The sequence below is a fragment of the Arachis hypogaea genome, chromosome 5 (assembly GCF_003086295.3).
Source record: "Arachis hypogaea cultivar Tifrunner chromosome 5, arahy.Tifrunner.gnm2.J5K5, whole genome shotgun sequence".
Taxonomy (NCBI): Eukaryota; Viridiplantae; Streptophyta; class Magnoliopsida; order Fabales; family Fabaceae; genus Arachis; species Arachis hypogaea.
In genome coordinates this window covers 25128776-25200864 of record NC_092040.1, presented here as the reverse complement: position 1 = coordinate 25200864, position 72089 = coordinate 25128776, and the positions used below count along the sequence as shown (strand labels likewise).

General features: G+C 34.9%; 2 protein-coding genes across 4 annotated transcripts; one reads left to right on the top strand and one right to left on the bottom strand.

The window, feature by feature from the left end:
* Nucleotides 1–28872: 28872 nt before the first annotated feature.
* Nucleotides 28873–31436, top strand: LOC112800987 (uncharacterized). Of its 2 annotated transcripts, XM_025843459.2 has the most exons (5): nucleotides 28875–29248; nucleotides 29350–29559; nucleotides 29952–29991; nucleotides 30195–30260; nucleotides 31094–31436. In XM_025843459.2, exons 1-4 carry the CDS (start codon nucleotides 29072–29074, stop codon nucleotides 30257–30259), a joined length of 492 nt encoding a protein of 163 aa, XP_025699244.1. In that variant the 5' UTR covers nucleotides 28875–29071; the 3' UTR covers nucleotide 30260; nucleotides 31094–31436. The 2 variants fall into 2 exon arrangements, with proteins under 2 accessions (XP_025699243.1, XP_025699244.1); XM_025843458.3 differs by lacking the exon at nucleotides 29952–29991 and having other exon boundaries at nucleotides 28873–29248.
* Nucleotides 31437–43801: 12365 nt separating this feature from the next.
* Nucleotides 43802–47356, bottom strand: LOC112800986 (uncharacterized). 2 transcript variants are annotated; one of them, XM_025843456.3, is made up of 2 exons: nucleotides 46899–47356; nucleotides 43802–45320 (listed from the first exon to the last, which is right to left on the bottom strand). In XM_025843456.3, the coding sequence occupies exon 2, from the start codon at nucleotides 45166–45168 to the stop codon at nucleotides 43969–43971; it is 1200 nt and encodes a 399-aa protein (XP_025699241.1). In that variant the 5' UTR covers nucleotides 45169–45320; nucleotides 46899–47356; the 3' UTR covers nucleotides 43802–43968. The 2 variants fall into 2 exon arrangements, with proteins under 2 accessions (XP_025699241.1, XP_072093005.1); XM_072236904.1 differs by having other exon boundaries at nucleotides 43802–46745; nucleotides 46899–47266.
* Nucleotides 47357–72089: the final 24733 nt, after the last annotated feature.

Here is a 72089-nt window from a genome sequence, read left to right as displayed (position 1 = left end):
AGTGGCTACCTCCCATCCTCTCAGTGGAAATGTTCAACGCACCCTGTCACGGCACGGCTATCCATCTGTCGGTTCTCGATCAGGCCGGAATAGAATCCAGTGATTCTTTTGCGTCTGTCACTAACGCCTCGCCTTCAGGAGTTTGAAGCACGTCACAGTCATTCAATCATTGAATCCTACTCAGAATACCACAGACAAGGTTAGACCTTCCGGATTCTCTTGAATGCCGCCATCAGTTCTAGCCTATACCACGAAGACTCTGATCTCACGGAATGGCTGGCTTGGTTGTCAGGCGAGCACTCGGTTGTCAGGCGATCAACCATGCATCGTGTATCAGGAATCCAAGAGATATTCACCCAATCGAAGGTAGAACGGAGGTGGTTGTCAGTCACACGTTCATAGGTGAGAATGATGATGAGTGTCACGGATCATCACATTCATCAAGTTGAAGAACAAGTGATATCTTAGAACAAGAACAAGCGGAATTGAATAGAAGAACAATAGTAATTGCATTAATACTCGAGGTACAGCAGAGCTCCACACCTTAATCTATGGTGTGTAGAAACTCCACCATTGAAAATACATAAGAACAAGGTCTAGGCATGGCCGAATGGCCAGCCTCCCAATGATCTAAGAACTAGATGTCCAAAGATGATCAAAGGATCTAAAATAATCCAAAGATGAAGATACAATAGTAAAAGGTCCTACTTATAGAGAACTAGTAGCCTAGGGTGTACAGAGATGAGTAAATGACATAAAAATCCACTTCCGGGCCCACTTGGTGTGTGCTTGGGCTGAGCATTGAAGTATTTTCGTGTAGAGACTCCTCTTGGAGTTAAACGCTAGCTTTGGTGCCAGTTCCGGCGTTTAACGCTGGAATTCCTAAGGGTGACTTTGAACGCCGGTTTGGGCCATCAAATCTCGGGCAAAGTATGGACTATTATACATTGCTGGAAAGCACAGGATGTCTACTTTCCAATGCCGTTGAGAGCGCGCCAATTGGGTATCTGTAGCTCCAGAAAATCCACTTCGAGTGTAGGGAGGTCAGAATCCAACAGCATCTGCAGTCCTTTTCAGTCTCTGAATCAGATTTTTGCTCAGGACCTCAATTTCAGCCAGAAAATACCTGAAATCACAGAAAAACACACAAACTCATAGTAAAGTCCAGAAAAGTGAATTTTAACTAAAAACTAATAAAAATATACTAAAAACTAACTAGATCATACTAAAAACATACTAAAAACAATGCCAAAAAGTGTATAAATTATCCGCTCATCAGTGATGCGTGAGCATCTTGTTTATCTTTTCCTAGTGGCTAAAAAACTTGGTGTGGTATTTTACAACCACACTACTAATCGGCAAGTGCATAACGCCTTTTAGCAAGTTGAAGCAAGTGACAAAGCTCCAAGAGTGTTGATTGTGGGAATGAATTCCAGGGTCCCAAATCTTGCTTTTACACCCGTCTTCTTGTGTATCACCATTGTTCTCACCGAGTATCAAGCGACCTGAATTCTCACAGAGGCATCCAAACAACCTTCTAGATCCATTCAATTGAGCTCTACACCAATCCTTGCACTTCAATTTGGAGCATGCAACCATATTGAACCTTGCTTAACAACTATTGCCACTAACCATCTTCCAGTTACTCTTAATGCCACAAAGAGCTCTAAGTTGACCATCCGTCTCCAGTAGCCCGTATTCAAGTGGGAAAGTAAAGGTTAAGGATAGGAATTTTACCCCACTTAAATGTTGTATTGGATGGTGATGGCTTTGGAAGAGGTCTTGCAAGCTCCACTCCCTTGTGCTCTCTTTTGAATTCTTCTATCTTTTTGCAAGCTTCCTCAATTTCCATCTCTTTCTCTTGGTAGCTTTCTTTTTCAACTAACTCTTCATTGACCTTAGTCTCTGAGCCAACTACTTTACCACCGCTCAACTGAATAACCGTGCAGTCTTCTCTTGGGTTCACCACTATATCACTTGAAAATGTACTTGCAGACCTCTCAAGTAATTGCTTGCTCATTTGGCCCATTTGCATTTCCAAGTTTCTAATGGAGGCTCTGGTTTCCTGCATAAAACTCATCATCATCTCCCAATTAGGATCTTCTTGGGATTTAGAGTTTGCCTGCTGAGTTGATTGAAACTGGTGGTTATTAAAATTATTCTGTTGAAAATCACCCTGAGCACTCCCCATGTAATTGACCTCTTGAAGAAAATTTTGGGTGTTGATAGCTAGGACTTGCATGCCACCCATCTGTTGAGTAAGTAGATTTAATTGCTGAGACATAAGCTTGTTCTGAGCAAGAATAGCATTAAGAGTTTCTACTTCTATAGCACTCTTCTTCTGAGAAGCCTCAATATCTGATGGTGGCTCTTGACATGGGTAGAAAGATGATGGTTCTTGGTAGTTGGAACATGGAGCATTGAAGTTTCTTTGGTTTTGACTTTGCCAACCAAAATTTGGATAGTTCCTCCATCCACCATAGTATGAATCACTACTTGGGTGTAAGTAGTAACCCACGTGATCTTTCTCCATTATTTTTCCTTAGCACAAAATACCAAATAGGATTAAACGCACCATGTGGTTGACAAGCAAGCAAAGAAGAAAGAACATAAAGGAGATTTAAACTAAAAAAAAATAAAACAACTAAGAGGACACCAAACTTAATTTCAGAAATTAAGAAAAATATTAGTGCTATTTATTTATTTAATAAAAAATATTTTTTAAAACAAAATAAAAAAAAGAAACGATAAAGAAGGAACAGGGGAGGGGGGAAGTAAACGAAAGAAAGTGTAACAAAAGAAAAAAAAGATGTAAAGTTTTTTTTTAAAGAAAGGAAAAAATTAAAAAGAAGTAAAATAATAAAAAAAGAAAACAGGGAAACGAAGGCGGAAAAAAACGGAAGAAAGGAAAAAAATAAATAAATAGTGAAATAAGGAAAATTAAAATTAAAAATTTTATTTTTATTTTTTTTCAAAAATATTTAAAGCAAATTTTAAATAAAATTAAAAATAAAACACCTAATCTAAGCAATCAAACAACTAATAGTTGTCAATCACAGTCAATCTCCGGCAACGGCGCCAAAAACTCGGTGTGGTATTTTACAACCACACTACTAACCGGCAAGTACACCGGGTCGTACCAAGTAATACCTTACGTGAGTAAGGATCGATCCCACGAGGATTGATGGATTAAGCAACAATAGTATTTGATAGCCTTAGTTAGGCAAGCAGAAAAGGGTTTTGAGATCTTCAAAAGGTTTAAATTCGAACTCAAAATATAAAAAAGATAGACAAATAAATGAGTTGGGAATAAAATATGGAGAAAACTGTTAAGGCCTTAGAGTTATCTATTTTTCCGGATTAACTTTTCTTACTAACTATTTTAATTATGTAGGATTTAATTTATGGCAAACTATATGTGACTAGACCCTAATTCCTTAGACCTTTCTAGTCTCCTCTAAAATTTATTAACTGCCAATTTCTTGGTCAATTAATTCCAATTAGAAGCTACATGATCAAATTCCAGTTTATATGCCACAAAAACTCTAATTATCCAAAAATAAAAGAATTATATGTCACGTATCCGTTAAATCCAGATAATTAAAATTTAGGAGAAATTGTTTTCAAGATGTTGTTCAAGTAAAGAGCTTTTCCAAGTTTTACAAGAACTCAAATAGAAAGAGGGTCATACTTCCGTTCCACCCAAATTCATAAATTAAAGAGCGAAAACAATTCTTAAATTATAAATCCATACATAAATTAAAATAGAAAAAGTAATAAAATCAATCCATACAAATAGACAGAGCTCCTAACCTTAACAATGGAGGATTAGTTGCTCATGGTTCAGAGTAGAAAACTAGAATTTAGGTCAACTATTTCTGATCTGAATATCCCTCTATAGAAGAGAAGTCTCCCCTTTTTATAACTAATCCTAATTAATTTAAAATCTAATATCTAAAACTAAAAATAATATCTTTTCCTAAAAGATAAGATTTGAATTTAAATTTGAATTAATTAACAGATCTTCAGTTGATGGGTGGGGACCACTTGATTTGTTCATTCTGCAGCTTTTAATCTGTGTTTTCTGGGCTGAAAACTGGGTTAAAACAGCCCAGAATTCACCTCCAGCGTCATTTGTATTTTTGCAGATCGCGCATGTGACGCGTCTGCGTCGTCCATGCATTCGCATCATTTGTGCATATTCCAGTCCACGCGTTCGCATCATGCACGCGATCGCGTCATTGCGATTTCTCCATTCCACGCGGTCGCGTGAGCTACGCGTCCGCGTCGGTCTTCACTGGTTATCTCTTCGGTTTCTTCTTCTTCTCTGCAAAAACTTCATCAAATCCATCCGAATGCTACCTAAAATGAATAAAATTGCACAAAACTCAAAATAGCATCCATAGTGGCTAAAATATAATTAATTCTAAATTAAACTCAACAATTTAGATGCAAATTTACTAGGAAAAGATAGACAAGATGCTCACGCATCAGTAAGCCACGATTTTGGTTCAGTTTCTCATCCCCTAAATTTGAATTTCATGGTGAAAAATGTTTAGATTTTGGGCTCTTTGATGTTATAGGACCCAACTCTCTTGAAGAAGAAGATTAATCTTGTCTCCTTGAACCTTGGGTGTGCTAAGATTCTTAACCCTAGTGTAATTTGTTGTTCTATGATGTTTGGGTATTGAGATGTTGTATTTGGGTATGATGATTGCGGCTTAGGTAGTGTGTATGTGAATATTGGAGCTTGATTGAGATTTTGAAAAGTTTGGAAAAGGGCTTTAGTGTGCAAAAATCTGTTCTTGGAGGTGATGAGACCTTGAGAGCTTGTGGATAAGTGGTTTGGAAGTGCTCCGATTGAGCTTGGGAAATCGGCTAAGGTATGGTCTCGATTTCCTGTATCTAAAATGTAATGTAGTGTGAAAACTTAGGCTAGAGGCCCTAAGATAGGCATTAAATTGTTAATGTTGTTGAATGGTTGAGATATATGATGTGGTCATATATGTGGTTATGAATATTGATGCCTTGATGGTGTGATTAATGAGAAAAATGCATGTTGTGATATATGCTTGATGAATGATTGAGGTTGATTTGTGGGTGAAACCATGTTGAGGGTGAGTATGATATTGATTATGTATAATGATGGTTGATTGGAAATGGTATTGTTGGAAACTGGGATGAGGAAGGACGTATGACATATTAATGTGTTTGTAAATTAGCCATTTGATTGAGATGGGTAAAATGATAGGATGGCGGTTTTGTGAATTGTGGTAAAGTATTATTGTGTGAGTTGAGGAGGCTTGATGTTGATTTTTGGTATATTTTGATTGATTTCAAAAAGGGTTGAAATTGGTATGTTTTGGTTGATTTTGAAAAGCGATAAAATTGGTTTGTTTTGAAAATGGCACTTTGTGATTTTGTACGAAAATATGGTTTTTGGGCATACTTTGACGGAGCAAAACTTGGACTCCGGATCCCTGTTTTGTGCCAAACTTATTTAGAAATGAAATTGGATCTGGGATGTTCATGCCGTTTGAAGAATGAGCGAAAAAGGATTTAAAACGAAGAAGTTATGTCCGTCGAAAGATTGGGGGTTGAATCTATGAATTCTGCAGCTTTTAACTTTGAAAAATTTTTAGCAGAATGCATCCTCACGCGTAGGCGTGACTGACGCACATGCGTCGTTTTTCGAAAATGCACCATCCACGCGTGCGCGTGGCCCACGCGTGCATGTCGATGCACTGCACCAAATGCCCAACCAATTTCCCGAGAGTTGTGCGAGAATTGTGCCAGTTTTGTGCATGGGTCACAAAAGCACCCACGCGTATGCATGACTGATGCGTAGGCGTCACTTGGATGTTTTTCCACCCACGTGTGCGCGTGGGCGACGCATACGCGTTGATGGACTTTTGGGCGATCAACGCGTGCGCATGGGCGACGCGCACGCGTGACCCTGTTTTCATCCGAAAGTTGATTTTTGAGATTTAAAAACCAAATTTCATACTTCTAAGCCTCCGATCTCACCCCTTATGTCTTAAATCATTATGATATGCCTAGCAATAAGAAAGGAGCTAGGGGATGTGGTAACTTGTGAATGAAGAAAGGGGAATATTTATGATCAATGATGATCAAAGATGATTATATGAGATACGGAGGATGGCGGTGGAAGTGCTTTATGTGCCATGAGCCGAAGGGCTGTATTTGTTGATGAATTGGCTGGTTCTAGATTAAACTATGAGTTGGATAGCTGAGTTTATTGCCGAGTTACGGTGGAGCCATTATTGATGATGGCTAAGTATAATTGCATATATGCTTATTGAATGAAATGTGAATGTTGCACTTCCACTATCTGAGATATGAGTTTTCCTGGGTGAAAGCAGTGGCTAGCCAACACGTGCTCCAGGTGGAGACTCGATACTCTGCTGACCCTATGTCGTAAGTGTGACCGGACGATGTGAAAGTTCCAGATGAGCTCACCCTCGTGAATATACACCAGTGAGGGTGTTGGATATGGATTATGATTATAATAATGATTATATTGAGTATAACTCGAGTTGGGGATGCACGACAGAGGGACAGTCCAATGGTTAGCTACCTGGACTTGTCGGGTTGGCTATATAACCGACAGATGATATCATCATCTATAGGGATAGGCATTTATCATATGCATACTATGTGAATTGTTTGGAATTGCCTAATTGACTGCATATTACTTGCTAATTGTCTAAATGACATATTTGTTTCCTATTTGTATATCTCTTGTTTGTTATAACTGTGTTTGCCATATTATACTCTTGCTGGTGGTTGGGAGGTCTAAAGGATTTGGAAAGGGAAGTATTAGTTAGACTGAAGATCTTTAGTCAGTTGCCATTTATAGTTTAGCCTGTTTATAAGCTTTGAATTATCTGTTAGAAGTTCTAGGATTGCCTTTGGCTTTCTTAGGACATTACATGTTAGATATATGGGCACTATTACCATACTGAGAACCATGCGGATTTTGTGGTTTTCAGATGCGGGACGTGAGGCTTCTCGCTGAAGCATGCTGGAGACTTCTGGATTAGCAAAGATCCTTGGTTCTCGGGACTCTATTTTTGGTTTATATGTTTTACTTAGATACTTTATCTCCACTAAATAATACAAACTGTGATGACTCCTCTTAGAGGAGATTTTGGAGAATAGGTATTCTGTATTTCTGTCCCTTTGGGTTTGCCTTGGGGTTTCTTATTTTATTTACATGTATATATATTTCTATGCTCGAACCGGTTATCTTTGAAACCGGATTATGAGTTTTGATATTCCTATTTTTGACACTCCTTTGTATATATAATCTCGCTTTAGCTTTTTTTTATTCGTTGCGTTATTGATCGGAGTGTTGCGCTTTCGAGTTATGATTTTGTTTTACCCCTTTTTCTTCAAAGGCTCCTAGTTATAATCATTATTCACACTACTATATGTACTAAATTTTAATTTTTAGAGGTTGTAATACCTTGCCATCTCTGAATTATGACTTAAGCATAAAACTTTGTATGGTAGGGTGTTATAATTTGCACTCAGCTGGATCAACACAAAACATATATCCCAATTTCCATGATTCTTGAATTCGAAAATCCTTTGTAATAGAGCCTTCTCTTCATGCCCCTTAAGGAAGTACTAGTGATTTACAAGAAGAAAAGCGTTCGTTGGGTCCACCTCACAGATCTGGTTGGCTCTCATCTCCAGAGCTATCAACAACTCCTACCAAATTGTCCAAATCTCTATACAAAGCACATTTACCCCAGGCACCTTATTATACCTACTATGGACCCAATTGTCATCTTCACTGCGGAGAACACAACCAAATTTAGCCAACTCTTTTTCCTTGAATACGCTTCTGCCGCAATTCGATTTCAAAAAATCTAGATTCCAGATAATACCAGAAACAGGAAGGCAGCTGGATCAGTTTATATAAGTGTCAAAAATCTCCATTGCTCTGAATATTTCTGTCATGGCACATGCATTGAGTCTCACTAAAGAAGTAGAGCAACCCTTGTTGGCAATGAAGTCCTCATTTTGGTCAACTCATATGCACCACAGTCCCATTGCAAATTTGTATAGGTTTTCACTATCAAACCCTTGAAGCATCTAAGCTTTAAGGTCTTGAACATTGAAAAAATGAGGATTGGTGAAATCCAAAAGAGTCTAGATATCGTTTGCCTTAGAGCAGTCTCTTAAGTAATGAAGGACAGTCTTAGAATGAGCTCGACATCTAAAACAGATAGCAGACTCAACCAATTTGCAATGGTACCAGAGTGCAGTGGTAGGAAACATGTTGTGGAGCCCCAACTAAAGAATAAGTCTAAGTTTCTCTAGAATGTGCAGCTTTCATAGCCACCTCTAGTCCTCTTGAGGCAATCAACAGATTGATTGAACTGCCAAAGATATCCATTTTTCACAGAATATACCCCTTTGCTCATCTCTAATCTGGCTTACATTCGGCATTCAAAGACAACTGATGACTCAGAATCACATTTTTTAGCTCCTCTGGCATATGAGAGTATATACGATTCAGCTGCCAAAAGTTATCCACAAAGGCATCAATTATCTTATATTCATTTTCTCTTATCTCAATAACCTCCATCTTGCCTCCAACTGTACTAGATATCATCTAAGGGAAAAACCAAAAGGAATTATTCAAAGACCTAATAGACTAAAAAAATCCATCCTTTAGTGTAGCTGCAACTTTGATAATAACTTTGCATATTAGGAATGAGTGGTTCCCAACTTGAACACCAAAAATATTTTTGTTTAAGAGATACTCCCTTCTTAAAATTTGGACCCAAATAGTTATATACGCTATCTTTTTATATATCAAATATGTTTGGGTATAGCAATTTAAAAATATTTTTTATTTATTTATAAAAAAATATATTTTTTAACAACTTAATGACACTCAAACCCAGTAACACATTCTTTTTGGGCTAGCACACCATTAGTATTGTTTTTGTTAATACAATACTCTCTTATGGTACTTGTCAATATAACTATTTTGAAAAAATAATTATTTCTACGTTAGAAAGTTCAAAATGGTGACAAAATTATTTATAAAAAAGTGAAATCAACTTTGTACCCATAAATGATGGGTTTTCTTTGACAAAAATGCCCAAACACTAAATTTTGGTTGACTGAGTTAAAAAATAATTCAAAATTTCCAAACTACAACCCTCATCATCTCCCCTACCATCACATCACACACTCTACTCTCACCTTTGTATCCCAAAAGTACTATTGTATACTCATACCCATATGGCTACAATTCTCACTTGTTACTCTTACCCTAAACCACTACCACTACAGAAAAAAAAAAAGAAGAAAAGAATAATGGAAAACATGATTCCAGCTATGTCGTCAAATCTTGAGCTTCACAAATTTGAGAAAAAAATAAATATAAAAATAAAACTAAAAAGAAATGGAGAAAGTATGATGCATTATCGTGATTCATCAAATAAAATTAATTCAAGAGTGTAAGAGAGAAAGGACGGAAAAATTAGCATTTTCAATTTTCTTTTGTAGTTGAGAGGAAGGAGGGAGGGGGAGAGGAGCGTAAAAGAAAAAATAGAAAGAGGTAAAATAAAAATGGGTAAGGATTTTAGCGATGAGTAGGTAGCTTCAATGAAGGAAGTTTTCACTTTATTCAATATAAACGATAGTGGGTAGAAGAGAACTCACCAAGCCTATGACGCTTTTTATTTTTAATATGAACATTAGATACATGTAATATGGAGAAATGAGAATTTGAGTGCGTTATGCACAGATATGAGACAAATAACGATTTCATGGAGGAAAGAGAATGTGGAAGAGGAGCAAGAAATCATCAAATTAGTTATTAAAGGCTGATAAGGGAATTGTTGTGATGGTCTAGAATTTCACACAAATTAATTCTCGTTGCAAGTATAGTTCCACACCAACAAACAATACTCCCAATAAAAAATTTGGTTATCACATGTAACAAACCCCAAATAAGAATTAACCGAAGTATTTGAACTCTGGGTCGTTTTACAAGGAATTACAATGAAGTGCTCAATTATTTGCTATGAAGAACAAGGGGTTTGATTTTATATTTTGGCAAAAAAATAAATGGCAAGGAAAGTAAATGAACAATTAATTAATAAGAGAAAGGGAAAGTACTCTTGGCTAGACATAGGTAATTGAGATCACCATCCTTGTCTACAAACCATATATTGATAATTATGAGAGGCCAACCTATTAAGTCTACTTCCAAAAGCCTTAAGTACGTAATATCTACTCCCAGGCTTGAAGTACGTCAAATAGACTTGATCAAATCAACCCATAAGTCCCAACCTATATACTAATTAGATTAGTAGTGGATTGGTGTCAATGAGTATCAAATTGATCACCAAGAGTTCTCAAATTACCAATTCATTGAGACCCAATGACTCAAGGTCACTCAATTCCCTTAGCCTAGGCCAAGAGTAAAGAAAACTACTCAAAAACTAGAGAAAACATTTCATCAAACACTTAGAGTGCAAGAAAAGTAAACATCACCAAACGCAAGAATTAACAAGACCCATAACCATCATGAGCAAGAAATCAACAATAACAATGAATATAAACATCAAAGAGAGCATGGAAACATAAAATTGCATTAAAAGAAAAGTAAATCCAACAAGAGTTCATGAACATAAAAGAGAGTAAAATAACGAAATTAATAAGAGAAACTAAGAAGACTGAGACAATAGAACAATAAAATGTAAAGAGAATTGAACTAAAAACAATAATTGAAAGATGAATTTGAGAAAGATTAACCTAACTTTATCCTAATTTCTATCCTAAATCTAGAGAGGAGAGAGAGCTTCTCTCTCTAGAATTCTACCCTAAAACATGATGAAAACTAAACTATGACTACTTGGTTCATCCTCACCTCAATCTTTGGGTTCAATAGCATCAGAAATAAGTTAGATTGGGCCTAAAATACTTCAGAAATTGCTGGCCACGAGTTGCTAAATGGACCCACGCTGATCCTGCAATGTGTGCGCGTCAAGGACGCATACGCATTTTTAAATGCAGGCAACTATGGTCAATTTTATATCATTTTGAAGTCGTGGATGTTAGCTTTCCATCGCAACTGAAACTGCCTCATTTGGATCTCTGTAGCTCAAGTTATGATCGGTTGAGTATGAAGAGGTCAGGATTGACAACTTTGCGGGTCCTTCATTTCTTCATGAGTTCTCCCACTTTGCATGCTTTTCCTTTATTCCTTCAATCCAATCTTTACCTTCCAAACCTGAAATCACTTAACAACCATATCAAGGTATCGAATGGGGTTAAAGTGAATTAAATTTAGCTATTTTAAGGCCTAAAAAGCATGTTTTCACACTTAAGCACAAATTTAGGGAGAATTACAAAACCATGCTATTTTATTGAATAAATGTGAGAAAAGTTGATAAAATCTTCCAAAATTAAGCACAAGATAAACCACAAAATTGGGGTTTATCAAACCTCCCCACACTTAAACCAAGCATGTCCCCATGCTAAGAATAAAGAAGGACAAGAAAAGGGGTATGAACATTTATTCAATGCAAATAAACTATATGCACCTATCTATATGAATGCAACTAAATGCAAAATGATTCTATCTACTTGGTTAAAAGTAAATCAATCCCCAAGAACAAATATGCACATGTAGAGCTAAGTAATATGATGATTCATAAATCTTACCAATTTGAATATCAAAATAAAGTACAAATAGACTTGCAAGAAGAAAAGCTCATGAAAGCCGGGAATAAGGAATTGAGCATCGAACCCTCACCGAAAGTGTTTGCACTCTAGTCACTCGAGTGTATAGGGTCGATTCTCTCAATTCTCTTCTACTCATGCTTTCTAAGATTTGTCTTTCATCTAACAATCAACACTTATTCAATGCATGCATACATTCATCATGAAGACTTATTCATAGGTTGTAATGGGGCTAGGGTAAAGGTAGGGATGCATATGGTCAAGTGAGCTTGAAATTTGGATCTTTGATCAACTTAAACTTCCCACTTAACTTATGACCACCTATACAATTTGAGTACTAACCTAACTACTCATTCTTCACTTTTTCACATACTCATGCATTCCCTTTAATTCACATTCCATATGCATTGATTTTTATTGTACTTTATTTTGGAGCATTTTGTCTCCTTTTTATTTCTTTTTCTCTTTTTCTCTTTTTTTTTCATATATATTTTTTTCTTTTTCTTTATCATCATTTTTTCTAAGGTATATACAAACGTATCAATGCATATGGTTTTACATATTCAATACATGAGTATGTACCCAATTCCCAAAATTATGACGAAAATATAAAAACACCCTTTTATCCCAACCCAATGTTCCCAACTCTCCCAAACTTGAATGGTAAGCACTCTCACTAGCCTAAGCTAATCAAAGATCCAAACAAGGGACATTTATTATTTTTCACTTAAGGCTTGTAATGTGCTAAAATTAAGAACAAATGGGTTAAGCATAGGCTCAAAGTTGGCTAACAATGGGAGAAAAAAAGGTAAGGCTATTTGGGTAAGTGAGCTATTTGAAATGATGGCCTCAATCATATAAATGCATGTATACATGGAATAATGGACATATAGACTCAAACAAATCAAAGATTACAATCATAGAAAGAGAACAATGCACACAAGAATGGAAAATAAGTGGTTATAAGATGTAACCACACAATTGGGCTCAAAACTCACATACTTGTGTTCTTAGCTCAAAAATCATGTTCCAAAATACATTCTTCAAGCAAGTTTAACACAACTTTTTTTTTCAAATTGGTAGAGTGCCCTAAAAACAATTTTTCTTGGAAAAGAAATTATTACCCTAACCAAGTGGTCCTAACATAAAAAGAAGTGGTAATATATGTACAAATTCTAACTAACATGCAACCTATCATGCAATGCAACAATTAACTAACAAAGAAATTTAAAAAAAAAATTGGTGTTGAGAAAGGAAATTGTTACCCATGGAGATCGGTCGAATGACCTCCCCACACTTAAAAATTTGCACCGTCCTCAGTGCATGCAAAGAAGAGCAAGGTGGACGGGTTGCTACAACTTGTTGAGCTTCTTCAATAGGTTGTGCGGATGACTTGTTTGTTGCCCCCATTTAGAAGCTTTTCCTTTCCCTCTGAGTGGCCATCCTAAAAGGAAAGAAAAAGAAAGAAAAATAAGCCTACAACAAAGATATCAAAGCAATAGAACATAGGCGGGGGCTAATGCCAAATAAGAGTAAGGTTCTCACTACATGTTAGCTACGCATGTGAGTGAGAAAGCAATGTGAGCAAAGGCATATTAACTAATACTTGATGCAAGAACAAATTTGAAGCATGAAGAGCATGTTGAGCATCAAGTTCAAACGGAAATTGACACAAATAAGATTAGGGATAAGCATGAGAGTATCCTAACACAATGACAATGAAGCGTAAAAACAAAGATTAATAAGTTAGAAAGGACTAAAGCACTAATCTTGTGTGTAGAGCAAATATTATAATCAATGCCAAACAAGTCACAAAACACCAAGATTAACCAAGAAATTCTCAACAATTGAGTATAAGAGTTCAACACCATTATTAAAATAATAAATTTAGAAAAGAAATGGAAAACAAGTCACAAAAATAAAATTGAAATGCAATGAATGAAAATGAACAAATGCAACATGCTAAAGGACAATGAAAAATAAGAAGAATAATCCAATTATACTTGAATCTGCCTGACTGAGATTTACAAGGTGACCATAGCTTGCTTCATACCAACAATCTCTGTGGGATCGACCCTTACTCACGTAAGGTATTACTTGGATGACCCAGTACACTTGCTGGTTAAGTTGAACGGAGTTGTGAGCTTCTCTAACAGTGCCTAGAACTCTTTTATCACAATTTCGTCCACCAAGTTTTTGGCGCCGTTGCCGGGGATTGTTCGAGTTTGGACAACTGACGGTTCATCTTGTTGCTCAGATTAGGTAATTTTCTTTTTATTTTCTTTTCAAAAAGTTTTCAAAATTTTTCTTTTATTTTCGTTTTTCTAAAAGAATATTTTCAAAAAAAAATTAATAAAAATCCAAAAAAAATTAGAAAATCATAAAAATAAAAAATATTTTGTGTTTCTTGTTTGAGTCTAGAGTCAATTTTTAAGTTTGGTGTCAATTTCATGCTTTAAAAATTTTTTCTTGCATTTTTCGAAAATTCTATGCATTCATAGTGTTCTTCATGATCTTCAAGTTGTTCTTGATAAGTCTTCTTGTTTGATCTTGATGATTTCTTGTTTTGTGTTGTTTGTTGTTTTTAATATGCATTTTTCGTTTGTTAGAGTCTATGCATTAAAGATTTCTAAGTTTGGTGTCTTGCATGTTTTCTTTGCATCAAAAATTTTTCAAAAATATGTTCTTGATGTTCATCATGATCTTCAAAGTGTTCTTGGTGTTCATCTTGACATTCATAGTGTTCTTGCATGCATCATGTGTTTTGATCCAAAATTTTTAAGTTTTGGGTCATTTTTTTGTTTGTCTCTTTCATAATTAAAAATTCAAAAATCAAAAAATATCTTTTCCTTATTTTTCTCATAATTTTTGAAAATTTGAGTTGACTTAGTCAAAAATTTTCAAAATTAGTTGTTTCTTACAAGTCAAGTCAAATTTTCAATTTTAAAAATCTTATCTTTTCAAAATCTTTTTCAAAAATCATATCTTTTTTCATTTTTTCTATTTTTCGAAAATTTTAAAAAAATCTTTTCTAAAATTATTTTCAAAATCTTTTCCTTATCTTTATATCAAATTTTCAAAAACTCACTAACAATTAATGTGATTGATTCAAAAAATTTGAAGTTTGTTACTTTCTTGTTAAGAAAGGTTCAATCTTTAAGTTCTAGAATCTTATCTTGTAGTTTCTTGTTAGTGAAGTAAGTAATTTTAAATTTTTGAATTAAATCTTTTTATCTTTTATCTTATCTTTTTCAAAAAAATCTTATCTTTTTCAAAATTTGATTTCAAAATATCTTATCTAACCTCTTATCTTCTTATCTTTTCAAATTTGATTTTAATATCTTTTTCAACTAACTCTTTGACTTTTTGTTTGTCTCTTATCTTTTTCAAAACCACCTAACTACTTTTCCCTCTCTAATTTTCGAAAATATCTCATCTCTTTTTCAGAAATTCTTTTGTTTTAAATTTTAATTTTAATCTTATCTTATCTCTAAATTTTCGAAAATTACTAACACTTTTTTTTAAATTATTTTTGAAATTCTCCCTCTCTTTACTTCTTCTATTTAATTAATTATTTACTAACACTTCTCTTCACCTCTCTTCATCTAAAAATCCAAACATAATCTATCCCTTGTGTTTGGATTCTTCACCCTTTCTTTTTCTACTAACATAAAGGAATCTCTATACTGTAACATAGAGGATTCCTCTTTCTTTTCTTGTTTTTTTCTCTTTCATATGAGCAGGAACAAGGATAAAGGCACTCTTGTTGAAATTGATCCAGAACCTGAAAGGACTCTGAAGAGAAAACTAAGAGAAGCTAAATTACAACAATCCAGAAGTAACCTTTCAGAAATTTTCGAACAAGAGAAGGAGATGGCAGCCGAACCTAATAATGATAATGCAAGAAGGATGCTTGGTGACTTCACAAAGCCAACGTCCAAGTTTGATGGAAGAAGCATCTCCATTCCTGCCATTGGAGCCAATAACTTTGAGCTGAAACCACAGCTAGTTGCCTTAATGCAACAAAACTGCAAGTTTTATGGACTTCCATCTGAAGATCCTTATCAGTTTTTAACTGAGTTCTTGCAGATCTGTGAGACTATAAAGATGAATGGAGTTGATCCTGAAGTCTACAGACTCATGCTTTTCCCTTTTGCTGTAAGAGACAGAGCTAGAACATGGTTGGATTCACAACCTAAGAATAGTCTGGACTCTTGGGATAAGCTGGTCACAGCCTTCTTGGATAAATTCTTTCCTCCTCAAAAGCTGAGCAAGCTAAGAGTGGATGTTCAAACCTTCAAACAAAAACATGGTGAATCCCTCTATGAAGCTTGGGAAAGATACAAGCAGTTGACCAAAAGGTGTCCATCTGACATGTTTTCAGAATGGACCATATTAGATATATTCTATTATGGTCTATCTGAGTTTTCGAAAATGTCATTGGACCATTCTGCAGGTGGATCTATTCACCTAAAGAAAACGCCTGAAGAGGCTCAAGAACTCATTGACATGGTTGCAAATAACCAATTCATGTATACTTCTGAGAGGAATTCCGTGAATAATGGGACACCTCAGAGGAAGGGAGTTCTTGAAATTGATACTCTGAATGCCATATTGGCTTAGAACAAAGTGTTGACTCAGCAAGTCAACATGATCTCTCAAAGTCTGAATGGATGGCAAAATGCATCCAACAATACTAAAGAGGCAGCTTCTGAAGAAGCTTATGATCCTGAGAACCCTGCAATGGCAGAGGTTAATTACAGGGGTGAACCTTATGGAAACACCTATAATTCATCATGGAGAAATCATCCAAATTTCTCATGGAAGGATCAACAAAAGCCTCAACAAGGCTTTAACAATGGTGGACGCAATAGGCTGAGCAATAGCAAGCCTTTTCCATCATCTTCTCAGCAACAGACAGAGAATTCTGAACAAAACACTTCTAATTTGCCAATCTAGTCTCTGATCTGTCAAAGGCCACTTTCAATTTCATAAGTGAAACAAGATCCTCCATCAGAAATCTGGAGGCACAAGTGGGCCAGCTGAGTAAGAAAGTCATTGAAACTCCTCCTAGTATTCTCCCAAGCAATACAGAAGAAAATCCAAAAGGAGAGTACAAGGCCATTGATATAATCAATATGGCCGAATGCACAAGGGAGGAGAAGGACAAAAATCCTAGTGAGGAAGACCTCCTGGGACGTCCCTCAAGCAAGAAGGAGTTTCCTATTAAGGATCCAAAGGAATCTGAGGCTCATATAGAGACCATAGAGATTCCATTAAATCTCCTTCTGCCATTCATGAGCTCTGAAGACTATTCTTCCTCTGATGAGGATGAAGATGTGACTGGAGAGCAAGTTGCTCAATATTTAGGAGCTATCATGAAGCTGAATGCCAAGTTGTTTGGTAATGAGACTTGGGAAAGTGAACCTCCCTTGCTCATTAATGAACTAGATACCTGGATTCAGCAAACTCTACCTCAAAAGAAACAAGATCCTGGCAAGTTTTTTATACCTTGTACCATAGGCACCATGACCTTTGCAAAAGCTCTGTGTGATCTGGGGTCAGGGATAAATCTTATGCCACTCTCTGTAATGGAGAAGTTGGGGATCATTGAGGTACAACCTGCCTTGTTCTCATTACAATTGGCAGACAAGTCATTGAGACAAGCTTATGGAATAGTGGAGGACGTGTTAGTAAAGGTTGAAGACCTTTACATCCCTACTAATTTTATAATCTTAGACACTAGGAAGGAAGAGGATGAATGCATCATCCTTGGAAGACCTTTCCTAGCCACAGCAGGAGCTGTGATAGATGTCAACAGAGGTAAATTAGTCCTTCAATTGAATGGGGACTACCTTGTGTTTAAGGCACATGGCCATCCCTCTATGACAAAAGAGAGTAAACATGAAGAGCTTCTCTCAGTTCAGAGTCAAAGAGAGCCCCCATAGTCAAACTCTAAGTTTGGTGTTGGGAGGCCACAATCAAACTCTAAGTTTGGTGTTAAGACCCCATATCCAAACTCTAAGTTTGGTGTTGGGACTATACAACATTGACCTGATCACCTTTGTGGCTCCATGAGAGCCCAATGTCAAGCTATTGACATTAAAGAAGCGTTTGTTGGGAGGCAACCCAATTTTATTTATCTAATTTTTATTTTATTCTATTTTATTGTTATTTTGTGTTTTGTTAGGTACATGATCATGTGGAGTCACGAAAAAAATATAAAAATTAAAAACAGAATAAAAAAAATAGCAGAAGAAAAATCACACCCTGGAGGAAGCACAGACTGGCGTTCAACGCCAGTAAGAAGCATCTGGCTGGCGTTCAACGCCAGAACAGAGCATGAATCTGGCGCTGAACGCCAGAAACAAGCAACATTCTGGCGTTTGAACGCCAGGAATGTGCCTAGAGGAAAAGCTGGCGCTGAACGCCAATAACAAGCATGAAACTGGCATTCAACGCCAGAAACATGTTACATATGGGCGTTGAACGCCCAGAATATGCACCACTCAGCGTTTAAATACCAGAATGGTGTGCAAAGGCATTTTACATGCCTATTTGGTGCAGGGATGGAATTCCTTGACACCTCAGGATCTGTAGACCCCACAGGATCATCTCAGGATCTGTGGACCCCACAGGATCCCCACCTACTATATTTCCACCTTACCTCCTAATCCTATTTTACTCTTCCCCATGTCACACTTCCCAAAAACCCTTCACCAATCACCTCAATCTCTCTTACCAATCACCTATTCACCACTCACATCCATCTACTCTTCCCCATAAACCCCACCTACCTTCAAAATTCAAAAACATTTTCCCACCCAATCCCACCCTATATGGCCGAACCTACCCTCTCCCCTTTCCCTATATATACCCTTCCATTCTACTTCATTTTCACTCAACACAACCCCCTCTTCCATACTTTGGCCGAGCCTACACTTTCCCTTCCCCTCCATATTCTCTTCTTCTTCTTCTTCTTCTCTTCTTTCTTCTCTTGCTCGAGGACGAGCAATATTTTAAGTTTGGTGTGGTAAAAGCATAAGCTTTTTGTTTTTCCATTACCATCAATGGCACCTAAGGCTGGAGAATCCTCTAGAAAAGGAAAAGGGAAGACAAAAGCTTCCACCTCCGAGTCATGGGAGATGGAAAGATTCATCTCCAAGAACCATCAAGACCACTTCTATGATGTTGTGGCAAAGAAGAAGGTGATCCCTGAGGTCCCTTTCAAGCTCAAGAAAAATGAGTATCCGGAGATCCGACATGAGATCCGAAGGAGAGGTTGGGAAGTCCTAACCAACCCCATGCAACAAGTCGGAATCTTAATAGTTCAAGAGTTCTATGCCAATGCATGGATCACTAGGAACCATGATCAAAGTATGAACCCGAGTCCAAAGAATTATCTCACAATGGTTCGGGGGAAATACTTAGATTTTAGTCCGGAGAATGTGAGGTTGGCGTTCCACTTACCCATGATGCAAGGAGATGAACGCCCCTACACTAGAAGGGTCAACTTTAATCAAAGGTTGGACCAAGTCCTTATGGACATATGTGTGGAAGGAGCTCAATGAAAAAGAGACTCCAAAGGCAAGCCAGTTCAACTAAGAAGACTGGACCTCAAGCCTGTGGCTAGAGGATGGTTGGAGTTCATTCAACGCTCCATCATTCCCACTAGCAACCAATCTGAAGTTACTGTGGATCGGGCCATCATGATTCATAGCATCATGATTGGAGAGGAAGTAGAAGTTCATGAGGTCATCTCCAATGAAATCTATAAAATAGCCGACAAGCCCGCCACCATGGCAAGGCTAGCTTTTCCTCACCTTATTTGCCATCTATGTTACTCAGCTGGAGTTATCATAGAAGGAGACATCTCCATTGAAGAGGATAAGTCCATCACCAATAAGAGGATGGAGCAAGCAAGAGAGACCATTCACGGTTCTCAAGAGATGCATGAGGAAGCTCGTCATCAAGAAATCCCTGAGATGCCTCAAGGGATGCACTTTCCTCCCAACAACTATTGGGAACAACTCAACACTTCCTTAGAATATTTGAGCCACAATGTTGAACAATTAAGGGTGGAACATCATGAGCACTCCATCATTCTCCATGAAATAAGAGAAGACCAAAGAGCAATGAGGGAGGAGCAACAAAGGCAAGGAAGGGACATAGAAGAGCTTAAGAACATTGTTGGTCCTTCAAGAAGAAGACGCCACTAAAGGTGGATTCATTCCTTGTTCTTATTTCTTTCTGTTTTTCGGTTTCTATGTTATGTTTATCTATATTTTGTGTCTCTACTTCATGATCATTAGTATATAGTAACTATGTCTTAAAGCTATGAATAAATTCCATGAAATCCTTCACCTCTCTTAAATGAAAAATGTTTTAATTCAAAAGAACAAGAAGTACATGAATTTTGAAATTATCCTTGAATTTAATTTAATTTTATTGATGTGGTGACAACACTTTTTGTTTTCTGAATGAATGATTGAACAGTGCATATGTCTTTTGATATTGTTGTTTATGAATGTTAAAATTGTTGGCTCTTGAAAGAATGATGAACAAAGAGAAATGTTATTGATGATCTGAAAAATCATGAAAATTGATTCTTGAAGCAAGAAAAAGCAGTGAAAAGTAAAAAGCTTGCGAAAAAAAATAGGCGAAAAAAATAGAAAGAAAAAGAAAAAGCAAGCAGAAAAAGCCAATAGCCCTTAAAACCAAAAGGCAAGGGTAAAAAGGATCCAAGGCTTTGAGCATCAATGGATAGGAGGGCCCAAGGAAATAAAATCCAGGCTTAAGCGGCTAAACCAAGCTGTCCCTAACTATGTGCTTGTGTCATGAAGGTCCAAGTGAAAAGCTTGAGACTGAATGGTTAAAGTCGTGATCCAAAACAAAAAGAGTGTGCTTAAGAGCTCTGGACACCACTAACTGGGGACTCTAGCAAAGTTGAGTCACAATCTGAAAAGGTTCACCCAGTTATGTGTCTGTGGCATTTATGTATCCGGTGGTAATACTGGAAAACAAAGTGCTTAGGGCCACGGCCAAGACTCATAAGTAGCTGTATTCAAGAATCAACATGCTTAACTAGGGAATTCAATAACACTATCTGAACTCTGAGTTCCTAGAGACGCCAATCACTCTGAACTTCAAAGGAAAAAGTGAGATGCCAAAACTGTTCAGAAGCAAAAAGCTACAAGTCCCGCTCATCTAATTATGATTAATATTCATTGATATTCTGGAATTTATAGTATATTCTCTTCTTTTTATCCTACTTGATTTTCAGTTGTTTGGGGACAAGCAACAAATTAAGTTTGGTGTTGTGATGAGCGGATAATTTATACGCTTTTTGGCATTGTTTTTAGGTAGTTTTTAGTAAGTTCAAGCTACTTTTAGGGATGTTTTCATTAGTTTTTATGTTAAATTCACATTTCTGGACTTTACTATGAGTTTGTGTGTTTTTCTGTAATTTTAGGTAATTTCTGGCTGAAATTGAGGGACTTGAGCAAAACTCTGAAAAAGGCTGACAAAAGGACTGCTGATGCTGTTGGAATCTGACCTCCCTTCACTCAAAATGGATTTTCTGGAGCTACAGAACTCCAAATGGCGCGCTCTCAATGGCGTTAAAAAGTAGACATCCAGAGCTTTCCAGCAATATATAATAGTCCATACTTTATTCGGAAATTGACGACATAACTTGGCGTTGAACGCCAAGTACATGCTGTTGTCTAGAGTTAAACGCCAGAAACACGTCATGATCCGGAGTTGAACGCCCAAAACACGTTATAACTTGGAGTTCAACTCCAAGAAAAGCCTCAGCTCATGGATAGATCAAGCTCAGCCCAAGCATACACCAAGTGGGCCCCGGAAGTGGATTTATGCATCAAAAACTTACTCATGTAAACCCTAGTAGCTAGTCTAGTATAAATAGGATAATTTACTATTGTATTAGACATCTTTGGTCTCAGTTTTGTTTTATTCTTCATCTTAGGAGACTATTGATCACGTTTTAGGGGGCTGGCCATTCGGCCATGCCTGAACCTTTCACTTATGTATTTTCAACGGTGGAGTTTCTACACACCATAGATTAAGGGTGTGGAGCTCTGCTGTACCTCAAGTTTCAATACAATCACTATTATTTTCTATTCAATTCTCTTTTATTCTTATTCCAAGATATACGTTGTACTTCACTTTGATGAATGTGATGATCCGTGACACTCATCATCATTCTCACCTATGAACACGCGTGATTGACAACCACTTCCGTTCTACTCTAGGCCGGGCGCATATCTCTTAGATTCCCCAACAGAATCTTCGTGGTATAAGCTAGATAGATGGCGACATTCATGGGGACCCAGAAAGTCTAACCTTGTCTGTGGTATTCCGAGTAGGATCCCGAGAATCTGGAAAATCTAACCTTGTCTGTGGTATTCCGAGTAGGATTCCGGTATTGAATGACTGTGACGAGCTTCAAACTCCTGAAGGCTGGGCGTGATGACAAACGCAAAAGAATCAATGGATTCTACTCCAACCTGATTCAGAACCGACAGATGATTAGCCGTGCTGTGATAGAGCATTTGGACCATTTTCACTGAGAGGATGGGATGTAGCTATCAACAAGGGTGATGCCTCCAGACGATTAGCCGTGCAGTGATAGCGCATAGGACCATTTTCCCGAGAGGATTAAAAGTAGCCATTGATGATGGTGATGCCCTACATACAGTTTGCCATGGAAAGGAGTAAGAAGGATTGGATGAATGTAATAAGAAAGTAGAGATTCAAGAGGAGCACAGCATCTCCATGCGCCTATCTGAAATTTCCACTATTGATTTACATAAGTATTTCTACCCCTTTTTATTTTCCATTTATTATTAATTTTCGAAACCTATAACCATTTAATCTGCCTAACTGAGATTTACAAGGTGACCATAGCTTGCTTCATACCAACAATCTCTGTGGGATCGACCCTTACTCACGTAAGGTATTACTTGGATGACCTAGTACACTTGCTGGTTAAGTTGAACGGAGTTGTGAGCTTCTCTAACAGTGCCTAGAACTCTTTTATCACAATTTCGTCCACCAGGTTTCCAATAAGTTTCACCAAGTCTTGATGGAGTCCTTCACAAGCTAAGGGCTCCAAAAGTTGATCCTCATATATACCCGGATCCCAAATCTTGTTTCTACACCCATCTTCAAGTTGATCAAGACAATTTCATTTGGGTGGCAAGCGATTCGAATTCTCAAGTAAACACCAAAGCATGTTCCTAGACTCTTTTAGTTGAGAATTATACCAACCATTGCACTTAGAATTTAAATTTCCAACCATAAAGAACCTTGATTGGCATTTCCACCCACTAATCAATTTCCTTTTGCTCTTAACCCCACAAAGAGCTCTAAGTTATCCATCCGTCTCAATCAAACCATATTCAAGTGAGAAAGTAAAGATTAGAGATAAAAATTTTACCCACTTGAATGTTATGTTGGATGGTGACTTAGAAAGGGACGTCTCCAATGGTCTTATAAGTTCCATTCCCTTGTGCTCTTCTTTGAATACCTCCACCTCTTGGCAAGCTTCTTCCATGTTCTCTTCTTGACAAAGTTCTTCACATTCAACCACTTCTGCACCAACTTCTTCTAGCTCTTCTCCACTCTTCATGTCACAACTTGGAGGTAATGTGGAACTCACCTCAACATCTACCTTGATTTTAATAGGAGAAGATTCTTCAAATACAAAAGGATCACGTGTTGGTGTGGGATCGTCTTCAAGAGGAAGATTTGTTGCTTTCTCCCCTTCTTCCAATTCTTCATCATTCATTATATGCTTAGGAGGTTGCGCACCCTCCTTAACATCGCCTTCAAGCTCAATGGAAGAAGGTTTAACAACTTTCACAAAATCAACCTCATTGCTTGGTGTGGAAGTGTCATCCAACTTGAAAGTAAAGATTAGAGATAAAAATTTTACCCACTTGAATGTTATGTTGGATGGTGACTTAGGAAGGGACGTCTCCAATGGTCTTGTAAGTTCCATTCCCTTGTGCTCTTCTTTGAATACATCCACCTCTTGGCAAGCTTCTTCCATGTCCTCTTCTTGACAAAGTTCTTCACATTCAACCACTTATGCACCAACTTCTTCTAGCTCTTCTCCACTCTTCATGTCATAACTTGGAGGTAATGTGGAACTCACCTCAACATCTACCTCGATTTTAATAGGAGAAGATTCCTCAAATACAAAAGGATCACGTGTTGGTGTGGGATCGTCTTCAAGAGGAAGATTTGTTGCTTTCTCCCCTTCTTCCAATTCTTCATCATTCATTATATGCTTAGGAGGTTGCGCACCCTCCTTAACATCGCCTTCAAGCTCAATGGAAGAAGGTTTAACAACTTCCACAAAATCAACCACATTGCTTGGTGTGGAAGTGTCATCCAACTTGAAATCCACCTCTTGTTCAACTTTTCCTAGGCTTTCAACCACTTCTTCTTCATCAACAATCTCCATCCTTTCCACTTGTTGCACGACACACTCCATGCTCCGCTCTTCGGTTGATTTCTCATATTCATCCGTGGAGATGCTTTGTCTACGGTATGAATCCCATACGTCCAAGTTGGCTTTAATTTTGGCAAGGTTAGCCTCGATGGCTTTGTTCCTCCTTTGGGCTTCCTCTTGCTCCTTTTGACAGATGATTGCTTGAAGCCAGTCCATTGCTTCCTTAAAGCGATCCATTGGCTTTTTTTCCAATTGATTAGCATACGTAGGATCATATTGCTCTTGGATGAATAGATGTGGGTGTTCTTCCATGGAGGGTTGTGGTGGAAAGGAAAATTGATCTTATGGTTGAAAGTTATCATACATGGGAGGTGATTCATCTTGGTAATAGTATGGAGGTGGTGGTTCTTGAGGGTATTGATGGTGGAATTGGTGTGGTTCTTCATATGGTTCATATGGTTCATAAGGTGGTTGGTATGGTGGATATGGGTTATGATCATATGGAGGTGTTTGATGATAATAAGGGGCTTGTGAGTATGGTAATTCAAAATTATGTTGAGGAGGTGGTTCATAGGCATATGATGATGGTTGTTGACAATCACAATAAGAGTCACCACATCCATTAGATTGATATGCATTAGGATTAGAATTATACCCATAAGAAACCGGAGGTTGTTGTTGCCAAGAAGGTTGATCAATTCCTTGAGGCTCCTCCTATCTTTGATTGTTCCATCCTTGATACATGTTATCATTATAGCTTCCATTCTCTACAACATAATTTGAACTAAACTCATAGCCAAAATGGTGAGAATTCATAATAGCAAATAAAAACAAAATCTACAAAGAATAAGCAACAAGTCCTAAGCCTAACAAAAACCAACAAATGAACAAAAGACAAACATATTCACATATTCACAATAGCCAATAATATAACACCATTGCAATTCCCCGGCAACGGCGCCATTTTGATGAGTGAATTGTTGTGATGGTCTAGAATTTCACACAAATTAATTCTCGTTGTAAGTATAGTTCTACACCAACAAACAATCCTCCCAATCAAAAATTCGGTTGTCACATGTAACAAACCCCAAATAAGAATTAACTGAAGTATTTGAACTCCGGATCGTCTCACAAGGAATTGCAATGAAGTGCTCAATTATTCGCTATGAAGAACAAGGGGTTTGATTTTATATTTTGGCAAGAAAATAAATGGCAAGGAAAGTAAATGAACAATTAACTAATAAGAGAAAGGGAAAGTACTCTTGACTAGACATAGGTAATTGATATCACTATTCTTGTCGACAAACCATACATTGATAATTATGAGAGGCCAACCTATTAAGTCTACTTCCAAAAGCCTTAAGTACGTAGTATCTACTCCTAGGCTCGAAGTACGTCAAATAGACTTGATCACATTAACCCATAAGTCCCAACCTATCTACTAATTAGATTAGTAGTGGGTTGGTGTCAATGAGTATCAAATTGATCACCAAGGATTCTCAAATTACCAATTCAGTGAGACCCAATGACTCAAGGCCACTCAATTCCCTTAGCCTAGGTCAAGAGTAAAGGAAACTACTCAAAAACTAGAGAAAATATTTCATCAAACACTTAGAGTGCAAGAAAAATAAACATCACCAAATGCAAGAATTAACAAGACCCATAACCATCATGAGCAAGAAATCAACAATAACAATGAAGATAAACATCAAAGAGAGTATGAAAACATAAAATTGCATTAAAAGAAAAGTAAATCCAACAAGGGTTCATGAACATAAAAGAGAGTAAAATAAGGAAATTAACAAGAGAAACTAAGAAGATTGAGACAATAGAACAATAAAATATAAAGATAATTGAACTAAAAACAAGAATTGAAAAATGAATTTGAGAAAGATTAACCTAACTTTACCCTAATTTCTATCCTAAATCTAGAGAGAGGAGAGAGCTTCTCTCTCTAGAATTCTACCCTAAAACATGATGAAAACTAAACTATGACTACCTGGTTTATCCCCCCCCCCTCAATCCTTAGATTCAATAGCATCAGAAATGAGTTGGATTGGGCCCAAAATGCTTCAGAAATCGCTGACCACGAGTTGCTAAAATGGACCCACGCTGATCCTGTGACGTGTGCGCGTCAAGAACACGTAAGCATCTCTAAACTAAACAACTATGACAAATTTTATATCATTTTGAAGTTCCGGATGTTAGCTTTCTAATGCAACTAAAACCGTCTCATTTGGACCTCTGTAGCTCAAGTTATGATCGATTGAGTGTGAAGAGGTCAAGATTGATAGCTTTGCAGTTCCTTCATTTCTTCATGAGTTCTCCCACTTTGCATGCTTTTCCTTCATTCCTTCAATCCAATCTTTGCCTTCAAAACCTGAAATCATTTAACAAAGATATCAATGCATCGAATGGGATTAAAGTGAATTAAATTTAGCTATTTTAAGGCCTAAAAAGCATGTTTTCACACTTTAGCACAAATTTAGGGAGAATTAATAAACCATGATATTTCATTGAATAAATGTGAGAAAATTTGATAAAATCTTCCAAAATTAAGCACAAGATAAACCACAAAATTAGAGTTTATCAACGGCTGAATTTAAAAAAAATGAAATTGTCTATAAAAGAAATTGGCAGTAACAATTTCTGTGTCAGAGATTCCAAATATAAAATGTGACTTCTGATTTCAGTAAGGACAAAATTTTGTCATTTTCTCAAATTGTTAGTCATATTTTGTGATATTTTTTTGTTCCTTATCGTAAGTGACAATTTGTTCTACACCGATTCAACCCACATCGACGCATTACACCAAATTTGTATACTAATATCGTATTACACCATTCACTTTACAATATTAAAAAATTTAGCCGTATAAAGGCCGAAGACAACCTCATTGCCCCTCCAATTTTCCTCAATTTCTGGATCTAATAGCCAAGCACAAGAAGACTGACCCCTTCGATAGCCAACTCTGCAACGCCTTCAATATCCTTGATAAAAATTTCATCGCTAGAATGGTTTCTAAGTATACTCCTCACACATGAGGTTATTGCAAATTCCATTCTTTTTGCTTCTGGATTTTTTCAAATGTGTTCTCTTTTTTTCTCAACTATTTTTGTAGTGTTGTTTCTTTTATTTTTATTTTTTATTTTAGGAGAAAGATGAAGATAATGATGATTAGGAGTGTTCAAGACTGGATTCGATTCGAAACACGGTTCAGACCTAAGATATATTTTGTCAGGTTTGGCTTTGTCATTTTTACCCGGTTATTTTCGGATCGGATTATGGTTCAAGTCATTCGGTCCGGTTCAAAATTCTTTTTTATGATACAAATATATTTTAGAGTGAAAGCAATAATGCCATATTATACTTTTATACTTCAATTAATATTTTTTATATTATAGGTATTGTTTTTTTTGAAATAATTTATTTTGGTATAAATATGATATAATATTTGTTAAATTTAATTTTTAAAAATAAAATTTTATTACTTTAATATATAAAATTTACAAATTTGTCTATACTTATTTTAAAATTTTGTATATACTTATTAAATTTGTCATTTTCTCAAATCGTTAATCACGTTTTGTGATATTTTTTGTCCCTTCAAATCGTAAGTGACGATTTGTTCTACATCGATTTAACCCATATCGACGCATTACACCAAATTTGCATAATAATCCCGTATTGCACCATTCACTTTACAATATAAAAAAAATAGCCGTATAAAGGCCGAAGAGAACCTCATCGCCCCTCTGATCTTCCTCAATTTCTGAATATAATGACCAAACACAAGAAGGCTAACCTCTTTGATAGCCAACTCCGCAATGCCTTCAAAGTCCTCGACAAGGATTTTATCGCCAGAATGGTTGCTAAGTAAACTTCTCACACATGAAGTCATTGAAAATTCTATTCTTTCTGCTTCTGAATTTTTTAAATGTGCTCTCTTTTTTTCTCAACTATTTTCGTAGTGCTATTTTTTATTATTTTTATTTTTTATTTTAGAGGAGAGATGAAGATAATGATGATTAGGGGTGTTTAAGACTGGACTCGATTCGAAACACGATTCAAACCCAAGGCATATTTTGTCATATTTGGATTTGTCATTTTTATCCGATGTTATTTTTGGATCGGATTATGCTTTAAGTCACCCTCGAAGTTCTTTTTTATGATAAAAATGTATATTTTAAAATAAGAGCAATAATGCGACATTATAATTTTATATTTCAATTAATATTTTTTATATAATAGGTACTGTTTTTTTTAAGTAATTTATTTTGATATAAATATAATATAATATTTATTAAATTTAAATTTTTAAAAAATTATTATTTTAATATATAAAATTTATAAATTTATATATACTTATTTTATATCGGGTCAAACCAATTTATTTTGAGCTACTTTTGCATTGGGTCGTTGAGTGAATTGGACAACCCCCAATTCTAGGTATCCCAATAAATTGGATAACCCTCCCTCAATCCTAGGTACACAATACACACCCACACAATTTTCATATACTTACCGATTTTTCTTTTCAGTTGCAGCTGGTAGGACTCGAACCCAAAACCTTTAAGGTGAGAAAGGGCGGAATGCCGAGTGAGCTACGGCTCATTGGCAGTCAACATTTAAATGGTATCTTCCAACTTTTGGACCTGGCTGATGGTAGAGCCCATTTGGTTGGAAAGAAAGGCCGATAGCGCCTTACGAAATCTACCAACAAAAAAGTAATAAAGATATGATGATTCTTGTTTCGTGTTCTTCGCCTTCGGCTTCCCCCTTCCTCTCAGATCGATAATAAATAAAGTCCATAAAAAGTTAAAAACAGAACAGAATAGCAAAACAAAATAACAAATGGCAGCAAGTACTGCAACTGCACCACAATTTTTCAACCTCACTCACTCTCTTCCACCTTCTTCCAAGTTTCTCCATTTCACTAATGTTCCTTATTCTCTTCAACATCCCTTTCCTTCTGGAATCTTCTACAAGCATCGTTCACATCAATTACTAATCTGCAATTGCAATAGCAAGGTACACAATTACATAGACATACATGATTTGTTTATTTTTCATTCAACTACCGTTCAAACAGTGACAAAAAACTGTACTTTCAAATTCGGTTCACTTTGAAGTTGAATAACTCGAGTGGAGGAGAACAATATGAGTTGGATGAAGGACTTTTCGGTGGGTATGATGGGGTTGATGACGAGAGTGATGAGGATGATGCAGAGAGCAGCCTCGATTTGTTTATCAGATTCTTTCAAAGCATGTTCAGGAAATTCTCTAAGCGTGCCAAGAAGGCCTCTCGCTCCGTTTTGCCATCAGTGATTTCGCCTCAGCTTGTAAGTTTCTTCTAGTTTTTCTTTTATTCACTATTTGGAACCCTTATTTTCAAATTGGGTATCAAGAAGTACTATCTATTTTCCATTTTGTTTTTTCACTTCTGACTTCTGAGTTACTTGTAAGTTGTAGCTAACAAATTAATGTTCAGGTTATTATTATTAGCCCAATATAGATCACTCTTAATCACTAGTAATTGGTTCATTGTGGGAAATTGCTTGAACCTTCCTTTTTATTTAATTTGGCGACTCTATAATAATATAAGGCAATGATCTACTATTTAGTTAATCTTTATTCAGAATTTCAGATGTTATTATAAGAACCTGACTAAACCGGATTTGGGTCCTCTAAATTTTGAATTTCAAAGTGTGATCTCTCACGATTTATTTTATAGGTGGGACCAAGAGAAAATATGAGAGAGAAACCATTCAAAGGTGAGAGATCACACTTTACCTTCTGAAGTGAAAATTCAAAATTTAGAGGATCCATACTGATTCTGCACTTGTAGTTCAGATACTAGTCTTGTGGTCTGCAAGCTCAGTTAATTGTAGTTACCTATTTTTTTTCTATGTATTTATCTTTGGCGGCATTCTTTCTAGTTTCTCTTATTTGTTTTCATTTGTTTGGGGAAATTCAGGTTTCTTTTGCAGTGGATGGGACTCTGCTACTTGCTTCACTTTCCATAGCCAAAGCACTTCTTGAGGTATTTGCTTCTTCCCATTGCTGTATGGCTTGATTGAGAACCCATGTTTAGTCAAACTCTTTGTTTGTGTTGCTTCACCTTCATATCTATTATCTAGAGTATCATCATTCACCCCCCTATAAACACTAATTGAATTGATATCACGCCATTTTCCTTTGTTGTAGATAAGAGATGTGAGGAAGGATTGTAATAGTTTCTAGAATAAATAAATAATATGCTTTTTCATGTTTGTTTAACAACTTAATAGTATCTTACAGCTCATTTGATCAGAATTCCTTTATTGAAATGTTATTTGCACAATCACAGAATGCAAAGTTTCCTCTTCTATTATCTCCCTATTTTTTTCTCTTTTTTCTCATAATTCCTCATCGTTCATATTTTATTATAATGTTTTAGGCCTTGAAACATATATTGATTATGAAATCATTACTTGTGAAGAGTTCATTTGAACATCCAAAAGCTAACTCAAATGAGTTCTTAATTTACACCAGAGGGGAAAAAAAAACAAAGAATAAAAGTTTGAGATCATAAAATTAACATGCTACTGTTGAAATTTCAAGAGAGAGTAATTTAGTCTATATTAGCTAAGGTTTAGTGTTAAGCTATGACAGCTGACCTGTTTTATAATTTCTTATTTCTCCCTTAATCTATTGATTTTAATTTCTCCAGTCTTTCGTATTCCCCTTAGCCACTTTATCCCAACACAAGCAAAACATGAACTGTGGTTTTGGCATAATTCGGTGAATTCCTTTGATTTTGTGATTGAGAATTGCATTCTAAGTTTGAAACCTAACAAACAACAATCGCTGACGATTATTTACTGTAAATCTTAGGTCTTCTGCACACTTGGAGGCACTGTATTTGCTGCAATTCTGCTTCTGCGTGTGATTTGGGCAGCAGTTTCTTACTTCCAGTCAAGTGGAAATAGCTTCAATCAGGGTGGGAGTTCCTTTGGTGCTGTAGCCTAGACGGCTCTTCATATTTTACAAAATTTTTCTGTATTAATTTTTAGGTAATAGACTAACAGTAATATATGAAGGGAATTTTTTCTTCAGCTACATATTGTATATGAGAAAGTATGTAGTCATCATTCGTGCTAGTGTTTGTTCACTTGAAACATGTGATATTGATATTTTGATAGGTGAATGGATCATATCACTACTTATTCCATTTGAAGGAAGCTAGAGTTGTGTCATCCATTAGTGTGGCAAAGGTGCAGCACAGCTTCGAAGAGATTATATTAATAAACATGTACGCATGTGTAATATGGACAAGCAGCATTCTTTATAAAAAGTAGAGACTAATTATCTAACTCAATGCCTAAGGGTGTGTGTGGTTCAAGTATTACTTTGTTACAAAGATTCTATTCCCATGGGAATTAAAGATACCCAAGGAGAAGGTGGGAATTGAAATGATGGTATTTTAATTCCCGGGAATCAAACTTGCTTAAGAATAGCTTTTTAAACTTTGAACCAAACATGGAAATATAATATTCCCATCTTAAAATTTCTAGGAATTATTTATAATTCCTCCAACCACACACACCCTAAAGGTTTTTAAAAGCGGACACTTTTTAATACACAATTACATTCCTAATGTTTATTTTCGTTAGTCAGTATAGTCCTTAGTCAAATTTTTTTCAATAGTCAATTACGTCAAATGATAAGCTGGAATGTTCACTTGCCTACATGGCCATTAAGTGTTCCCGTGTAGTGAGGTGGACAAATGGATCTTTATAGCCAATGGAGAAAATAGTCCCTATAGCCATTGCAAAAAGACGTCATTTTGTTTAGATCGTATAGTGTAAAAGTGTGTTGAAAATGATGAGCTCTCATCAAACTATGTGATGTGAGTTCTTGAGAGGAGCAAAAAGAATGAGACGAGAAATGGAAATGATGAGGAAAAAAAAATGACGAGAAGAAGTGAGAGAAATGAGCCAGATTGAGTTGAATGTAATGAATGGCAAAAACTAAATTGCAATTGTACATAGTTGCTATTTGTATACAATGCTAAACTAACTCTCCTTTAACTAACTTATCAACTTGCCAAAAATATCTACCTAACTGCCTCTAATTAACTTCACACAAATCACACTCTTGACTAAACCAATCAAGTCACACTCTCTGCAAAGCTAGGGGCATGGAGATCTAGCAGATCTAGCTTGGACAAATTCAGTGAAAACGCCCCTGGTGCCAATGGCTTAGTGAGGAACTCTGCTAATTGATCGGCTGAAGACACTAGAAGCAAGTGTGTCAACCCAGACTGAAACTTCTAACGAGCAATATGGCAATTAACTTCAATATGCTTGGTTTTTTTGTGAAAATATGATTGGCAGCTATATGAATGGCTAAACAATTGTTACAAAATGGTAATTGGAGCTTGTGAAAGGCATGCCAATGTCTCTGAAGATGTAGGATAGCCACTAGGCTTCACAAGTGGCGCTTGCTAAAGCACAATATTCTGCCTCCGAAGAAGATCTAGATATAGTCGACTACGTCTTACACTTCAAACTGATAAAAACAAATCCTAAATAGAAACAGTATCCAGGAATTGAGCGTTTCATATCCACACAAGCAACCCAATCAGAGTTTGAAAATCCAGTAACCTTGAAGTTTGAGTAGTAGCTTGCAAGTGAGTAGTAGTGGGGCAGTCAATAAATTGGCTCGAACGGCCAATTGCATAAGCAATATCAGGCCTAGTGTTGGCCAAGTACATGAGACGACCAACTAATTGCCTATAATTCATGAAATCAGAGAGCAAAGTTCCACCTTCCTTGGACAGCTTCCAAGTGTAGTGCATTGAGGTGTTTGCTGGTTTACAATCCAAAAATCCCAAATCCTCAAGAATGTCTAAGGCATACTTTCTCTGACACAAGTGAATGCCTTTGCTTGATTGAGCTACTTCCATCCCTAAGAAAAACTTCTAGTAACCAATATCTTTGATCTTGAATTTATCATGAAGAATAGCTTTGATTCTTGCAATCTTTGATTGAATAGAGAATGATCTAAAACTGACTTCTTGTAGGCAGAATATATGAGTTACTGTGAGCTTCAGGTTCCGCTGCATACTTGCTTTCCTTAGACCATAAAGTGACTTTTGCAGTCTACATACCATGCCTAGTTCAATGTCAGTGAGCCCTAGTGGGATCTTCATGTACACTTCCTCATTCAAGTCACTATGCAAAAATGCAGTATTAACATCAAGCTGTTTCAAATACTAGTTCTTAGTTGTTGCCATGGTCAGAACCAATCTCAAAGTTGTCATCCAAACCACAGGGTTCAAAGTATCAATGAAATCCACTTGTTCAGCCTATAGCTCATTTAACATTCGGTTGTTTGCTGATTCTCCAAGTGTTGTTTAATTCAAGAGATTTCAACTCACTTTGAATTGCTTCTCACCAGCATTGATGAACATCAGCTTTCAACATCAAGATTTGAGGAGATGGTAAATCACAGGGATTTTTTTGTTTAAAACTAAGCTTCTCATATGACAAATTATTCGACATAAGATACCTTTGGGTAGAAGCAGGTGTTAAGTCCGTTTTGGCCAACATACAATGATAGTATTTTATGTACGAGGGTGGTTTCCTATTTCTAATTGGCCTACTAGATGGTGAATGAGCATTATCAATGAATGAAATGTTTCTAACATGCTGTAAAGTGGAAACTGTACTCTTCTCAAGTTCTCTAGTGATACTTTTCTGTGGATTGGTGCCTAAATTAGTATCATTATTTGGAATGATTGTATCGGTTTTTAGTTCATCATGATGTATGAATGCTGAAGAATTATTAGTGTAGTAGGTGAAATGATCCAGGTCTTCAAATTGAACCTTTTGCTCTGAAATTGCTTTGTTATAAGGTTGATTAGCAAGTTTATTGTTAGCATTCATGTAAGGAAAGTAATTTTCATAAAAGGTGACATGTTTTCAAGTGAAAATCTCTCTATTTTTGAGCTCAATAACCCTTTGTACCTTTTTTGTAGACTAAGAAGACACACTTTCTAGCTCGTTGATCAAGCTTGGTTCTGCCATTGCTAATGATGCTGGCATAAGCTAGGCATCCAAAAACCTCTAAGTTAGTCAAGTCAGGTAAACTATGAAACAAACTTTGATAGGGAACCAATTGTTTAAAAAAGTAGAGTGAATACCCCATCCGGCCCCTGAGAATTATCTCGAAAGGACAACGAGGCTCCCAAGAAAAAAAAAACACCCAATCCGGCCCCTGATAAATTTTTTTGGGACTGATTAGCCCCTGTGCCAAAAAAAATAACATTGATTTTTTTTTGGTACAGGGGCCTCGTTGTCCTTTCAAGGTAATTGTCAGGGGCCGGGTTGGATTTTTTTTTTTTTGGTTAGGGGCCGGGTTGAGGTTTTTTTTTTTTTTTGTCAGGGGCCTCGTTGTCTTTCGAGATAATTGTCAGGGGCTGATTTGAGTTTTTCTAAAAAAAGTACATGGAATTCTATTTATAAGGTGGGTTGCATGAGCAATTGCAAACTGCTAAAAAACTTTGGAACTTTAGAGTGAAATACATTTAATTTGTACATTGAACAAAGTTTTGTAAGAGAGTGGAAGTCAAGTCTCTGACTTTGCTTTCATGAAGTAGATCCAAGCGTGTCTACTTTTATCATTCATTAATCATTATTGTCAAAAAGTACCTATGAGCTAAATTGAAAGGTGTGGACAATGACCCCAAAATATCCATGTGGACAAGGCCAATACAATTTTTAGATTCATTGAAACTATGCAAGGATGTTTTTTTTTTTTTTTCCCAAATGACATAAGGTATAGGGTAAAACACTCAAATAAACTAAAGCCATCCAAATATTACATAAATCACTCAAAATAAAAAATCTTACGTGAATGTTCCCATACATGTTATTATATAAATCGAATGAGTCAAATTCGATTTATAAATTTATAGTAGTAAATCGAAAAGGGGTGATTCAATTTATAGTAGTAAATTTTGCCCTGAGTTTTAAGGGACAAGGATGCTAAGAGATTTCTAGTGAATGCTGCTTTTGTGAAGACTGAAGTCGAGTTTGACTACTGGTTTGACATCCTCCACTCTGAAGATCCTGCAATGTGTGACTGGACTAATCATATACGCAGTGGACTCAGCATCGAGATAAAAGTCGGAGGTTCAAGAATATGACTACAAACATCTCCGAGTGTGCAAACTCGATACTGAAGGGTGTAAGGAACCTTTCAGTTTGTTCGTTGGTGAAGTCCACCAATGGGAGATTGGCAGAGCTATTTTTTTTTAATAGGAAGAGAGATAGAGGCACAGTTAGGAACTGAGCATCAGTTTAGTCAGCATCTGATGAAGGCAATTGAGGCTAATCTGAAGGTCTCAAGGTGTTTCACGATGACTTTAACAGGGATAATTCTGAGTTCATTGTGGTTGAAACCACGCCGATAGGGAGCTTCTCACTCGGCTCTTACAGATTGTCCTTCAGGGACTACATATGTGACTGCGGGTATTTTCAGGCACTTTATTATCCATGTCACCATGCGTTAGCGTGGTGTGCATATTCACGTCTGGATTGATCAACTTATGTCCATGAAGTGTATCACCTCAGCTCGGTATTTAATGCATATCGGATGGGGTTCACCCTTCCAATCCCTAAGAGCTCCCCAGGACTACTAGGATCTAGACCACAATGGACGAGGCTGACCCAAACAGACCCAAAAGATGTGGCCTTTGAAGACAGCCAGGCCACAACGTAGGAGGTATCCACAAGGAGGAGTCAATGTTGGTTCTACTTCCGCCAGTAACGTTTAGTGTTGGGCTTATTTAGTGTAATGTTTTGTCTTTAGTTTTAATCTTGTTGTTGTTTAGTCATGTTGTTGTTAGTCTCTTTGTTGTTTACATTTGATGGTTTGTGTAATGTTTAGTCTTATGTAGTGTAATGAAATATCGACGTATAATGGAAAAGTCGCATAACATACATGTGCTTCTAAACATAATGAAATACATGTGCTTTTGAATGGAAACATGAACACACACTAATGAAATTAACAAGTTCAAAACTATGTTCGGATAAAACATGAACGTAGCTACGATACTAAAGCGTATCTAAAAACATAAAACAATAGGGAAGACCTAACATGAACGGCCTAGTGCCAAAAACACAAGTCAAAAGAGATGCGATCCTATGAAGCAGCGCCAGGGGAGCCTGATCCGTCATGCTCTCTACGCTAGAGGGACATTATCCTCGTTTCTATTGCCATCATGTTCCATCTTGTCTGGTATGCATTCCTGTGACATCGATGGACCGGAATGTGCAGGTGTATGTGTAGCGTGTGTCGAGGGAGGTGTCCCACCCAACGCAAATGTATCATCGACAGGTCCAGAAAGAAGCTCATTCAGATCCACATCTATAGGTGTCTGGGATCCACCTACCTGAGGTATGCGTCGTGCCATATCATCTTCCTGCATGATGATGCTAATCTTTTCAAGAAAACGTGACCCTCCGTACTTTGCGTCAAGGCCCTCACTGCCAAGCAAGTTCGATAGCATCTCATCTGGGCTCATCCACGTCTGACTATCATGCATCGCTGTGTCATTGCTAGGACACCCAATAAAGTAATCACCAAACCCTCGACCAGTATCTCCGCCACCTCCAGCATTACATAACGCTCCACCACCATAACTATCATAGCCACCCCCACCAAAAGCATAATCTCCATCACCACCACGACCACGACCACCAACACCTCCACTCATAACACTGTCACGTCCATCACCATCTCCACCAGTCACCTCTGTCGTGTCCTCCATCACCACCTTTATCACCTCTGTCATCGCCAACATTATCACCACCATCACCACCCTTACCTTCATCCTTTTCGCCTCTCCCTCCACATCATGTTCTACCTCGACTACCACCCCTAGCTCTTCGACGACCTCCATTGGCTCCTCTACGGCCTCAAACCCTCCCCTCTAATGCATTGATGGCATCATCGAGCCACCTCCACTCACGCTGACTGAAGCGTGTCCCGACACGATGTCTATACTCAACATGATGGTTGTCCGAAACATCAAGCACATGATCCATCTGTGGAGCCTATCCTGGATCTTTCTGCAATTTTTCGGCCGGGATTGCGTCTATTCTGAGGTCTCCGAGGAATAGCTCAGACAACAAGAATCGCCTACCGTACTTATGCCACCATCTAAGTATTCATGAGAGGGACCTGGATCAGGAACAACATCAAAACGTAAGAAATGATGTGCCTTGTTGGTCCAATGAGTGTGCCAATTCTGTAAGGTAGTTGAAAACCATCAGTTACCACCTCTTCCATTCTCTGACATCAAAAATTCGATGTTCAGTGTGGGTCGCAGCCAATGCTATACTTGTCGTGATACCTCACCACCATTGATTTACAACCTAGGCGTAAAGCTCTATGTGGTAGGGTGTTACATTATGGTATCAGAGCAGTTCGTTCCTATAGAGCCTGAGGGACGGACTGACTATGCTTCTGAGCATACTCTGAGTTATGTTTACGTGTTATTTAGGATATCTAACTGATAAACATAGCATAAGGTTCATGAGTTTGCATTCGGAACTTTGAAGCGCTATGCTTGCGATATTGAGACTGATCACCTTGATATCACTTGTTTGGTATGAACAGGACCAGATGGTGACTCGTGGACGCGGTCGCGGTCGAGTGAGAGGTAGGAATCAAAATGAGGAACACGATACGAATGCGAACAACCCCACAAACTTCATGGCTGCCTTGGAGAACATGGCTGCGGCTATGCAGGCCACGGCTGCTGCCTTAGGCAATCAGGCTAACAATGTAAATGGAAGAAATGGGAATAATGGGCCAATGACATTGTCATCCTTTCTGAAGGTGCATCCTCCAACCTTCAGAGGAACTACGAATCCCACTGAGACCGACAATTGGTTTCAGGCAATGGAATGAGCGTTGCAAGCTCAGCATGTACTTGAAAATCAGTATGTAGAGTTTGTCGCATACAAGTTTGAAAGAGAAGCTCAGTTTTGGTGGCAAGGAGCTCGTCGTTTATTGCAATAAGGTGATGTTGCAGTTAGTTGGGATGCCTTTCGAGTGGAGTTCTATAAGAAGTACTTTTCGAACTCGGTTAGGGCGGCGAAGGAGTTGGAGCTGCTACAGCTGAAGCAAGGTTCCATAACAGTGGCAGAATACACTAGTAAGTTTGAAGAGTTATGTTAATTCTTGATGGTTTGTCAAGGTGCTCCTGAGAGTTATGAGGAGTGGAAGTGTATTAAGTACGAGGGTGGATTTCGGAGTGAAATTCTGACTGCTGTGGGGCCTATGGAGGTCCGCATCTTTTCCAAGTTGGTGAATAAGAGTAGAGTTGTAGAGGAGTGCTTAAGGAAGGCTGCTGCGAAAAATAATGACTGTGGAGAGTTCTATAAGAACGGCCAAGACAGAGATCTTGCACCAAGATGTCAAGATAAAGATTTTGCACTAAGGGGCCAAAACTTTAAGAGGAGTGATCATGCACCGCAATACTCACAAGACTGCAACGACTACCGAAAGGGTGACTATCACAAAGGGCATAGTAAGGAAAAGTAGGCAAGGACTCACCAAGAGAACTTGAGATGCTCGAGATGTAAAAGATACCATCCGAAAATGTCGTGCATGGCTGGGCTAGGATTATGCTATCACTGTGGATTGCCTGGGCATGTCTCTAAACATTGTCCCAACTGGAATGACCAGGATGCGAGTCGGTCTTAGCGACAAGGTTGAGAATCTCTAATATGAGGTAATTGTGAAATGAGTAACCAAACTATAATTGCATTGTATGATATTGGAACACCGTGTTTATCCATAGTTTGTAATGGAGATAGGGATTTAAAACTGAAAATGTAAAATTTAGTGTCACATCTAGGATTAAATTTAATAGTGTCGCGTAGAGTATGGTCGTTAGAGTTGGCAGAACTTAAGAAGATTTTTGGTTGACATGGGCAGATGATCATATTCTTAAAGGCAAAACCGTGAGGCCTTGTGTGCCAAAGCGGACAATATCGTGCTAGCGGGTGGTCTGGGCTGTTACAGATGGTATCATAGCCTAAGCCCGGATCGATGTGCCAGCAAAGGCGCTGGGCTCCCTTAGGAGGGTGATTGTAAGGTCCCACATCGGTTGGAGAGGGGAACGAAGCATGCCTTATAGGGGTGTGGATACCTCTCCCTAGCATGACGCATTTTGACGAGTGAGTGTGAGGGGCTTCGGCTGTCATCCCTATCGTCAAAGGCAAAACTGTGAGGTCTTGTGTGCCAAAGCGGACAATATCATACTAGCGGGTGGTCTGGGCTGTTACAGATGGTATTAGAGCCGAAGCCGAACGAAGCATGCCTTATAAGGATGTGGATACCTCTCCCTAGCATGACGCGTTTTGACGAGTGAGTGTGGAGGGTTTCGGCTATCATCCCTATCGTCAAAGGCAAAACCGTGAGGCCTTGTGTGCCAAAGCGGACAATATCGTGCTAGCGGGTGGTTTGGGCTGTTACAATGGACAATAAAATACTTTATTTTAATCCAATCCCTAAAAATCAACATACCATACCATACATAAAAAATAGGCGATGAAAAAAAAATAAAAAAAAAACACGCTTTAAAAACAGCAAATAAAAATGTAGGAAAAACAACCATTTGTACCCATGAACTTTACGAACGCTGACAAAAGTACCCATTAAACAAGGAAACTAATGTTGTATCCATCAAAGATGGATTCCGTACGACAAAAGTACCCAAATCCTAAATTTATGTTGACTTTTTAATAAAATTTCAGAATTACCCCCACCATTATCTTCAACCCTTCCTCTCTTCTTTTCCAAATCTCAAACATCTCCCTTGCCTAAAAACCCTAATCTCAATACCTAAAAAATCCCAAATTACTATTTTCTTAACCCTAATCTCAATATCCCTTTTAGCAAATTTCAATCTTCTCTTTATTCTTATGAGAAATAGTCTGGCGTAATTGTAATGTTCCGGCGTTGGGGATGTACCTTGTATGGCCTTCACGAATTGCATTAATCCCAGCCTATCCATAACCATAACCATAAGAGTGAGGCGTCAGTACTGAATTGGAAAGAGGAAAAGAGTATTAGTATAGTTGGTGACCTCAGCAATGGGAACGAGAGTGTCAAAATCAGGCTCTCTGGCGGCCAGGCGAATAATGGGGACGCCAGCTTGAACCAATGCGTTTGCTTGGTCGCTTATGGCCACAGTCCTTGAAGGCTTCACGGCGTCGACTCATGGGCTCAACGAGTCATCAACCCCATGGCCGCTGAGCTACTCTGCTTCTTCTCCATGTGGATGGACCTGGAATGGAAATTAACGAAATGTATACGGCATGTGTTGGCCACTTTGAAGAGAAGATTGAAATTTGCTGAAAGGGGTATTGAGATTAGGGTTAAGAAACTGGTAATTTGGGGTTTTTAGGTATTAAGATTAGGGTTTTTAGGCAATGGAGGTGTATGAGATTTGGGAAAAAAGAGAGGAGGGGTTGAAGATAATGGTGGGGGTAATTCTGAAATTTTATTAAAAAGTCAACATAAATTTAGGATTTGAATACTTTTGTCGTACGGAATCCATATTTGATGGATACAACATTAGTTTCCTTTTTTAATGGGTACTTTTGTCAGTATTCGTAAAGTTTATGGATACAAATAGTTGTTTTTCCTAAAAATGTAAATCAAATCTGAAGGTATTACAATGGCAGCACCAAAATCAATTTTAACAATGGTTTTCTTTTTCTTCTTTTACTACTGCACTACAATTTTAGCTAAATTGCATAATAAAAAAATAAAAATTCTACTATTAAAATATAATAAAAACAGAGAAAATAAAATTGACTAGTAAAAACAAAGAATGAGAATTGAAATGATGGTTCATGTTGTAAGAAAAATGGAACAAGTCGAATAAAGATAATCACACTGTTGATGAGACTCGATGATTCTTGATACGTTGAGAAGAAAAGGTAACAAGATACCATGAAGAAAATTCATTATCATGAGAAAAGCAGAAAGCATGACGCGATGAATTGGAATTGATGATGCAACTAGAGTGATTTGAGTTTTTAATTGAGTATTAGGTGAGTGTGCATCTCCAAAAGTGTTTAGTGGAGTATAAAGGGTTGCTTGATAAACACGTTGTGGGTGATTAATTTGTATTAGACTTATGGATTTAGATCCTCTAAAATTTGAATTTCACTTTAAAGAGTAAAGTATGATCTCTCACCATTTATTTTATAGGTAGGACCAATAATAAATATAAAAGAGAAACTATTCAAGGGTAGAAGATTACATTTTATTTTCTAAAATAAAATTCAAACTTTAGAGGATCCAAATCTTAAACTTATATATGTATAAAAATATAAATATACATGATAATTGATTGAATAGTTGATTTTTAGTATACGAGTAGTATTTTTTTTAAATTAATATCCATAAAAATATATAATATCAGTACATGTATGTTGGTGTCCAATTTTACTTTTACGTATTGCCCTTTACCTGTAATAATATAATAATACGGTTTAAGTTTTTGTTATTAGACAATTAACTTTTTTAGTGCAAGTAATTTTAGGTTTATACATCTCAAATTAAAAATATAAAATTTATTCTTTTTGTTCATCTCCTGATTCAACACTAAGGTTCAGATCCAAACGAAGGGCCCAATCTAAAGATTGGCCCTCACACGACACCGACATTTTCTTAAGAAGTCGGATCTAACCACGACTTGCTTTAAAAAAGTCGGGAGTAAAGATTAGCTGACAGATAACACCCATTCAAATAAGTAACTGTCCCTAAAATTTCTCAACCCACTTCCAGGAGCCATATCCCAACTTCCCTAAGATAAAGGGACGGTTATTCTCCTTAAAAGGTGGAACTACTCCAACGGTGGTTATTGGTTCATCACTATAAATATACTGACACCTCTCAAGTATCTCTAAGTTCTAATACTCTTTAAACTTGCTTAGACCCTTGCTAACTTAAGCATTAGATTATCTTTGTAGGTACCACCTCCCATTCTCTCGCACATACAAGTCGGACGGAGACTCTCAGACGCGGAACTAGTCGAAAGGCTTTCTCCTTCAGACAATTGGGTCAACCCAATGAGTCCAGTCCACTAATCTCCGCCATAGTAACACTTTTCAATTTCATTTTTGTGTGCATTTGATTATATATATATATATATATATATATATATATATATATATATATATATTGTTATAATTTTTATTTCGGTTACCTAATTCAATATTTTAATTTATATAATTTAATTATTCAGACATTTATATAGAATTATATTAAAATATAAATACACATTAAAAATAAGTTAAACATAATATATATTTATACAATAAATATATAATGACTGATTTTTTATATACAAATAATATTTTTGAAATAAATACCGGATGAAGGAAAGAGTTAATCGAGTTTTTTTTTTTTTTTGTGTATAGTTAATCTTGAGTTTTGAAGAGAGTAAGAAAAAATTGCGTGTTTGAATTGAAAATTAAAAAATGTTTAAGGGTTAAAAAGATGTTCCAGCTTCACACTCAGGATCCCCAAGTCAACCTAGTGTTGTTTCTTCTCTAGTGGTGAAATCTAATTTGAAATTCATTAAAATATGCCAAAAAAAAATCATTTTTACAAGGTGTGCTCTATCATGGCGGGATATTAGTGAATATGATGACTATCCTGAAGCTAAAATCATAACTTAAATGGGAGAGAAACAATTTGTAGAAACAAAAACCACAAAATCCATTGAACCACAAAACCACCATAATATGATGACTATCCTGAAGCTATAATATCACAACTTAACTCCACCTAGCGTTGTATCTTTCCAACCACTCAACTCCAGCGGAGATGGTTTCGTCGCCGAAATTATCCAGAACACACATTTCTGCAGGCCAGTCATGACACAGCCGCCGCATTGATCAAAATCCATTGCTGATTTGTTGTCTTGGCTAAAAATAACTATTTAAAAACACATACCAAAAAGTTCAATTTAGAGAGAACAAACATCTAGTTAATTCCAGAACCAAGATAATCCCAAAACACTTATTCTGCCGCAAGAAATCCTTTATCACCCATCACGATCAGGCCTCTTACCCTAGTGTCCCACTGCACAATGGTGGTTCTCTACTTTTTGGGCCAATAAAATAATTGAATTTTAATTAAACATAAATCTCAAATATGTGAAGTTACAATATTGCCTAATTTAATGAAGTTTACTCACCACTTGCAATAATTACCTTTATTAACACGTTGATTTGAACACAGCAAAACTGATTAGTATTTAATGGCCTTCACCAATTGTCACCTTGCTATTGACTGATCAATTAAATAGTCACGTCATAAAGATAGGGATACTAGAATTTGCCATTTGTTATTCATAACAAGGTATACTTTGCACACATGCAGGCACACAGGTCAAGATTAAAGAATTAAACAATGTTTGCATGCTTTGGAAATGATTTACAAAAGCTCATAACAATGTTGTTTAATTCATGTAGCCCACTTGCACCTAATGGAAAAAGATTTTGTTTGCATGATTTTGAATATTAGAAAGTAAATTGTCTATGCCATCAAAACAACAATGGAATGATTTACAAATAAATTTTCCAGATTTCTAGAGCCACTCTTTTGCCTAAGCCTGACATTCCAATCAAATTTCAAAGTTCTAACAAATATATTTCGGAGACCAACTAATAGATAAAAGGAATCAACTTGTACTTAACTTTGCTAGCATACTGTGTATAACTCTCACCAAAAGTCTCAACCATTAAAGCCTCCTCCAGTTTTGCCTTCTGCCTATAATACAACAAACAAACTGCTACAACAAACAGCAAACTCAAGGGTGCACGAAGCGCAAGGAAGTTTGTTACAAATAGAAGCATAGTTGATGAGTATATTGGATGACGAACCCAGCGATACGGTCCAAATTGAACAACAGCAGTTGGCACCACCACATTTTCTGAATACTTAGCAAGATATAATGTTGCATTGTACTGCATTAGTAGAGTTGTTAGAATTAAAGCCCAAATTCCAAGATTGTTCCACCCACCTGGTATCCGGTGAAGCTCTGGCCCTTCAAATGCTGCAAGCCAATGGGCAACCATGACTCCCGCACTAAACACAAGGCGAGACATCATCGGCAAGTTGACATCCCATTTAGGGTCATGGGGCCGGGTAAAATAGTCTCCATACAACCTCTTTCGAACGCTAACATTGAAGAAAAAGAAATAATGATACACAAAAAAGAAAACAAAAGGCCAGCCTTCAAGGTAGCCATTGAAAAAACCTGGCGGAACCAGAGTGAGCCATGTAAAAGCTGATGTAACAATTGCCAATTGCTCGAACATGTTTGCCTCGCCATGTAAATGTTTCCTAAAGCAATGTAACCCACAAAATGCAATCAATATAGCTACAAACCACGGCCAAAACAACCATGACCAACTAAAATACATCCAGAAGAAAGGACTGAAGAGTGTGTTCACAGTCCATTTTGTGGCTGCAGCTATGATGGATAATATCCCAGACCACTTCACAATATCAATGGGAGTCAACTGCAAAAGAGCCGCTTTTACTGATTCGGCCGAGAAACCTCTCAAGTACATTTCGATTGGATTATGAGGTTTGCTGCTGGAGTTACCGGCAACTGAGCATGTAGGAGTTGGTAGTAGATCAGCCCTTTTTCTTGTTGGTTTCAAAAAGGAGAATTGCTTTCTGTAGGAGCAATTCAATTGGGAACCAATGTGTATAGGTCTGCAGTGAAATCGACCGTCATTATTAGGTATATCAGCATGAAAATGCTTGTTGAAAGGTCTCAGAAAGACGCTGTTGCTCACGATCGAAAAACCAAAAGAGACAGCTTTGGAGTGTGAAAGAGCCTTTGCTGCTTCCATAATTGTGAAATCAAATAGCACTAGCCTTCCAGAGAATACAAATTCACAAAACCTTCGATAAATTGACCTACTCAAGGGTCACAATGATAGTAACAGGAACCCTCTAATATATGATGGACCAACATGGTTGTATAATGTCCACTGTTCTCCTACTGCAAGTTCATTCAGCAACCAAGACATTGTTAACTACTAAACATAATTTAATTTCTAAACTGTGTAACTGACAAAACATGAAATGGAAACTCATTACTTTCAGCAAACTAGAGAAGAAGAAAGAAAAGGAAAAGAAAAAGGAATAAGCCAAACTAGTAGTGCATGGTTGCCAACCAAGACTCTAGAGAGTTAACTCTCGAGTTTACTATTCACATCTACCGTGCTATAGTAACCAAAGCAAGTGAAACAATGAAGGGAACCAAAAAAAATGTCAAAGCTGAAAGGAGAAAAAAAAATGGAACCCAGAATGAAATCAACTATTTAATTGGTGTGACTAATGCCTCAACTATATGTTCGATTCATGCAAGAAAAAGGAAAAGGAAGAATTATCATAAATCTCAAATGTTTACACCAAAGTTCTGAAAAACGGACTGGTCATCGAACCGCTTTAGTTACTGATTCACTAGTTTACTGGTTCAACCATAGTTCAACCGCAATAACCGTTTTATAATAAAATAATAAATAAAATATAAATAAACACACTAAAACATAATTATAATCTAATATAAACTTTAAAATATCACCCAAATTTAAAGCATTACATCAACTAAAGTCATATGATCTTAGTAAATCTGCAACATATTAAATTCTCTCAACAATAAAGCTAGATACAAGAAAGTAGCAAACATTAAAGACCATACGCTATCATGGAACTACATTCTTCTAGTTAGCACAGAGGCTAAAGAAAACTTATATCAAGAAACTTGTAGAAATGAATCCCAATTATATATTGTAGTTAAAAGCATGTAGGAACTGACTGTACAGAAATCAGAGTTTCCAACTTAAGAGACTAATTCATGAGCTGTTAGCATACATTGAAACAAGATAAGTAAAGAAAAAGAAAAGTAAAGAAAAAAGAATTTCACATGTGACTTCTTTTATAACAAATAACTCTAAACTAAATTGAATTGAAGGCCCTGGACAAAACCTAGTAAGAATTTGCAAGCTATAATTGGAAGAGAACTCTACTATTAATCAAAATCTTTAAAAGTATCCTACCGTGTATCCTACCAATGCTACAAAATTCATCATCATAGCTTCTGATTAGATTCAGTAAGCAATGCATTCAATAAGATGCAAAAGGAAACTGCAAACAAATATACTGCCCAAATGCAAGATTAAAAAAAAAAAAGCTGTTGACAGCTATTTCTATCATAATTTTAGCACTCATACAAAAAAGCTGCTTGAATAATTGGGGTTTACTGCGAGCAAAATTAAATTAGGTTAACAAAGGAGATTAAATTATCTCAAAAAACAAGCAAGATTAAATTGGTCCACTTAAATTCTGCTTCAAATCATTCGGGAAAATGAATATCCTAAACCATACTGATCCAAGCAAGCAAAGAAGAGGAACCTCTCTGAATCTGAACAATTAAAAAAAAATAAGAAAGAAAATAGCCATTACCGAATGAGCAGTGAGCAGAGTATGAATCTCAATAAACTAAGCAAGAAGACAGAGAAAACAGGGATAAGAAAGAAATAAAAAACAAAAATAAAATCAAGAAAACATAGATTACCTTCGGTCTGAGAAGTGAGCAGAGTATGAGGGAGAGGGAGCAAGAACGCCGGCGGCGATGTACGACGGACAACCACGGACGATGGGCGACGAACTTCCGAACTGGAGCTGGCGATGCGACACGAAGAAGTTGGCGAATGAGCAGAGGCGTTGGAGAACACAGCAGAGGGGACGGTGGAGGACGACTAAACGATGGTGGGATGACGGCGGTGAGAAGAGCGGCAGCGGCGGTGAATGCTAGGGTTTGTCTCCTCTTTCCTTTCTCAGAGAGGGAACAGGGAAGAGGCGAAGAGCAATGTCTTTTAGAAAGATGAAGGGATGAATGGATGATGGCTCGTGTCACTCTGCGAGTGTAAGGCTTCAATTCCTGTTTTTTTTTTTTAATCCCAAAACGATACTGTTTGAGGCAGCTGAGTGAAAATCGGGCGGGTGTCAGTTCGGTTGGACCGATTGATTTTCATCCGATTCAACAGTTTCGAAACGGTTTTATATTTATCGGTTTTTTAAATCGAGCCAAATCATAGAAAAACTTTGTTCAAAATCAGATCAATCCGACCGATAAGTTCGATCCGATTTTCAAAATCATGGTTTATACCATGTAATTCTAAGGTTCAATAATTCAACCTAACAAATAATAAGTATTATTATTATCAATTTATCATACTTTAAGCAGAGACAGCAGCTCTAAGAGTGAAACACACTCACACGAAGGAGGAAGAGAATACAAACTAAGAAGAATGAGAATGAAATGGAAGATGGAGTAAAGAGATTAGGGAGAAAATGTGAAGGGTGAGAGAGACAAGTGTTGAAGTGGAGTCATGGACTCATGGGCTTAATAAAATACAAGTTTTTGTTTTACGAAGGGTAAAGTTCGTTGTTATTTTTGTTTTTCTTAATATACAAAACTTGTTATTCATTTATTTTGGCATAGAATGAAGTCTAAAAAGTGTAAATTTTAATTTTTAAAATGTGAAATTAAAAGGGGTGTATGGAAGTGGAAAGGATTAGAGGATTTGAAATTTAAAAATAAATTGAGTAAAGAATGTTGGAATTAAATAGGTAGAGATATGGATTGAAATAGGTTAAGAGAAGAATGGAGAAGTAGAGTGTATGTACGGTAGAATTTTTATAGATTTTGGTGGGTCATAATTTACCTTTAAAAGTTTGGTTTGAGATGAGATTTGTAGTGCTAGAAAAATTGAAGAGTTTAGTTTTATGCTTTTCAACTTTCAAGAATTGAGGTTAAATAAATTTTGTAAAAGTTATGATTTTAGAATGTTGATAAATTTGAGTGAAAATGTTGCAGCGTTAATAATAGGGGACAGATAGAGAGTATAGGATGTGGACTTATTGTGTCTCATTGATAGGCAAATTGATCAAAATGAAGGAGAGTTGGACTTAACCATCTTTTTCTTCTTTTTATGTGTATCCTCGATAGAAGATGATTCTAAAGAGTCAGATTTTATTGATTTTTATACTAACTCGAGATCTTTAAGTGTTCTTTATGTGTGCATGTGTACGCCTATATCTGTGTGTTACTTGTATACATTTTTATACACGCATCTAACTCTAATCCACTTAAAACAATAAAAAAAAAAGAGAAATCAAATTGAAGAGAAAATTAAAATACGAGAAAGTGAAAGAGATTCAAAGAGTCGCCGAAAGTGGTGCAGCGGCGCAGTGTTGGCAATGAGGAGTTGTAGTGGAGTGAAGAAGTGTGGTTATTGTTAATATTAAGGTGTAGTAAGTGATGCAAAGTGTGCATTAGTGAGGTGAGGAATCAGTGACATGACAGCGGTAGAGTGACTAGGGTTCCATTTGGTTCATGTCTTATAGGCTGCTGTTTGTTTACAGAGACAAAGACACTGAGACATGGACACAGAAATATAAAATTATGTTTGGGAGAAGAGACATGAACAGAAAAAACATGGACAGAAAGAGTGTATCTAGAGACACTGAATTAGTGTATTTTGTGTCTATCCTTACAGGAAGGATACATAGACACTAACAAGAGACACAACTTATTTTTTATTTTTTTATTATTTTTGTTAATTTTTTATAATTATATATTTTTATTATTATATTTTTCATCTCAAATTTTTTGAATGAAAAAAAATGAGAATAAATTAGATTTTCATAATTTATTCTAATTTATAACCAAATAGAATACAAGAATACAAAATTTTGTGTCTCTGTCCATCAATGTCTTGTCTTGTTCTGTTCTCATATAAAGACCGAGAAACAACACAAAGATATGAATACTAAGACAAGCATACATACACAAAGGACTTGTTTGGACGAATTTTTAAGAAAACATCTTTTTTGAGTTATTTTTTTTAAAGATCTTATAAAAAAATAAAAATAATTTTATGTTTGAATAATTCATGTAAAAAGATCTTTTTATATATCAATTATGTTGGGGTATAAATATAAAAGTATTTTTTTGTTTATTTATTACATAAAAACCATCTTTTTTTAAGAAAAAAATCTTTTAAAAAAATGTAAATCGTAACTTTTGAAAAAAGATATTTTTTTGCTTTTCTAGTGTTTTTATTTTTACTATTAGAAATTTGTCAAACACGCTAAAAAATAAAAAAATTTAAAAAGTTTTTTTTATCAAAATAATGGCATCCAAATAAACATAAAAACACGATTAAAAAGAATTGTATTTGGCAATTATAATAGACAGAATACACAGTATTTTAAAAAATCTATTTTACCCTTAATATATAAAAAAAATCATTAACTTTATATCTATTCCTTCATCTTCTTCCATCAATATGATTCTTATTTCCAGTAAAAGAAAAAAAATTACATAGTCAAAACTAATGTATAATTTCATTTTCATAATCCAATGCAAATTTAAACAACAAAACAAAATTTTACATACATATATTATTAGGATTTGTGTCCAGAAATTTGAAGAAAGCAGAGAGAAAAAAAGAAAAGAGAAATAAAATTATGAAGTACAAAAATGAATATCAAAATAAAATTATAAATTATAAAAATGAATATACTCTACTTCAGTAACGTTACTCAACCAATATATATACAACACTTTATGCATACTTAATCAAACTATAATTAACTTACTTACTAATATATATATATATAATATATGAAAAAAATAAATTAAAAAAAATTAAAAATAAAATAAAAATGAATAGAAAAAAAAACAAATCTACACATTAAAAAAAACAAAAAAATTAAGGGTCAGTTTATGATGCTGGCTGTGAAAGTCAACATATGAAGTTAACATTACGTGATCGATTTTGATTTGGATGCATGGAAGTAATCTTTAACTATGACAATAGATTTGAGAAAACAACTGTTACAGAACCAAATGTATTCTATTTCTATAATTAACTTACTCATTAACATATATAATACATAAAAATAAAATTAAAAATAAAATAAAAATGAATAAAAAAGAAACAAGTCTACACATTAGAAGAGAAAAGAATAAAAAAAGATAAGAGTCAGTATGTAATGCTGATTGCGGAAGTCGCATGTGAAGTTAACACTATGTGCCTGCTTTAATTTAGATGCATGAAAATAATCTTTAACTACGACAACGGATTTGAGGAAACAATTGTTATAAAGCCAGATGTATCCTATTTTCTGTTAAAGGAAGAAGGTTAATTAAGTTTGATTAAGAAATTTAAGATGTTAATGGATTGAACTTTTGATACACGAATAAGCCAAGAGTAATATGATCTACTTTTTTTTTAGAAACTTTCATAAATTAAAATGCCATACCAAAAACATGGTAAGATAAGATGAAATCATGTATGATTAAAAAATTATCTTACCAAAAAAAATTTAATATGTCATAGAACGTTTCACGTTTGAATTAATTACCATGTATGAAGTAATATAAAATAAATATCTATAGTAAGATGTAGTTGTTATTTAAAAAAAAAAACAATAACCATTGCTCATTATATGTTTTTTGAATTAGAATTGTTACATATTTAAGTATTTTTTATCCAAATTTATTTAAATAAGTTCAACACCAAAAAAAATCACTTTCATTAAAAGAGCGTCGTTACATATGTTTTTTCTTCTTCTCTTCCTCCATGCTTCTTTTTTTTTGTCTCGCACACAGATTCTTTTTCTACTTCTCCTCCTCCTCATTTTCTCCTTCTTTTTCTCTTTCGTTATCGTCATCACCAACAACACCAATATTTTACTAACATCTTTATTGGTTCTGATTTTTTCTGGTGCCATCATTAAATAATTTCATTTTATTTTTAGTTTATTTTGGTTCATTTGTGAATTAATTTTGGTTCATTTATGTGTTAATTTCGGTTCACTTGTGAATACAAAATTTGATCAATACTTATCAGTAGCATCAAGTGAATAAACCAACAATTAACTATAAATGAGCCGAAATAAATTAAGAAATGAACCAAAATTATTTAATGATGACAGTAGAGAAAACCAGAACTAATAAAGACGTTTGCAAAATGTTAGTGTTATTAGTGATAACAATAAAGAAGGAGGAGGAGGAGAAAAAAAAAGATGAGAAAAAGAAAGAAAGGAAAAAGAAGAAGAAGAAGTCTGCTTGTACTTCATTGGAAGAAGAAGAAATACGAGGAGGAGGAGAAGGAGAAGGAGGAAGAAATAGAGAAGGAGAAAGAGAAGGAGCGCATAATTTGAAAAGTTGTTATAACAACTTGGATAGATTTAGATAAGTATTTTATTTGAATATAAAACTTTATTCTTTTTGAATTAGTTATCATTCATTTATAAATTTATTTATTTATTTATTATTGAGTAATAATTTATTATTTTTAAAAAATTATTATTCAAATAAATAAATAAATAAATATTTTTTATTATTTTAAATTTACTTGAGTAATAATTTATTGCTCTTGAAAGATTATTACTCAAATAAATTACAAAATAAAAAAGACCTTTTTATTATAATAGATTTATTTGAGTCATAACTCAGTAAAAATAATAAATTATTATTTAAATAAATTTATTGTAATAAATATTTAGTTTTCCTTTCTTTTATTTATTTGAGTTATAATTTTTTAAATTATTACTCAAAAAAAATAAATAAATTATTCGCTTAATAAATAAATAAATAGTAATTAATTAAAAAATATATAATGACTAGAGCGAGAGAGTTATTTTTTTGAACAAATAATAAATATATATTATAGTAGATATTTAATGATTTATTGAAGTGCTAGGTAGAGTTAATATAATGGAACTCGAAAGTACCTGTTACAGGAATTTTAATTCAAACAGTAGTTAAATATATGTTAAAATAAATTGAGAAGTTAAGGTTTTACTACTGAATTATAATGTGATTATAAGGTTAGTAAAATATTTAGTAATAGATTATTATTTATATTTCTGGTGTATTCGTGGTTCATACGAATAACTGCAATATGATTATAAGATTCGTAAATTTTTTGGCATGGCATATCAATCCTGACCCATTAGCATGTCAAAAGTTCAGCCCATCAACGTTTTAAGCTTAATCACCTAATCACACTTAATTAATTGTCTTTTCCCAACAGAAAATGGGATACGTTTGGCTGTGTCATAGTTGTTTCATCAATCCGTTGCCGTGGTTAAAGATTATTTGCACGCGTCCAAATCACAGCTCGTCACGGAGTGTTAACTTCACATGTTGATTTTTGCAGTCAACACCACAGACTTTTCCAAAACATAAAGCAATAACAAAGAAATGCATCAACGGTGATAACATAGGACGTTCGCAAGATGGTGGCTGCGAACAACCTTCTTCAGGCCCACAGTTGTGATAGTGTATCCAACTGAGAGAGAGGAGAAGGGAGGAAAGGAGGGAGAGAGACCTTGTTTCTAGAGGATAAAGGTGAACAATAACAAAGATGAAGAAGAAGAGAAAAGAGAGTCCTTGTTCTTGGAGGAAGAAAGTGCACGGAAAAAAAAAAAGAGAAAAATGAGGAGTTAAACCTCAAAGTAGTCCCTAAAGTTACTCTTGAGCCTCATAGTGATCCGTGAAGTTAATAATTATGCATATTTATCCCTGAATTTGCACTCCGGGACTCAGGCTCATCTATCCGGCAAATTTCGTCCACCTGGCGCAACCGGAAAGCTGAGTTGGACTCGTTAGTGACACGCTATTAGAAGAACGGCTAGCTGACGTGGCGACATAAAATGTTTTGGTTCAATTTGGTCCCTAATGTGAGTTAAAAACCCTAATCCCCAATTTTGAAGCTTGACTCTCTTCTCTTCTCTTGTCCATCACAACAGAGCTGACTCTCTTCTCTTTCTTCTCGTGTAGTGTCTTCTCCATCTTCAAAACCACATGGTTATGGCTAGCGCGAGCAACGCAGTTGGGAGCTCGAACAACCCACGATCATTTAGAAGCATCATGAGGAGAATGAATAGAAACAGAGATTTGTGTTTGCCAGAATGGTGTGGGTGCGGGTCGAGACCAGTGTTGTGATGGTCTGTGATGGATTCTAATCCAGGGAGACCGTTTCTGGGATGCCCAAACTACAATGTAAGTGGTTGCTGTTGTTGTTTGCTGTAATTCTGGATATAAACTTGGTTGATTCACTTTTTTGGGTGTAGATTGTAGGTAAGAGGTGGTGTGGGTTATTTCTGTGGGTAAATAAAATTCTAGAAGAAGATGCAGTAACATGTGATGGTAGAACAAGCTCTTCAAATGACAATGAAGAATGGAAGATGAAGATTGCTTAGAAACTTGAAAGATTAGAGTCTGAAGTTAGGATTCTAAAAATGGGAAAGATTTTCCTGTTTGCATGTATGTTGCTGCTGATTACAGTAGTTTTGCTTCTCTTAAAGTTGGATAGGCAACAGGGTCAATTGTATCTAGCAAAAAACAAGTAACATGTGATATGCATATGTTGTTCATGTACTTGTACCTGTCCTTTTATTTGAAAGAAATGCAGATTAAACTGTTTGACATTACTGTGCAACAATAATTTGGAAATTGAATAAACAATATATTATATGCATATTTTTGTTCGTGCACTACTAATGGATTCATCTAATGGAATTAATCTTAATTGCATATTAGAGACCAAAATAGAACAAAAAATCTGACACAGCTCAATTCAAGAAAGTCATAATCCATATTCATAATGTAGAAAACACACCCAAAATAGGCATTATAGAGCCAGAACAATGGTCAACAAGTATATCAAAGTTCTTAACGTATTGACCTTATAAGTTTTGAACACTAAAATCCCCAACACTAGGATCCCAATTAAGAAAGCATACATTTTCATCAAAATAATATGATCCTAAACATAATAATCCTAGTCTTCATTTTTCGTATCTGGGTGGTCTAAATCCAGGGTTGGGCACAAACTTCTTGAAATTTTCAATCCTTGTAACGGTCCCCTGTGTTGCACCTTGCATAGGATTCGACGGATGATTCCTTGCTAGTTGACTGCTTGCTGGTGGGGTAGCAGCAGGTGGGGTGGTTGCTGTTGGTTTGTTACTTCCTGAAGTTGATTTTTCTTGTTTGGATAATGAAAGTTGTAGTAGGCTTAGAAAAGGGCGGGAAGGGGTTGAATCTGTGCCTTTTTTTGAGTTACTGAACTTAACCCTTTTAAAGCAGACTTTCAATTCTGATTCTGTTTGAACTCAGCAGCAGAAATTTATGAGACAATTTATTTTTGTCTCATGAATATCAGAAAATAGAATAGTGCAGAGAAAAGAAAAACTAACATCATCATGTATCTTGATTCGGTTGCCTTGTACTATGCAACCTACGTCCAGTCTCCACTATAACAGTGGTGGAATTTCCACTAAAGTTAAAGTATTACATACACCAATTCCATAGGATTAACACAATCCTCTCACACTCAAGTTCTAACCTAACTTGACATTGGCTATGCTAATACCTAACTCTTCACTCTTAGTGCTCACCCAACTAAGAAAGGCGTACCTCACTGGTACTAGATACAAGACACAAACTTACCTAAAGAAATCCAAAATAACTCTAGACTTTTCTCTCAAGTGTATCACTCAGCCTTTTTTCACTCATTTGGCTTTTACATGAGTTCTCACAATATTGCCTTTTCACTCAAGAAATTACAGAAAGATAAACATTGAAAAGTAAATTACAATCTGTAAAACATGAAGGAGATTGATTCTTCAACAGCCTTTTTGCTATGTGATAAACCAAATTTACAAGCCTCTGATTTAGTTCTTCAATATTGGCAGAATGCGTCTTTAAAAGAAAGCATTGTCCATGTAGAGGAACTTCTTCAGGGAACTTCTTCTCAGAACACAACTCACCAAACTCTGGTTATCTCTCCTTACCTTCAAACTGAAGTAATTTTCCTATTTGTATCTTTCTTTAGCCACGACTAGGGTTCAGCTCCTTGGTTCTTGAACCAGCTGGAAATTAGCCTTTCTCTCTTTCTTCCATCAGCCCAAAAAATCAGGGATTTTGACTTAGAACTAAGCCTCGTAGCAAACACAGCAGCAGTAACATTTTTCTCTCTCAATCAGCTTATCAGAATCCAAGCCATTAATCTTGTGCTTTGGCTCCAAGAAACAATCTCATTCATTGATTCACATCAGGAAAACGCAGACACCATTTTCTTCATTTTTTCCCAAAATGGTATGTGTAGAAGAAGGTAGGTTTTAATCAAGCTATCAACATGCATGTAAATAGAAACAATCTACCTTTATCTTTTGATTAAGTTAGAGGAGGCCTTTACTTTTGGCTTCATTGATTTGACCTTTTCTTCAAGAAGCTTCTTCCCCTTTTCTTCTTTGTGTATTGTTTGAAAGACAAAGCTTGCGACCAGAAACTCTTTTTTTCTTCTAGGATGTGAACCCTAACATAGCCATATTGTCATGCGTGGGTGAGAGAAGAGAAGAACGAGAACAGAGAGTTGGTTCAGTGGAGAAGGGATTAGTTCAGATGCAAATGAACTTTAGTTACTTGGTTAGCCACTAAGTTAGATAAGGAATGGACTTGGATCACCTAATGGGCTTGCTTGTGAATATGGGCTCATTTATTTCCTTGGGCCAATAGCTTTCTTTCTTTTGTTTTATTGCTGACCAAAGCAATAAAAGAGAGTGAAGACATCAATCTTGTATGAGAAGTTTGGTAGGATCAACTTGGGCTTGCATTTTCTTCTTTTACTTCTTAGCCCATTTGGTTTCTTTGTTTAGTGACTTTGGGCTTTGTTGGTTAGATATTCACCAATAAATTGGTTTTTGTTTCCTTTCAATTGGGATGCTGATTCTTTGATTTATGACTTGCAACACTTAACCAAACACATTCAAAACAAATTAATCACCCAATTAAATAATATTTGTCATCATCAATTAAATTAGTTAATTTCTTAACTCAACAGATAACTTCCTTTTGGGAGGGAGTTTTGGTGGCCTCACAGGAGAGGACAAAACCTATTAGTGAAAACATCTAAAATAGTTAGTAAACTGGATAAGAACATGCCTATAATAAAATAAATGTCATCTAATTTTGTGAACCTATTGAGAGTCATCAGTTTCTGCTAAGGTAGTTGACTGAGTTCAAGCTGAATTTCAGTGGGGGATTGTGGGACAAGTGTGGCTAGCGCAGCTCAAGAATCATTCAGGTATCTACTACTCCGGTACCTACTATTCTTTCTGAACCTGGGGCTTCGCTTGCTCACCCACTTATCCATGCGTTCTTTGGTAGGCAGCATAGCATCTTTTGGTTTTCCACTTCCAAGAAAGACTTGAGTGAATTAACCATTCACTTACTCTTGTAGACCGCTCTCCTCGCTTTTTTTGTTATTAGAAATCTTTCTTACTTGGGTAGCCGGATCTTGATAATTCGAATGGGCAAAACTCTTCCTTCCTTTGGTGATGAAGTTGGGCCGTTTTTATTATGTCAATTCTGAGTCAACCATATTCCCATCCTTGGCTTTCAGCCTCCGAGATTTTCCAACCTTTTCGGTAGGAAGGATCACTACAACTTTACTCAGGTCAGGTACTACCCAATGATCAAGTACCGGTTACAGTACAGGATACCACAACTAATTCACGACTCCTCCATCGAGTCATTATTAGCCTGACCTTTACCATCTGGAGCAGATTTGGCCTCACCTTCACCACCATTAGCAGCAGCAATAGCCTCCTCATCAGCAGCTCTCTTTGCACAGTTTCTTTTGGTGTGTCGTGATTCACCACAATAACGACAACAATCTTTTTTATAAATTCTTTTCATCTTGGTCTTCTGCTTCTTACTCCCAATTGGCTCCTCATATGCATCCTTTCTTCTTTTTTTAAGTGGACCTGGCTTCTTTCTAAACTTTAGTGTTTGTAGTCTTATATGGTAACTTTTTCCATAGTGCTTGACCTGAAATTGGATTGATATAGAAGGCATATGTGTTATTATATACTTCCATTGGCAACCACTGATGACAAAACTCATCTGGTCTTTTACCAGCCCTTGCCAATGCAGCACAAGTATGCACATATGGCATCCCTAAACAGCATTAACACAACAACAAAGACAACAATAATAAGCTAACTATAATATCAGATAATAGTAATAATAATAAAGGCAATTTTATGGTGCAAAAAGATTCCTTCTATACAGGTAGAAGACACGTGTAAGAAGATGAAACTATTATGGTGGCACGGTTCTCTAATTATGAGTTGCATAATGTGATGTATGACTTTATTAAAAGGAGACAAACTCTGTGTTTGTTGCAGGAGTGGGATAAGTAAATAGTAATAATTAATAGAGTCATTATTCTGTATAAGTAAAAATAGTTAAATTATTATTATTATGTTAATACAAGTGTAATTATCCGTGCAATGCACGTGATAAGATTGAAATTATAATTTTAAATTATTTTTTAAAATTAATTTAAATTATAATAATTTGATTAATAAAAAAATAATATGTTATGCATTGTTTTTTTTTTAAATTTAGTATTAATTAGATTAACTCTGAAATAGTTATTAATCGATTTTAATAATCTACTTTATTCAATAAATCAGACATATATACTGAATGTGATCATAAATAATATAGTAATAGTTAAATCTACCAACAAACATATTGGCTATTATCACACTCTAAAACAAATTAAATATAAAGGCTATTAGCACTCATTTATAAATCTATAAAATCGCACTGTCTTTAATTCGTGCAAGGGTTTATTTATCAAATAAACTTAAAATATAAACAAAAAATATTTATAAAATGGACCTAGCATCACCTGAAAGAATCATGAAAAATAATCAACTTACCTTATCATCCATAAGAACCATTTCTATGTAAGTCGTGTTGTTCTTGTCAAATTTGGATGAGACTTTTCATAACCTTATAATTCTTGTCTTTATTTTTCAAACTTTTTCATTACATAATCTATCATAGGTAATACTGTTGATAGAATCGTAGTTAGTATCCCTTAAGTATGAAAAATAATAAAAAGAAGAAGTTCTATGTCTGAGGTACGAATTTTCTAGATGATAAATAATTGTAACAATTCACTATTAATCCTTATATATATATATATATATATATATATATATATATATATATATATATATACACACACACACTAATTATACACGATTACATGGTAATAGTTAACAAATATTTTCAATGGAGATACTTACTGAATATATATGTTATCGACATTAATTATATGCCAATATTTTTAGAAAAGAGCTAAAAGAGGAGATATATAAATATATATAATATTATTGCTATATAGGAAGCATACATAAATTGCTACATTTTTTTATTATATTATACAACTTAAAATTATACTATCATGTTATTATTAATCCTAGATACTTGCTATAATTATATCAAATTTAATTATGAATCTAAATAAATAAAATAGATAACATTCAATATTATTTTTTTCTTTTTTACATTCAATATTACTGTAAATATAAAAAATAAAATAATTAATAAAAAAATATGAGCAGAAAATAAAACATATTAATTAAAATTCAATTTGTTATCTAATTAATCTTATGTCTATACGGTATAACTTTACAAAAATGTTATGAATCACAATCTTTTTTATTCTACAAAAAAGAAAAACACTATATATAGCCTTTAGTAGTACAAAAAATAATTATAAAAAATAATTATTGATATTGATATTAATCATAATTGATTATTAATATTAACGAGCTTGTAATTAGTGGTTAATATTTTCGTTTTGTGGGCCAAATTTTATATATGTTATTATCATTATGAGTTAGGCCCGAAGTGGAGGAGATTGAAAATTTAGGTCATGAAACGAACATATAAGAATATAAAATTGACATATATTTCCTGTTGTTGAAACTTTCTATCTGAACCTTAGTATCCTCCCAAGAAGTATATATACCCGGAACCAGACCTTTTCTCACGACATGCACCTTGCCTGGAGCCATTTCTCTGAAACGGAACTCACGAAGCTTGAAGACCGTATCGATTTCAAGTGGGTATATAAACTTAGTTTTATAATGCTTATTAATCTCAAAGGAGGATGTGTTAAGATTTTAGAAAGACACCTCATCTATTTTAAATTACTCCTACAAAGACAAATTAAATAAGAAAATAAATATCGGTAAATGTCTTGATTCATATAATTTGAGAAACAAAGTATACGAAAACAACTGAATTCTATTGGCCTTTTTAAATTAGTGCATATCACGTGTTGTAATCTGTAAAGGAAGAAAAGAATTAGAAACATACCATTACAATAACACGACAATATCTATTTTTATTAAATTGATTTAAATTGTTATTGTAAATAATAATATTGTAAAATAACACACAATTATTTTGTTATTTTAAAAATTAAATTTTTATTTATTTTACTTTCCACAAAAAAAATTGAGACTTGCAAATTGCAATTGGAATATGAAAATTTTCTAACACAAAAAATCATGAATTAAAAGTATAATAGGTTTTTATTTATTTTTATGTAGCATTTATGCAAATTAAAATTATTGCCAATATAAAATCAGATAATTTAAAATAAGAATTATGTGACAGTAACAAATTAAATAGTAAGTCCGATTATAGTTTATATTTTAAGATTTTCTGTTCACTAATAATGTTATATTGATTATAATAATAATAATAATAATAATAATAATAATAATAATAATAATAATAATAATAATAAATAAATAAATAAATAAATAAATAAATAAATAATTAAAAAATAAATCAATCATTTAAATCTAAAAATCAAAAGCATATGTAAATCCTAAGGTTTAGGTAAAAGGATTCAACATCAGCGAACATATGTCAATTTTTTTTTGTCTTGAACATATGTCAATCTTATATTCTTGTATGTCCGTCCCATGACCCAAATTTCAACCTCCTCCATTTCGGGCTAACTCATATTGGTACTAACATATATAAAACTTGGCCCACAAAACAAAAACTTCAACCACTAATTACAGGCTCATTATATTAACATAATATTATAATAATCATACTTTAATTATTTTTACTTACATAGAATAATGACTCTATTAATTATCACTACTCACCTATCCCACTTCTGTAACAAATACAGAGTTTGTCCCATTTCAATAAAATCACACAGTACATTATGCAACTCATAATTAAAGGACCATGCCACCATAATAGTCTCATCTCCTTACACGTGTCTTCTGCATGTATAGAAGGAATTTTCCTTCTACACCATAGAATTGTCCTAATAATAATAAGATAACAATAAACAAGTAAAAGAATATTACCACTAAATTTTCAGAAAACTACTTATGCAGAGCTTTTTTTTCAAATCCACAACTATGTTAGTTGGCCAGCCATGAACTTTAAATTTCTCATACTCTGTGTCACCAGACCACATCAGGACCCAACTTTTTGACTGCTTCCTTATCTTTTCTAACCTGCTGCGCTGTATAGGAGGTAGAATCCCAGTGTTTGAATTAACCTTGACTTTGTTCCTAGCGATGGACCTCATTGCGTACATCCTGACTTGTTCAAAGAGTGTAATAATAGGCTTGGCTCTAACTTTTTTTTATCCTAGAGTTGAAGACTTCACAAGCATTGTTGCAGATATTGTCTATTTTAGGTACATTACTGAAAAAAATTTCGCTCCAAGAGTCCCTATGCCACTTGTTCAAATACTCACAAGCATCCTTATTAGCCATCTAACCCTCTTAATCTTTGTTATGGAGACTATTTTTTAGGTAGGAATAGTGGTGTCATTTGGTTCAGAAGTTGGAGTAGATGGTGTTATAATGAAAATTGGTTCAGCTGTGACATTGTTGGTGGGGTTTGGAGTGAGAATAAAGTTTTGTATTACCATCAGCTCCTTGCCTTTAGTTGACATTGATTCTGCTTCTTCACTATACAGAGGTTCCGAAACTCCATGTTCGTAGTCTACATGAATAGCCCTTGTTCTGCTGAGCAAAGTAACACATCTCCAAGAGCTCCTTATCATGTTATAGCCCTTAGACCATTTTGTAAAGGCCTGTTAGGCACCAGCCACCATATTTGAGTTACCTTGTCATAACCAATATTCTTGTGGTAGTCCCGAACAAAACAGACATTCAGTATGTCTATATCAACTCCCGACAACTCAAAAACTTCTTCACCGTTGTAAGATATACTTCCATTAACCTCTGTTATAAATGACCCTCCATGGTAAAATATGATGGTAATCAAATGATCACTCATCTGCAATTTTAAAATTTTTTTGTTATATCAGACTCATTAACTTCAACCACATTACCAAGTTGAAAATTCCATAACTAAAACATAACACCCTGTTGTCAACTGTAAATGCAATAAATCCTAGGACCAAAAAAAAAGTTTCCATGTTAACGAAAATTTCCTAGTCAATCTATAATTTTATTGGCCTAACCACTAAGAAACTTAATTCTGATCAAACCCTAGCAAGTAGCACAAAACACAAGCATGCATACCGACACATTACACTTGAAGAAAACGTATTCACCCATTATAAATATTAAATTAACAACAAAAATAAAAATAGAGCTTTACCACGTATTTATCTCTTCTTTTTGCTTACCTGTTTTAGAGAAACTAGCCTTTACAACTCTCTGTTTGATGCAGATAATGAAACCGATTCTCCAGAGTATGGGTTCTCGATGGAAATTGCTTCGGTAACTGCAATCGCACCGATGCTAGTGATTAAGGTAGCAGAGAAGAAGAGACCTCTGCTTGTGTTGTATTTGTGTTGTGTTTTGAGAGGAGAAGACAATATGTTAGTCTAACATTGAGAGAGGGAGGTTTTGAGCATAAAACGACGTCGTTTTACGTCATTTTGGCGCCACACCAAATACTACGTCGTTTGCGTTTTGACAACGTGTCACCAACGAGTCCAACTCAGCTTTCCGGTTGCGCCAGGTAGACAAAATTTGCCGGAAGGACGAGTCTGAGTCCCGGAGTACAACTTCAGGGATAAATATGAGTAATTATTAACTTCAGGAATCACTATGAGACTCGAGGGTAACTTTAGGAGTTACTTTGAGACTTAACTCGAAAAATGAGGCAAGGATAAAATAGTATAAAATATAATTTTATTTGTGTTTTAAGTAAAAAATATGTGTCTTACCTTTTTGAAGAGACACAAATTACATGTATTTTATGAATATTCATATGTAATTGTATCTCTCTTAATTTTGTGTCTTAATAATCAAACAATAAACTCTAAATCCTAAACCTTAAATATGTATATTCGTGTCCATGTTTTTATGTCTTGTGTTCAAAAAGACAAAAACAAATGTTACCCAGTATCACGATACGACAGTGACGAGATGAACAGTAAAATGAGGTTGAGTACTTGAAACTTATAAAAAATGTGATGAATAAAATTGAAAAAAAAATTAAAAATATTTTTAATTTTTTTTAAACATTGTTGACAAAAAATAAATAAATTATACATATATATAAAAGATCATAATCCATCAAACATTTTAATTTTTATCATAAAAACAGTTAATCTCATGCAATAAAAAAAGCAATCAAATTCGTTTATGTATAAAATTAATTTAATTATTTTTAATGTTTAAATTAAAATATTTATTTAAAAATAATTTATAAATTGATAAATAAATAATATTTTTATATATAATTATTATTAAATCAAAATAAATTTTTTAATTATTACATTATTTTTATTTTTATTAAAAATTACCAACCTAACCCTCGTCTTTTTCTCCAAAACAAAATCCTAATTTTACCCACTCATATTTCATCCCACACCCACACCCTTCCTTTTTCCCTCAGCAGCCGCCGAAATCCTCCTCCCCTCACAACACCCTGACGCACAAACACACACACACACGACACCGGTGGAGAAAGAAGATAAGGAAAGGAAGATGAGGACGACGCCGGCGGAGGGGCATCGTCGTCGCTGTCGTTGAGGGAAACCGAGGAAGAAGACGCGACCCAGTGACACGCGAGGAAGGGGAGAAGCCGTCACGCCTTGCTGCTACCGGCTCCATTGCATCTGTTGTCGTCATTGGTTGAGTTTGTCGCCGTCGTTGTCGCTGGTCTGGAAGGAAGAGAGGGAGACGGCGCTGTTCAGTGGGGGAGGAAGAACTGCGACGACGAAGGGGAGCAGGAGTCCGTCGCCGTCCCACACCGCCGTTGAAGTCAGCCTCGTCACCGTTGAACTCGTCAGAAGCTGCTACCATCGTCGTTTGGGTCTGACCGAAGAAGAGGAGGTGACGGTGGTGGATGTTGGCGCTGCTGCTTGCGACAACAAGCGGCTTCGTCGCCGCCGAGCTCTTTGCCTCCGTCCTGCTCGTCAGAAGTCATCATTGGAGCTGCAGTTGCTCCAATTCTTGGTTCTTCTTTAAGTAGTAAGTTATTTTGTTCCGAAAATCCGTTTAGTCGCTGTTCCGTTATATGTTGCTGAGGTTTTTGCGACGCAATTGTTATGGAGTTGAGTTTCGGTTCTTGCATGTCACGATTAGAGTTGCTGTTGTTGCTCTGAAAGCGGAATGGAGCTGTGGTTGCGGCTGCCGCTGTTGTGGGCTAGGAGAAATAGGGGTTTTGACGCGTTGGTTTTGTGAGTTTGGACGAGTTGAGGTAGGAATTTTTTCTTGAAACTAATTTTATTTCTAAGAATTGTTACAAGTTAACATTAATGCGAAAAATGTATTTTTATGATTTTGTAATTCTTATGGATTAAAATGAGCTATTCGGGATGAATGAAGTTGTTTGCTTGATGGATATATTGATTGTTTGAGAAGGTTGTATAATCTGGTTAAGACCAACAACAGCAACTCTAATCGTGACATGCAAGAACCGAAACTCAACTCCATAACAATTGCGCCGCAAAAATCTCAGCAACATATAACGGAACAGCGACTAAACGGATTTTCGGAACAAAATAACTTACTACTTAGAGAAGAACCAAGAATTGGAGCAACTGCAGCTCCAATGATGACTTCTGACGAGTAGGACGGAGGCAAAGAGCTCGGCGGCTACGAAGCCGCTTGTTGTCGCAAGCAGCAGCGCCAACATCCACCACCGTCACCTCCTCTTCATCGGTCAGACCCAAACGACGACGGTAGCAGCTTCTGACGAGTTCAACGGCGACGAGGCTGACTTCAACGGCGGTGTGGGACGGCGACGGACTCCTGCTCCCCTTCGTCGTCGCAGTTCTTCCTCCCCCACTGAACAGCGCCGTCTCCCTCTCTTCCTTCCAGACCAGCAACAACGACGGCGACGAACTCAACCAATAGCGACGACAGACGCGACGGAGCCGGTAGCAGCAAGGTGTAACGGTGGCGAAAGCTTCTCCCCCTTCCTCGCGTGTCACTGGGTCGCGTCTTCTTCCTCGGTTTCCCTCAACGACGGCGACGACGATGCCCCTCCACCGTCGTCGTCCTCATCTTCCTTTCCTTATCTTCTTTCTCCGCCGGTGTCGTGTGTGTGTGTGTGTTTGTGCGTCAGGGTGTTGTGAGGGGAGGAGGATTTCGATGGCTGCTGAAGGAAAAGAAAGGGTGTGGGTGTGGGATGAAATATGAGTGGGTAAAATTAGGATTTTGTTTTGGAGAAAAAGACGAGGGTTAGGTTGGTAATTTTTAATAAAAATAAAAATAATGTAATAATTAAAAAATTTATTTTGATTTAATAATAATTATATATAAAAATATTATTTATTTATCAATTTATAAATTATTTTTAAATAAATATTTTAATTTAAACATTAAAAATAATTAAATTAATTTTATAATAAGTATTATTTTAATAATTTAATTTAATTTTATACATAAACGAATTTGATTGCTTTTTTTATTGCATGAGATTAACTGTTTTTATGATAAAAATTAAAATGTTTGATGGATTATGATCTTTTATATATATGTATAATTTATTTATTTTTTGTCAACAATGTTTAAAAAAAATTAAAAATATTTTTAATTTTTTTTAATTTTATTCATCACATTTTTTATAAGTTTCAAGTACTCAACCTCATTTTACTATTCATCTCGTCACTGTCGTATCGTGATACTGGGTAACATTTGTTTTTGTCTTTTTGAACACAAGACATAAAAACATGGACACGAATATACATATTTAAGGTTTAGGATTTAGAATTTACTGTTTGATTATTAAGACACAAAATTAAGAGAGATACAGTTACATATGAATATTCATAAAATACATGTAATTTGTGTCTCTTCAAAAAGGTAAGACACATATTTTTTACTTAAAACACAAATAAAATTATATTTTATACTATTTTATCCTTGCCTCATTTTTCGAGTTAAGCCTCAAAGTAACTCCTAAAGTTACCCTCGAGTCTCATAGTGATTCCTGAAGTTAATAATTACTCATATTTATCCCTGAAGTTGCACTCCGGGACTCAGACTCGTCCTTCCGGCAAATTTTGTCTACCTGGCGCAACCGGAAAGCTGGGTTGGACTCGTTGGTGACACGTTGTCAAAACGCAAACGACGTAGTATTTGGTGTGGCGCCAAAATGACGTAAAACGACGTCGTTTTATGCTCAAAACCTCCCTCTCTCAATGTTATACTAACATATTGTCTTCCCCTCTCAAAACACAACACAAACACAACACAAGCAGAGGTCTCTTCTTCTCTGCTACCTTAATCACTAGCATCGGTGCGATTGCAGTTACCGAAGCAATTTCCATCAAGAACCCATACTCTGGAGAATCGGTTTCATTATCTGCATCAGACAGAGAGTTGTAAAGGCTAGTTTCTCTAAAACAGGTAAGCAAAAAGAAGAGATAAATATGTGGTAAAGCTCTATTTTTATTTTTGTTGTTAATTTAATATTTATAATGGGTGAATACGTTTTCTTCAAGTGTAATGTGTCGGTATGCATGCTTGTGTTTTGTGCTACTTGCTAGGGTTTGATCAGAATTAAGTTTCTTAGTGGTTAGGCCAATAAAATTATAAATTGACTAGGAAATTTTCGTTAACATAAAAACTTTTTTTTTGTCCTAGAATTTATTGCATTTACAGTTGACAACAGGGTGTTATGTTTTAGTTATGGAATTTTCAACTTGGTAATGTGGTTGAAGTTAATGAGTCTGATATAACAAAAAAATTTTAAAATTGCAGATGAGTGATCATTTGATTACCATCATATTTTACCATGGAGGGTCATTTATAACATAGGCTAATGGAAGTATATCTTACAACGGTGAAGAGGTTTTTGAGTTGTCGGGAGTTGATATAGACACACTGAATGTCTGTTTTGTTCGGGACTACCACAAGAATCTTGGTTATGACAAGGTAACTCAAATATGGTGGCTGGTGCCTAACAGGCCTTTACAAAATGGTCTAAGGGCTATAACATGATAAGGAGCTCTTGGAGATGTGTTACTTTGCTCAGCAGAACAAGGGCTATTCATGTAAACTACGAACATGGAGTTTCGGAACCTCTGTATAGTGAACCCACTAATTATACACGATTACATGGTAATAGTTAACAAATATTTTCAATGGAGATACTTACTGAATATATATGTTATCGACATTAATTATATGCCAATATTTTTAGAAAAGAGCTAAAAGAGGAGATATATAAATATATATAATATTATTGCTATATAGGAAGCATACATAAATTGCTATATTTTTTTATTATATTATACAACTTAAAATTATACTATCATGTTATTATTAATCCTAGATACTTGCTATAATTATATCAAATTTAATTATGAATCTAAATAAATAAAATAGATAACATTCAATATTATTTTTTTCTTTTTTACATTCAATATTACTGTAAATATAAAAAATAAAATAATTAATAAAAAAATATGAGTAGAAAATAAAACATATTAATTAAAATTCAATTTGTTATCTAATTAATCTTATGTCTATACGGTATAACTTTACAAAAATGTTATGAATCACAATCTTTTTTATTCTACAAAAAAGAAAAACACTATATATAGCCTTTAGTAGTACAAAAAATAATTATAAAAAATAATTATTGATATTGATATTAATCATAATTGATTATTAATATTAACGAGCTTGTAATTAGTGGTTAATGTATTTGTTTTGTGGGCCAAATTTTATATATGTTATTATCATTATGAGTTAGGCCCGAAGTAGAGGAGATTGAAAATTTAGGTCATGGAACGAACATATAAGAATATAGAATTGACATATATTTCCTGTTGTTGAAACTTTCTATCTGAACCTTAGTATCCTCCCAAGAAGTATATATACCCGGAACCAGACCTTTTCTCACGACATGCACCTTGCCTGGAGCCATTTCTCTGAAACGGAACTCACGAAGCTTGAAGACTGTATCGATTTCAAGTGGGTATATGAACTTAGTTTTATAATACTTATTAATCTTAAAGGAGAATGTGTTAAGATTTTAGAAAGACACCTCATCTATTTTAAATTACTCATACAAAGACAAATTAAATAAGAAAATAAATATCGGTAAATGTCTTGATTCATATAATTTGAGAAACAAAGTATACGAAAACAACTGAATTCTATTGGCCTTTTCAAATTAGTGCATATCACGTGTTGTAATCTGTGAAGGAAGAAAAGAATTAGAAACATACCATTACAATAACACGACAATATCTATTTTTATTAAATTGATTTAAATTGTTATTGTAAATAATAATATTGTAAAATAACACATAATTATTTTGTTATTTTAAAAATTAAATTTTTGTTTATTTTACTTTCCACAAAAAAATTGAGACTTGCAAATTGCAATTGGAATATGAAAATTTTCTAACACAAAAAATCATGAATTAAAAGTATAATAGGTTTTTATTTATTTTTATGTAGCATTTATGCAAATCAAAATTATTGCCAATATAAAATCAGATAATTTAAAATAAGAATTGTGAGACAGTAACAAATTAAATAGTAAGTCCGATTATAGTTTATATTTTAAGATTTTCTGTTCACTAATAATGTTATATTGATTATTTAAATAATAATAATAATAATTAATAGGGTCATTATTCTATGTAAGTAAAAATAATTAAAGTATGATTATTATAATATTATGTTAATATAATGAGCTTGTAATTAGTGGTTGAGGTTTTTGTTTTGTGGGCCAAGTTTTATATATGTTAGTACCAATATGAGTTAGCCCAAAATGGAGGAGGTTTAAATTTGGGTCATGGGACAGACATACAAGAATATAAGATTGACATATGTTCAAGACAAAAAAAAAATTGACATATGTTCGCTGATGTTGAATCCTTTTATTATTATTATTATTATTATTATTATTATTATTATTATTATTATTATTATTATTATTATTATTATTATTTAAATAATTAATATAACATTATTAGTGAACAGAAAATCTTAAAATATAAACTATAATCGGACTTACTATTTAATTTGTTACTGTCTCACAATTCTTATTTTAAATTATCTGATTTTATATTGGCAATAATTTTGATTTGCATAAATACTACATAAAAATAAATAAAAACCTATTATACTTCTAATTCATGATTTTTTGTGTTAGAAAATTTTCATATTCCAATTGCAATTTGTAAGTTTCAATTTTTTTTGTGGAAAGTAAAATAAATAAAAATTTAATTTTTAAAATAACAAAATAATTGTGTGTTATTTTACAATATTATTATTTACAATAACAATTTAAATCAATTTAATAAAAATAGATATTGTCGTGTTATTGTAATGGTATGTTTCTAATTCTTTTCTTCCTTTACAGATTTCAACACATGATATGCACTAATTTGAAAAGGCCAATAGAATTCAGTTGTTTTCGTATACTTTGTTTTTCAAATTATATGAATCAAGACATTTACCGATATTTATTTTCTTATTTAATTTGTCTTTGTAGGAGTAATTTAAAATAGATGAGGTGTCTTTCTAAAATCTTAACACATTCTCCTCTGAGATTAATAAGCATTATAAAACTAAGTTCATATACCCACTTGAAATCGATACGGTCTTCAAGCTTCGTGAGTTCCGTTTCAGAGAAATGGCTCCAGGCAAGGTGCATGTCGTGAGAAAAGGTCTGGTTCTGGGTATATATACTTCTTGGGAGGATACTAAGGTTCAGATAGAAAGTTTCAACAATAGGAAATATATGTCAATTCTATATTCTTATATGTTCGTTCCATGACCTAAATTTTCAATCTCCTCCACTTCGGGCCTAACTCATAATGATAATAACATATATAAAATTTGGCCCACAAAACAAAAACATTAACCACTAATTACAAGTTCGTTAATATTAATAATCAATTATGATTAATATCAATATCAATAATTATTTTTTATAATTATTTTTTGTATTACTAAAGACTATATATAGTGTTTTTCTTTTTTGTAGAATAAAAAAGATTGTGATTCATAACATTTTTGTAAAGTTATACCATATAGACATAAGATTAATTAGATAACAAATTGAATTTTAATTAATATGTTTTATTTTCTGTTCATATTTTTTTATTAATTATTTTATTTTTTATATTTACAGTAATATTGAATGTAAAAAAGAAAAAAATAATATTGAATGTTATCTATTTTATTTATTTATATTCATAATTAAATTTGATATAATTATAGCAAGTATTTAAGATTAATAATAACATGATAGTATAATTTTAAGTTGTATAATATAATAAAAAAATGTAGCAATTTATGTATGCTTCCTATATAGCAATAATATTATATATATTTATATATCTCTTCTTTTAGCTCTTTTCTAAAAATATTGGCATATAATTAATGTCGATAACATATATATTCAGTAAGTATCTCCATTGAAAATATTTGTCAACTATTACCATGTAATCGTGTATAATTAGTGTGTGTGTGTGTATATATATATATAAGGATTAATAGTGAATTGTTACAATTATTTATCATCTAGAAAATTCGTACCTCAGACATAGAACTTCTTCTTTTTATTATTTTTCATACTTAAGGGATACTAACTACGATTCTATCAACAGTATTACCTATGATAGATTATGTAATGAAAAAGTTTGAAATATAAAGACAAGAATTATAAGGTTATGAAAAGTCTCATCTAAATTTGACAAGAACAACACGACTTACATAGAAATGGTTCTTATGGATGATAAAGTAAGTTGATTATTTTCCATGATTCTTTCAGGTGATGCTAGGTCCATTTTATAAATATTTTTTGTTTATATTTTAAGTTTATTTGATAAATAAACCCTTGCACGAATTAAAGACAGTGCGATTTTATAGATTTATAAATGAGTGCTAATAGCCTTTATATTTAATTTGTTTTAGAGTGTGATAATAGCCAATATGTTTGTTGGTAGATTTAACTATTACTATATTATTTATGATCACATTCAGTATATATGTCTGATTTATTGAACAAAGTAGATTATTAAAATCGATTAATAACTATTTCAGAGTTAATCTAATTAATACTAAATTTAAAAAAAAAACAATGCATAACATATTATTTTTTTATTAATCAAATTATTATAATTTAAATTAATTTTAAAAAATAATTTAAAATTATAATTTCAATCTTATCACGTGCATTGCACGGATAATTACACTTGTATTAACATAATAATAATAATTTAACTATTTTTACTTATACAGAATAATGACTCTATTAATTATTACTATTTACTTATCCCACTCCTGCAACAAACACAGAGTTTGTCTCCTTTTAATAAAGTCATACATCACATTATGCAACTCATAATTAGAGAACCGTGCCACCATAATAGTTTCATCTTCTTACACGTGTCTTCTACCTGTATAGAAGGAATCTTTTTGCACCATAAAATTGCCTTTATTATTATTACTATTATCTGATATTATAGTTAGCTTATTATTGTTGTCTTTGTTGTTGTGTTAATGCTGTTTAGGGATGCCATATGTGCATACTTGTGCTGCATTGGCAAGGGCTGGTAAAAGACCAGATGAGTTTTGTCATCAGTGGTTGCCAATGGAAGTATATAATAACACATATGCCTTCTATATCAATCCAATTTCAGGTCAAGCACTATGGAAAAAGTTACCATATAACAGACTACAAACACTAAAGTTTAGAAAGAAGCCAGGTCCACTTAAAAAAAGAAGAAAGGATGCATATGAGGAGCCAAGTGGGAGTAAGAAGCAGAAGACCAAGATGAAAAGAATTTATAAAAAAGATTGTTGTCGTTATTGTGGTGAATCACGACACACCAAAAGAAACTGTGCAAAGAGAGCTGCTGATGAGGAGGCTATTGCTGCTCCTAATGGTGGTGAAGGTGAGGCCAAATCTGCTCCAGATGGTAAAGGTCAGGCTAATGATGACTCGATGGAGGAGTCGTGAATTAGTTGTGGTATCCTGTACTGTAACCGGTACTTGATCATTGGGTAGTACCCGACCTGAGTAAAGTTGTAGTGATCCTTCCTACCGAAAAGGTTAGAAAGTCTCGGAGGCTGAAAGCCGAGGATGGGAATATGGTTGACTCAGAATTGACATAATAAAAACGGCCCAACTTCATCACCAAAGGAAGGAAGAGCTTTGCCCATTCGAATTATCAAGATCCGGCTACCCAAGTAAGAAAGATTTCTAATAACAAAAAAAGCGAGGAGAGCGGTCTACAAGAGTAAGTGAATGGTTAATTCACTCAAGTCTTTCTTGAAAGTGGAAAACCAAAAGATGCTATGCTGCCTACCAAAGAACGCATGGATAAGTGGGTGAGCAAGCGAAGCCCCAGGTTCAGAAAGAATAGTAGGTACCGGA

Bases quoted from the DNA above. Each gene is read 5' to 3' on its own strand.
- LOC112800986 (XM_025843456.3), bottom strand. From the start codon at position 45,168: ATGGAAGCAGCAAAGGCTCTTTCACACTCCAAAGCTGTCTCTTTTGGT.
- LOC112800987 (XM_025843458.3), top strand. From the start codon at position 29,072: ATGGCAGCAAGTACTGCAACTGCACCACAATTTTTCAACCTCACTCAC. The intron at 29,249-29,349 runs GTACACAATTAC...TTCACTTTGAAG, and splicing joins TCTGCAATTGCAATAGCAAG to TTGAATAACTCGAGTGGAGG. The intron at 29,560-30,194 runs GTAAGTTTCTTC...GGGGAAATTCAG, and splicing joins CAGTGATTTCGCCTCAGCTT to GTTTCTTTTGCAGTGGATGG.